Source organism: Camellia sinensis, chromosome 1 (genome assembly GCF_055761805.1).
Source record: "Camellia sinensis isolate YWXY chromosome 1, ASM5576180v1, whole genome shotgun sequence".
Lineage (NCBI taxonomy): Eukaryota > Viridiplantae > Streptophyta > Magnoliopsida > Ericales > Theaceae > Camellia > Camellia sinensis.
In genome coordinates, this window is record NC_138961.1 from 26,902,562 (window position 1) to 26,974,650 (window position 72,089).

The following is a 72,089-nucleotide window of genomic DNA, read 5'->3' on the forward strand; positions in this document are numbered from 1 at the left end:
GCTCGTCTTGTTGCCAAGGGTTTCAACCAAGAATATGGCATTGATTATGAGGAGACATTCTCTCCTGTTGCTCGGCTTACCTCTGTTCGCAGTTTACTTGCTGTTGCTACTGCTCGCCACTGGGGGCTCTTTCAGATGGATGTCAAAAATGCTTTCCTCAATGGTCATCTTCTTGAAGAGGTCTACATGCAACCTCCACCTGGGTCCACTTTTCAACCTCATCAGGTTTGCAAACTACAGCGTGCTCTTTATGGTCTCAAGCAAGCGCCTCGTGCTTGGTTTGCTAAGTTCAGTTCTACCATTCATGACTTCGGATTCACCTCTAGCTCCTATGACTCTGCTCTTTTTATACGGACTACTTCTCATGGTACTACTCTTCTTCTTCTGTATGTGGATGATATGATTATCACTGGTGATGATCAAGCTGGTATTCTCCACCTCAAACAATTTCTCCACCAACAGTTTGAGATGAAGGACCTTGGTACTCTTAACTACTTCTTAGGCCTTGAAGTCTCTCATGATTCTACTGGTTCCTATTTGTCCCAGGCCAAATATGCATCCGATCTTCTGGCTCGAGCTGGTCTTACTGATTACAAAACTGCCTCTACTCCGGTTGATCCTCAGATTCGTCTCACTCCTCTCGATGGGACTCTTCTCTCTGATGCTACTCTTTATCGCCAGCTCGTCGGCAGTCTTGTCTATCTCACAGTCACTCGTCCTGACATTGCCTATGCTGTTCACATTGTCAGTCAGTACATGTCGGCTCCTCGCACTCCCCACTATACTGCTCTACTCCGTATCCTTCGCTACCTCAAAGGCACTATGTTCCATGGTCTTCACTTCTCGGCTTCTTCCTCTCTTGACCTACGTGCCTTTTCCGATGCTGATTGGGCTGGGGATCCTACGGATCGACGCTCCACCACGGGATTCTGTTTCTTCTTAGGGGATTCTCTTCTTGCTTGGCGTAGCAAAAAACAATCCCTCACTGCCCGCTCTAGCACCGAAGCTGAATACCGAGCTCTTGCTGATACTACTCAGGAACTTCTCTGGCTTCGCTGGCTCCTTGCTGATATGGGTGTTTCTTCATCTGCTCCTACCCCTCTCTACTGTGACAATCAGAGTGCCATTCAGATTGCTCACAATGATGTTTTTCATGATCGCACCAAACATATTGAGATTGATTGTCATTTTATTCGCCAGCATGTCACCTGTGGAACTGTTCATCTTCTTCCTATTGCCTCAGTCGATCAACCCGCTGATATCTTCACTAAAGCTCATCCTTCTGGCCGCTTTCATGATCTTGTTTCCAAACTCAACTTGGTTGATGCTTTCCTTCCTTGAGTTTGCGGGGGGATGTTAGTTTATTATTGTATCATGTTAGTGTTAGTTTATTATTGTATAGTGTTAGTTTATTATTGTATAAAGGTTAGTGTATATCAGTGCTATTAGAATATGATAGTTAGTGTTAGTCATAATGAATGTTCCCATTTACTTTCTTCTTTCGGTGCAAATTGGTGGCACCCTATGTAGCTTTTCCTCTCTATAAAAGAGAGTGTAAATCTCCTAATAATACACACAATAACTGAATAATTCAGTGGCTATTTCTCTCTCTCTCAATCCTCTATCACTCTCTCAAATTATTGTTTCATTCTTCTTGAGCACAGAGCGATTGCGATTTTGAAGTTCGATTTTGAGCACCGTGATTTGGAACTCTTCTTCAGATCCGTGATCTTCGTCTTCTTCGATCAGAGGTTAGATGTTCTTCTGTGCTCTGTTTGGAACTCTTCTTCTTAGATGTTTCTTCAGCTCTGTGAATCTCTTCTTTTATGCTCTGTTTCCACTTTTTGCTTAAATCATTATCTTCTTCGTTTCTAGTTTTACTTATTGTTCTGCTCAAATCACTATTAGGCAAATTTTCGATTTTTGATTTGTTAAAGTACAATGTTGATTTGGTTGTTGATTTTTGTTTGCGCAGAGAAGGATCGAGAATTGGGGGAAGCCTTAGAGAGAAGGCAGTTGAAGAGGTTCTGTTCTATATGTATTCTCTCTTCTATGTAATTGCCATTCTATGTATTTTTCTAATATAAATAAATGCTAGTCTCAATTCATCTAAATTGGTTAACTCTATATAACTTACTATTAGTCAGATTTGTGTTGTATATTTTTTTTGTTCTATGGAGCTCTATTGGGTTATGAATTCCAGTTTGGTTTAATCAGTTGACAGTAGTGATGAAGACTGATATAGATGTAGTGTAGGCAATTGAGCTATCTAGAAATCTCATTATTGATTACTGACAAAATAATGATCAATTTGCTTCACAACTTTTGCTTCACAACTTTTGCTTCTAGTTTAGACTGTAATCAAATGCACGTCTTCTGAAAATATTTGCCAGCAAAGTAAGAAGTAAAGAACTAATAGCATATTAGTGAGACTTCCTCATTTATAAGAGAAAAGTAAGTGTTATTTTCTCACATGTTAGTGGCTGAAAGCTGAAATAAATTGTTGGAACAGTTATATGGTGTCCAGGTGTCATATGCTATGATAGTATTATTAATCTAATGTCTACATGATCATATATAAATAATTAAAAAAAAGAAGCATTTATAGCAATCGCTTTTCTAGAGTTCATATTAGGCCTATTGAATTTCTTATTTCACTTATCTATCTTCATTTGAAACTAGTGGATGACATGTAAAGGGGCAGAACAGATGGATGGAGATTGGAAAGGGCTCCACTTGAAACTTGTAAACAAGATTTTATTGAATTACTATGTAAAATGTGATAGACCAACTAAGCTTTTGTAGGACAGCTAAGGCAGTTCATCTTTGATTGTTAAGGTATTTAGGGTTTGTGGTTTTGTTGAATCTTGTTGTTCTAGAAGATACCAAACATTTTTATGTTTTGTAGGATGATATGACATGTGCAGAGGCATATGTGAAGTTCATGTGATAATTCTTGACTCTGAAGAACATGTCATCAATTAATAAACTATGTTCTTATGTGCATGCTTGTCTTGTGCTCTAGATTTCATTGTTAAGATAAATAAAATATGGGCTCACACTTCTTCCTGCACTTGATTTAGCAAAAGCTTAGTTAATGAAATCTGTTGTACCTCCTTTTGTTAAACTTGATCTAGATCTAAAGAAATTAGTTTTTATTTTTTTATTTCCAAGTTTAAAAACTCTTATTGATCACACATTGTCAGATCTGGATATTGGACTAGTGATAAGAGGGAATGGGTTGAACTATCAAGATCGGCCCCTTTATTGATCCTGTAGTTTGGGGCAAAACAGGTAAAGATTTTGACTACCACTTTGCTTTTATTTGTGTTCTCTTTATAGTGTTTTATCTAGATTTTTGTTATGTTTATACAAATATATTGTATTTTTTTTTTCCCATTAATGTTCTTCACAGTAATTGCTTTTGTTTTGATTGGAGTATAAGAGTCTTTAGTGAAGGTATGGTAAGTAAGATTCCTGACTTTGAGACTGTTAGGGATATCAGAGAGAAGCTTTGCTACATAAGGTTAGTGAATATCATCGTAGTTTGGTTTGCTTTTATGGAATTTGAGATTGTTCTATATTGCTCTCTGTTTTGCAACACCTCAAGAATTCATGTTTAGTATATTTTTATGACAATTAGATTCAATGGTCAGTGTCTACTAATTTGATGAAGATGTTATGCTATACTTAATTTTCTCAAATTTTGTCCATGAAGTTTTGAGATTATTAGTTTCAATTGTTGTCAATTGTGGATGCGAAAGACTTAATTTTTATGTGGTTTTCATGCCTTTTTTAGGTTATCCTTTTGAAAGCAATCTGTGATCTATACTGTTGCTTTCCACTTGACAGTGCAAAGGCACAATTTATTCATGTCGTAGATTGTGAGGAAATTTCTGTTTAACTATCCCATTTTGTATAGCTCAATTTTAATGTTGGGTCCAACATTCCTGAAATTTTATTGCCCGGCCTAACATTCCTAGTCAATTTGTAGAGCATTTCTACTTGATTTAATGCTGGGCCCAAATTTCTTCATTACTTTGACAGTGGAAGCACTGGAAGCAGTGGCAGCAATAGAAGCAGGTATTATAATCTTTTCTTTCATTTGTTATGTTTATTGCGTATTCTCGAATTGATTGAATTTTTTTAAGCAGTGAAAATAATCTTGAATAAAATCCATGATTTTGATTGAATTATTCTGTAAGGTAAGCTTCAAGGGTTGTTTGTCCCAAAAACTGGGGCAAGTCTGACTTGGGTTTCCACTTTCTCCATTTCCATCTTTCTGAGGAATTAGAGGGTGGTGGTGACTGGATATATCCACCTCCACCACCTCCTCATCCTCCTCCTCCATGTGTCCTTCAAATGAAGGTTGATCTTTCAAGGGATAGGGATAGGGATAGGGATAGGGATAGGGATAGGGATTCCATTCCACAGATAGAAAGTGGGGGGTTAAAGGATTCACTCCTGCTCCTGTCTGCTACTGCTGCTGCAACCCCCACTAGAGAGGACTGCATTCCTTTCAACTTGGCTACCTCTTTCTTCTCTCTCATTTCTAGAATGAAATTAGGCCCCTTGGATGTCAATGTCAATGACGCTGAATTTGCTCCACAAAAGGACTTGAACGTCAAGCTGATCTCATAAATTTTGATACTACTGCTTTGATTGCTCTTATATCAGGAATCAGTAATGGCAGTACACAGAATATTCTGGCTAAATCCGAGAGCGAAATAAGGAAGCGCTTTAAGAGCAACTATGAGTTTGTGATTGCCCAGGTATATATTTTATATTTCAAGTGCATGCGCTGTGCCATCCACATCATAATCTTAAGCATTGTTCTGTGTTTATTGTATGCATTAGATTAGTTATCTTTTCTGCCAATTCTATGTGCAATGAACATCTAAAGCCAATCAAGAAGGTTTATTCTTTCCAATTTTGGCTACTTGTATTTCAAGCATCTCCTTGAATATAGCTAGCTATGAGACCTAGGATAGTTTTGAGTGGATATTTTTTCCCCCTCCATGTTAGCATTGGAGACTATCATGAGCTAAATTTATATTAAAGAACTGGTAGTTTTGGGTCCAAAATATAAACATACCATCTGGTGGTGGAGTGTGATCATAGAAAGGGAAAACATTACACAGTCATCAGCCAATTGCTTTTGTCACTTGATTATGACTTAGTTTATGCCTAATCACATATACTGAGGTGGGTACAGTGTACACTACTAGTCAATTTTTTTTTTGCAACTAAAGGCTGAGTGTGGATATATGATGACAGGAAACTCTCTCTCTCTCTCTCTCTCTCTCTCAGGATTTCTGCTAGTTCATTTTCTTTCAATTATGCCTTGATTTCTGATTCATTTCTAGTTCTTTCATCTTTGCTAATTTCTTCTTCTGTGTCGTTGCATTTTATCGTACATCTGTTGTCTCTTTATCTTCAAGCTAGTTTTTTATCTTCAAGAAGAACTAACAATGTAAAAGTACCAATATCACTAGTTTTTAATTTCTCACTTTTATAAATCTATTAAGACATGATGTGATTTGGTGTAGGAAATTAGTGAATAATTGTAGAAATTTGGACTGTTGACAGTCTTGTGCCTTGGCTTTTTTCCTTCTAAGATGCCTTTGCCTCATACTTTTAGATTTTGATTACTTTCTGTATTCTTTTTTATTCCCTTTGTCTCGAGATATAAAAATCTGTAGTAAAAATAATTATATAAAATCAAACACAACATTCTAGTAAGAAAGTAAATATTTACATGACAAAAATGCAGCATGTTCTTTACAAAATAAGACAGTAACATCTCAAACACCTCTTGAAATATGAACCATGTGTATAGTTTGTGCCATTGGCATTACAAACATGAATCAATAGATCACTCAACACCAATAATGTATTATAACAGATTATTAACATATTATATTTCCTAGAGCTGAATAAAAAACATCTAGCAGATGAGGAGTTGGAGAGTAGAGCATTAGAGAACTGATTGGCCATGATAGGAGAAGTGTCACATGTACCAGGAATAATTTGCCAATGCCTGAACTCTCCTCTAAAACCTCTTGATATGCTGCCACTCTTGTAACATCAAAAGGATTTGACCCCATTATAGAGAGAGAGGGAGAGAGAGAGAGAGAGAGAGGTGTACTAAGTAGCCTCTTAATTAGGAAGGGGAATTTTTAAAATTAACTGGGAGTTCTAGGCAGTTGTAGGGAGTTCTTTAGAATAATGTGTTTACTTGAACATTTACCCTTAAATGAATATAGAAGTAAAAGGATTTTAATAATGCATAATTTAATTTTCTTTGGATAGTTTAGGGAAATGAAAAATATACACAAAATTAGTGTTGTACTATTATATATTAGCAAAGATGACATGCTTGACGACTGAACCAGTGCTTACCCCATTCCTCCAAGTGGGACACCTTGGGATGCTGATGGCTTGGAGCTCTCGATTGAAAGGATTAATTGGTGCTGTGTGCCCATATTAAGCAAGTAGCAATTAAATCTAAAGAAAAGGTCCAACAAAAAATTGCATCAAACAAAATGATCTATGAATTTCTTCTATTTTCATTTTTCAGACTTGAAAAAGCCTATTGCTGTCATTGCAAGAAAGTCGCGAGTTGGGTCTTCTTGGAATGAGGTCAAAACCTTGACTTCGATCCTCACTGCTCGAAGTAAGGTTGTTAGTGTGGACTTCTCTCAATTTTAATTTCATCATCAATTCTTTCCCCTCTGTACATACTTTTTCTATTTGTATATGTATATTATTCCTTGTTACTTAGTAGACATTGATGCAGCAGATGTTGATAATGAATTGGCAGTTGTGGAGTATGTTGAGGACATCTACAAGTTCTACAAGTTAACAGAGGTACTATTTTGGCCTTTATTTTTCTATCTTTTTACCTTCTCTATCTATCGACATGTTTTGCTCAATAATGGGAATTTATTATGGTAGGGTGAGAGTCGAGTTCACGATTACATGGATTCACAGCCTGAAATCAATTCAAAGATGAGATCAATTCTCATAGACTGGTTGACAGAGGTTCACAGGATGTTTGAACTAACGCCTGAGACCCTTTACCTCACAATTAACATAGTTGATCGGTGCCTTTCAATGAATGTTGTCCCAAGGAGGGAGCTTCAGTTGGTCGGCATTAGTTCAATGCTAATTGCTTGCAAGTATGAAGAAATTTGGGCACCAGAGGTAATTGGTGTTCTGTTTTCATCATTTAGAACCATGTCTGATCTAAAAATTGTTTGGTTTCACTGAAATTTGGGCACCAGATTTGATTATATTAAATTTGACAAGCAAGGAATATACATGTTCTTATTAATGGTGATTTATGTCTTCATGCTTTTGATAGAATTTATTGCTTTGTTCTAGATTTTCTTTAAAAAGATTATAATTTGCAACTATTATTTATTTATCTGTAGGTCAAAAGGATAATTTTGCTGAGGGAAAGAGTTGATTCAAGATGTAAGAGGAATTTGCAGCTTTTTTTTTTTTTAGCTAACATCTAGTGTTCTTTGCGTCGTTGTATGAAAAAAAGAAAGTGAAGTATAGGTTCCTTGTTAGTAGAACTGTCGTTGATTGCATTGGTTATTATTGATATGGGAAATTTCCTAGGTCCTTATGCAACACTCATCTGGTAGTGATTGATTGAATGAAACGTACATCGATTACATTTTTTTTTTCCCCTTCTTTTTTGCCCACAGTGGTCCTCATTTTGATTGGGTGTGTAAAACATTTAATTGAATGTAAATATTGGTGGTTGCTTGTGTTAATTAGTTAAGAGTACTGTTTTTTCTCGGAGGAAAATCTTGCTACTTGCACCTTTGAATGTCTTATCAGCATGTTGGTCTCCCTTCTGTTGGATAAAGATTATGTTTCAAGGTTATACTGCAATTTTGGAGCTGAAGTCTGTTTTGGTTTGGTCATTTTTTGTCATATTTATGCTTCATTGCTTTGTACTTTCTTTATTGTTCATCAGTTATGCTCTTTGCATTTATTTTACTGTTCTCTTGAGTTTTGCTTTCCCTACTTGCTCATAGCTGTATGATCAGTTCTTTTTTTTAATTTTATTTATCTATTATTTTTTAAATCCACAATGCAGGCAATAAAAGTTCTGAATATGATTAAACTTTATGGGAAGCCAATAAGAGTGAATAAGGTGTGAATGTTATATCCTTGTTATGCATCATTTTCTGTTTCTTTATGCTTATGCTTAGGATATTGCCACAGAAGCCATCATTAATGATTTCATGGTTTGACTTTCAGAGCCTTTGTTTGAACTAGATTTAAAATCAAGATAAAAAGAGCTTGGATGTTGGAGCTAACCTTTTTATGGGAAACCTCGATCCTGTAAGAAATTTGATGCACTCGAATGTATTTTCATGCTTTGACGTCACAAAATGTTTTGACGGCGTTTTTAGGACCTATCGCGGCGTTTTTTAAACGCCGCTAAATCCTTGATTTGCAGCAGTGAATGATATAAGTATTGTCATTATTATAAATAAATTTATTTTTGGATATTTACACGTAAATTTTAATTTATGAACTTATACTCCATTAAGTCTTAACAAAATTTTTTTGAACCTTCAAGTCTCATTAAATTTTTAATAATCGGAATTACTTTTTAAACAATGATTGTTCATCATTTATGATTATCTATAAAGGAATATGATAATTTGACATTTATTTTAATTTTCAAAGCTTTAAAATATTAACTTTCAAATTAAAAAAACTTAAAAAAAATCATGTGCAAAAAAAAAATTAAAATAAATAAATAAATAAGTTTTTTTTGAAAAAATTGAATTATTTTTTTTGCGCAAAATTGAACATTTTATGTTTATAAACGATCATGATGATGGAATATTGATGTGCAAAACTTTAAAAATGAGAAAAATAATAATGTTCTCAATTTTAAAACTGTAAAAAATTAATAATGTTCTTGATTTTATTAGATAGTTGAATCAAACTAATAAGTAGAAGGATAAAAATGTTTAATCTTATGCTCTATTTTTTTTTTCCATCAGTTAATGAAATAATTATCTGGAATACTACTATGCAAAATTAATAATATTATTAGTTTTAAAAATTGAAAAAAACTGATAATATTATCAATTTTATTAAATAGGACCAATTAATTCAAAAAATCTTAAATAGGATCTGAGCTACCATAACATTTATAAATAGGACTTTTAGATAATTAACTTTTTATTTTTAATGATGTTTTGTTTTGAAATAAATAGTCTAAAATAAGTCACATCATTATATATGAAAGTTATGCATGAATTTTTTATTTGTATAACACCAAATGTTATTTATTCTTGATTAATTACCATTATTATTAGGAGAAATCATTACCCCATTTCTATTTTAAAATCTTTCCAACCACTACATTTTGTTCCAATCTTTTAGTAAATTTATTTTTAAGAACGTCAGATTCTCCAAATTTTCACAATAATGATGTGATTCACCATATCAAAAAACAAAAAATGATTCTATTATTATTGTTAGATATAATAAATGATACATGTCCGTATAATATTTACAACAATGCTAGAGGGCCACAATTTTTGTGGCCACAATGGCTCAAAACTGCCAAAACGACGTCGTTTTGGCTGTTTTGAGCCATTGTGGCCACAAAAATTGTGGCCCTCATACATTTTCCTAATATTTATTGTGTAGCTTCACGTAATATATATATATATATATATGTGTGTGTGTGTGTAAAATTTATTCAGTAATAAATATTATAAATTTTTTTATAATAATAGAAATGTACTTGCCAATTGCCATTAAAAATAACAAAACAAGAACAAAAATAAAAATGCAGTTTTAAAATTAAAACGGCGGTCATAAAAAAGAGGAATAAAAAGAAAAAGGGTAAATTACATCTTACCTCCCTCAAATCTCGTTTCTTTTCATTACACCTAATAAAACTAAAAATTGTAACACAAAACCTTTTCTATTAAATTTTTTTCAATTTAAAAAATGAATAAATAAAATACCCCTTTAACTATAAGTATAAATTACACTTTACCTCTTTAAACTATGACCTTATCCCCTCAATTAAAAAATTATTTGATTTTTAAACTGAAACACAGTTTTTGAGATTCTTTTTGTTTTTTGTATTTTTAGTAAATTTTTTCATATTTTAGTTAACTTTTAAATTTTTAAATGCACTTAAAAGTAAATATTTGTGAATAAATTTTCAAAAAATTTACTAAAGAAGAAATTTATAAAAAAAAAAAAAAAAACAATGAGCTGTTATATTTTTGTGTTTTTTTGTCTTTAGTAATTTGCTTTAGATTTCTTTATAAATATTTACTTTTTAGATGCATCTATCTTAGATGTACTTAATAAGTTTTAAGGAAAAAGATTAACTAAAAAAATTAAAGAAGTTCACTAAAGATTAAAAATTTGAAAAAATAAAAAAATTTAAAAATAGTCTTTAAAAACTAAACCAAATAGATTGATAATATCATTTTGGACATTTCATTCAAAATGTCATATGTATGTCAAATGTCAGATTTTTATCTATTTATACTGTGTTTGGTTGGGGGATTTGAGGAGGGATTTAGAAAGGGAAAGGGAAAAAGTGTGTGAAACTAAGTGAAATGTAGGTACATTTTATTTACATTTCACCTAACTTTTCCCTTTCCCTTTCCAAATCCCTCCTCAAATCCTCCAACCAAACACAGCGTTAAGAGACAAATCGTTAACAAAATATTTGCATTAATATAAATTTATAATTCAAAATAGTAAATTTTTTATTTATCTTATTTGAGGGTATAAAGTGATATTAGGTGATAGTTCAAATGGAGTAAAGTGTTATTTATTCTATTAATGCAATGCAAATGGTATTTTTATCCTAAAGATAATTAAAAAATAAATAAATAAAAGAGCTTAAGTATTATAATTTTTTATTGATGAAAATAAGGTGATATTAAACAATAATTAAAAAAGTAAAATGTAATTTATCAGAAGAAAAACTGGGGATACATAAGAGTAATTATACTTACACCCCCAAATTAACTTGTTATTACATTTTTTTTAATTTTTTTTATACTTTACCTGCAAGGCTACAAATTTTAGATTTTAATTCCTTCCTATTACACTTTCAATAATACCTAAAATAGCCCACATTCACAACCACCGCCTCCGGACCACTGTCGTGGTAGAGATGGTGGGGGGAAAAGGTAGGTATAGTGAGAAATTAAAATTAAAATTAAAATTAAAATTTTGAGAATTTTATTAATAAATTTAGAAAAGGTTTTTTGAGCTCTTTTATTGGGGCAAATTCTATAAATAAAATACGCATATAGCAATCGTGAGTGAGTGATTATTATTATGGGAAACTTTTTTATGGGTCATTTTTTAATAAATTCTATTTTAAAGTATTTTATTCCATTTAACTTATATTCTTTTTTGAGTATTCCATTAAGTTATGTTTAATGTAATATGACCAAATCATCATTTCTAATTTTTTACACATGTTTCTATTTTGAAATTAATACATAACAATAGTCCTTCATTTTATAAAGAAAATCTCTCCCTCATTCTAAAATGAAAATCTTTCCCTTATTCCATGAAAAAAAATCTCTCCCTTATTCTAAGAAGAAAATCTCTTCCGCATTCCATGGAGAAAATCTCAAATCATGAATTTTGAACCTTTTAAAATTTGAAAATTTTAAAAACAACATAACAATAAACCTAAATGAAATTCAAAATATAGTTGAATGTTCACAATAAATAACAAACATATAATTAACTTTTTAAAAACACAAAACACATACTAGAATACAATATGAATATTCATAACAAACAACAAACATATAATTAATCTTCGAAAAAATAAAATTCAGACCAAAATACAATATGAATGTTCACAATTTATAATTAACATACAACTAGCCTTAAAAAAAATAACTCATACCAATGTAAACATTTACACTGTAACGTGAAAATATAAAACAAAATTGAAAAAAGTGAAAATCGACTATTTCAATTGTTCAATAGTAACAAAAATGATTGTTCAACTACTAGATATAAACAGAGTTTCGACTTCTAACAATGGAGAAACATAAAGTTTCTAACATAGAACAACAATGGAGGAACACAAAGCTTCACCACAAAAATAGAAGAATATAATATTATTTCACCACCATGTGTAAATTAGAATTTCTAAAGCCTACCAAATAGAGAGTTTAACACTAGCCCAATGAAATAATACTACATATGTGAATGAAACTTATCCACACCAAAAAAAAAAAAAAAAAAACGTGAATAATGGTAACTACCAAAATAAAGATAGCAACAAAAAGGAAATGTGTATATTCTTTTTCTATGTAATACATATCAATAATAAACATAAGGGTATAATAGTCCAACAAACCACATAAATCAGGAAAAAAGGACCTTATGGAATAAAAGTATAAATACATGGGACTAATTAGGCTATAATTTTTCTTGGTAGACTTATTGGGTTAGAACATCTCTAAATGAGATTTATCAATAAAAAACCCCTTTGATACACACCTCTTAAAAGAGCTGTATTATAAACATTTCTAATTATGTCATTTTTTTTTTTAGTTATTACTAATTTTCTTGTTTAATTATAATATTATTTTAGTTATAACATAAGATCTTTAATTATGGCTTAGTGTTTGGTTATGAATTTATTATTATTATTATTATTATTATTATTATTATTATGATTAAAAAAATATAAAGTTATGTTATTTTTTTTTTTTAAATTATAAGGTACCTATGATATTCACTATCTTTCCGACCCATTTTCGCTCTTATTTATTGTCGAACATGCATGCAAATCCACAACTAACCAGTATCATCTTTTGATATGAAATCAAATTCAGGTCTTGAGTTTTTGTAATGTGATCATATTAAAAGCTTAATAACTTATTCGATTTTTTAGTATTAAATTAAGTATACGTGTGTGTATATATATAGATAGATAATAGGCTAAGAACAAATTGTACTGGTGCAGGGTATGCTTGTTGTTAATGTTGCAAGAAGCTGAAGGAGAAGGTATAGATAGATAGATAGATACTTGCCTTTTGGTGGTAGTTTATTATTCTGACTTCTCTGTGTTTTTCATTTTCGTTTTCCTTTTCTACTTAGATGCTTTTTAGGTTATGATTTCTGTGTATGCGTGCATATAATGAATTAGTGGAGTTATGTGATAGATTAATGAAATGAAACCCTTCTGGCATCATCAATGTTGCAATCCATCCTCAATTGTATCAAGCATTGGCTTGTTTAGCTAATTTATCCGTCCACACACATGGGTTAGCTTTTCGGTAGACATGGTTGATTGTTGTCGAAATGTTTCATGATTTATATGCATCCGCTTTCACTTCTAGACTGCATAATCCCCATGTCAAGAGCAAGTTTTAATCTTGATGAATTACATATTTTAAAACTTTCAGCCTCCTAATTACGGAGCTTTGGCCTATTTTGACAACACTGTTAAAAGCAAGTTTTTTGTCTTTTTTGAGTTATATCACTTATCTATTTTTTTATATGTTTTTTTTAAAAAAATTTAAAAAATCACATTGACCGGATATTAATAATTACTTGATCGGATCAAATTTCTGTCAACGGTAAATATAATTTTTCAAAATAAATTGTTGACAAAAATTTGATCAGATCAAGTAGCTATCGATATACAATCAATGTGATTTTTTACATGAATAAAGGACTTGACGTGTGAGATATGTAAGATATCTGAATTAATGTTGTAAATGTTATATCAGTTGATTACAAGAGGGATGCTTATTTATAGAGAAAGCACCGAAAGAAGAGAAGACATAATAATGAAGAATAATGAAAGTGGTGAGTGGTGTTTCTTCTTTACAACCGAAAGAAGAAAGGAGGATTCCTATGCCCTATGCTCTTTACATTATAATATACTATTATACATTATACTATATACATGATATATTACATTATATATTAATAGCCCCCTTCAAACTCAAGGTGGAAAAACATTGACTAACTGGAGTTTGGAGATGAGTTCAATGAAGCGGCCAGGAGAATGAGCTTTAGTGAAGATATCAACAGGTTGATCAACAGAAGAGATCGGATGGAGATGGACAGTACCACGAGTAACGTGTTGACGAATAAAATGGCAGTCAATCTCAATGTGCTTGGTGCGATCATGAAAAACATCATTGTGAGCAATTTGAAGAGCACTATGATTGTCACAAAAAAGGTCAGTAGCACCAAATGAGGTAACACCCAGATCAGCAAGAAGCCAACGAAGCCAGAGAAGCTCCTGAGTAGTATCAGCAAGAGCACGGTATTCGGCTTCAGTACTGGAACGAGCAGTAAGAGATTGTTTCTTGCTGCGCCAAGAAATAAGAGAATCACCTAGAAAAAAGCAGAACCCAGTAGTAGACCGGCGGTCAGTAGGATCTCCAGACCAATCAGCATCGGAAAAAGCACGAAGCTGGAGAGAGGAGCGGGCGAAATAATGAAGACCATGAAACAGGGTGCCTTTGAGATACCGAAGGATACGAATTAAGGCAGCATAATGAGGGGTACGAGGAGCCGACATAAACTGGCTGACAATATGAACGGCATAGGCAATATTAGGACGAGTAACAATGAGATAGACAAGACTGCCAACCAGCTGACGATATAGGGTAGCATCAGAGAGAAGAGTGCCATCAAGAGGTGTAAGACGACTCTGAGGCTCGAGGGGAGTGAAGGCAGTCTTGCAATCCGTAAGACCAGCATGGGTGAGAAGATCAGAGTTATACTTAGCCTGAGAGATAAAAGAACCCGTAGAATCATGGAAGATTTCAAGACCCAAGAAATAGCTGAGAGGACCAAGGTCTTTCATCTCGAAATGATGGCTAAGAAACTGTTTAAGGTGAAGAATACCATCGATATCATCACCGGTGATAATCATGTCATCCACATAAAGTAAAAGCAGGGTGGTCCCTTGAGCTGTTTTCCGGATAAACAGAGCAGTATCATAAGAGCTGGAGGTGAAACCACAGTCATGAATAGTAGAGCTGAACTTGGCAAACCAAGCGCGTGGAGCTTGTTTGAGACCGTATAAGGCACGCTTAAGTTTGCAGACTTTATGAGGTGGATAAGTAGACCCAGGGGAAGGTTGCATGTATACCTCATCGAGAAGATCACCATTAAGAAAAGCATTGGTGACGTCCAGTTGATAAAGATCCCATTGGCGGGAGGTAGCAACAGCAATCAAGCTGCGAACAGAGGTGAGACGAGCAACATGAGCAAAGGTCTCTTCATAGTCAATACCATATTCTTGGTTACAGCCTTTGGCAACAAGGCGGGCTTTGTAGCGCTCAATAGATCCATCAGAACAAGTCTTGATTTTGTATACCCATTTGCAGCCAATGGCAGACTTGCTAGGAGGAAGATCAACAATGTCCCAAGTATGAGTTTTGGCTAAAGCTTGCAATTCAGTAGTCATAGCTTGCTGCCAAAAAGGATTAGAGCGAGCCTCACGATAGGAGGTCGGTTCATAAGTAGAAAAAGCAGTAGAACCAACAATAAAGTCACGAAGACGAGTAGAAGGTTAGGTTACCCGGCGTGGTCGAGCAGAACGGAGGAGGAGCCAGAGGAAGAGACTCAGCAGGAGGGGAGGAGCCCGAGGAAGCAAGAGCAGGACCATCAGAGGGAGCATGGGCATGGGACAGACCAGCAGGCAAGGCGATCTCGAGAGAAGCGGGCAAGGGCGGTGGAGTAGGCGGATCAGAAAACTCGAGAGAGGCTGGCTTGGGTGGTGGAGTAAGATCATCGAAAATAGATCGGTGGAAGGATCAGTAAAAAACAGAAAGGGTGAGGGAACAGACAAACGGAAGAGAGAGAGAGAGGAAAACATTTTGTGTTCCCAAAAGACCACATGACGAGAGATACGAAGTCGTTGGGAGAGAGGATCCCAACAACGATACCCTTTATGTTCAATACCATAGCCCAAGAAGCAACAAAGGCGGGAACGAGGTTCAAGTTTGGTACGTTCATGAGGTTGGAGAAGAACAAAACAGGCAGAGCCAAAGACCTGAAGGTTGGTGTAAGGAGGACGGGTGCCGTGCAGACGCTCATAAGGAGTGTGATTATGAATGACAGGTGTAGGGATACAATTGATAGTGTAAGCAGCAGTGAGAGCTGCCTCTCCCCAGAAATGTTCCGGACAAGAGGAAGATAGAAGAAGAGCACGAGTAGTGTCAAGAATATGCCGATGTTTCCGTTCTGCACGTCCATTTTGTTGAGACGTACCGGGACAGGAACGATGAGGTTGAGTACCATGACTCTGAAGGAAGGAAAGAAAGTCAAAATCTTTATATTCCATGGTATTGTCGGAGCGAAAAATTTTAATAGTTTTAGAAAATTGTGTGTTAACCATTGCAGCAAAATTGTAATAAAGTTGTTTGAGCTCAGAGCGAGTTTTCATAAGAAACAACCATGTAAAACAGGAAAAATCATTAATAAAAACAACAAAATAGCGGGCTCCGCCCATAGTGGGAGTAGGAGAGGGTCCCCAAATATTAGAATGGATGAGATCAAATGGTGCAAGAGAAACAGAGTCACTTTTATTAAACGACAAAGCAGGTTGTTTAGCAAGTTGACAGGACACACAATCTAAAGCATCAGAACTGACAGGACCTAAATGACCACTAGAAATTAAAGTTTTTAAACGACCAGCAGAAAGATGGCCTAAACGACAGTGCCAAAGCTGAAAAGGAGATAAACGAGGAGTAGTGGGAGCAGTGGTAGAAGCTGTGATCTGAGAGGAATCCGGAATATGAAGATGGATAAGTTCGTAGAGGCGTCCATGCTTACGGCCTATCCCAAGGGTTTGCCCCGTCCGAGGGTCCTGCACCAAACAACCAGTATGAGAAAAGGTAACAGTTAGACCATGCTCACATAATTGACTAATGGAGATAAGATTTAAAGTGAGAGCAGACATAAGATAGACATGGGATAAAGATAAGTGAGAGGTGGAAACAGAACCAACATGACTTACAGACAGAAGAGACCCATCAGCAGTATGGATAGAAGGAACATGAGGAGTAAAAGAGATAGGAGTAAAAATAGTAGAGTCAAAGGTCATGAGATTACAACAAGCGGAGTCAAAGTACCAGGAAGTGTTACCTGCGTTGACAGACAAGGCAGTAGAGGAAGGGGTACCGGATTTTTGCCAAAAATGTTGAAACATGGCTTCGACATCTGTGTGAGAGAAGACTGGAGTGGAAGGATCTATAGAGACAGGGGAAGGTAAATCCTCTGAGGCAGCAGCAGCAGTGCGTTGAGCAGGGAGTGATTTAAACGGAGTCCCAGAACGATGTGAGGTGCTGCGGGAAAAATGCCCGGGGGAAGGACCATTGCGAGAAGCACGGGCGGGATTGCGGAAGCAATCTTGCTGGAGTTGACCAGGACCAGTCTTGTTGTAAAACCGACAGAGGCGAACAGGACAATTAACTAGAAGATGAGTTGACGGAAGACTGCGATTTTGACAGTAGTTGCAGAAAGTTGACTGCTGTAAAGTTGACTTCTGTGGTGAATGTGGGGAAGGAGAACTCCGAGTCTGGGGAGTAGCAAGAACAAAGTCCACAGGGTGCGGATGGAGAGTACCAAACCGAGTTTCCTCGGACAGGAGTTCAGAAATTGCTTGCTCAAGAGTGGGTAAAGGAGTGCGATGGAGGAGAGATGCGCGTACTGGCTCAAAACGGGAAGTAAGAGCCATGAGAAACTGAACCAAGCGATGTTGGTCACGGTAAGTAGTAAACAAGGCAGCATCCTTAGTACAATCCCATGGAGGTTCAGAAAGAGCGAGCTGATCCCAAACATAATACATTTGGGAGAGGAAATCATTAATGGTCTGAGTTGTGTCTTGGCACATACGGTGAAGATGACTCAGAAGCTGATATTGGTGAGCAAGGCCAGTAGTCTGATAGCGTTCTTGTAAAAAATCCCAGATGTCCTTGGCGGGAGAGGAAGCAGAGTCAAGTTGGAACAGACCAAACTGAAGGCTGATAGATGTAATAGAAGTATTGCGAAACCAGGTAATGATCTGATAGTTTTTACTATCCCAATCCTCCAGACGATCGACATATTTGGCAGCGGAGTCCGTGGTGGCAGCGGATTCGGTGGTTGCTGGGATGGGTTTGCACACATCCCCAGTGATGATGCGCCAAAGTTTCTTTCCTTTGAGAAACCCAGACATAGCTTGTGCCCATAAGACATAGTTAGTCCCGTCAAGAACAACAAAAATAGGGTGGTTAGAGCAGTCGAGGCGATCCATGAGGGCGAAATCGTACTTTCGAGGTAGAATTGAAAAAATCCGAGGGTACCAGTGAATTCAGAAGGTCGAAATTAGTAGGAAATGAGTGAACTGACCAAAAAATAGGACCAGAAAGGCACTAAATTGGCTTGCCAAAGTGAGTGGAGTGGTCTGGTCAACAAATCCGGTCAAACAGATGATGTCACGGGCGAGAGAGGTGCGCGGCGCACGTTAGCAGAGTCACAGGCGCGGCGCACGTTAGCAGAGAGGTGCGCGGCGCACGTTAGCAGAGGACAGCAGGCGGCGCACAAAAGCGCTAGGGCTGACGTCGGCTGACGTCAGAAACACGCAGCTCACGTTAGCAGAGGAGGCCGCGGCGCACAGTAGCGCGGGACAGTGTAAGAGGCGCGTAGAGCGCGTCGGAGAACGAGGATGCGCGTGGCCGTAAGTTCTGGCGGCGCGTGGAGGCGCGTGGAACGTCGGCTGGTGATGAATTTGGTGGCGGTGGATTCGTCGTGAGGAGACGAATAGACTGGTGTGGTCCAATAAGGAAGACAGAGAAGGTCAAGATATGCAACAATCTGTCAAAATGTGATGCAGACGAGAGACACAGCAGTCTGCGAAGAAGAGAAAAAAAAAATGTAGAGACTAGGCAAAACACCTGTGCTCTGATACCATGTGAGATATGTAAGATATCTGAATTAATGTTGTAAATGTTATATCAGTTGATTACAAGAGGGATGCTTATTTATAGAGAAAGCACCGAAAGAAGAGAAGACATAATAATGAAGAATAATGAAAGTGGTGAGTGGTGTTTCTTCTTTACAACCGAAAGAAGAAAGGAGGATTCCTATGCCCTATGCTCTTTACATTATAATATACTATTATACATTATACTATATACATGATATATTACATTATATATTAACATGATGAGTTCTACACATTGAACAGTTCAAATTATTGAAATAGGATCCGTGATGAACCTCACAGACTTAACAACACCGTCTAGTCCACAAGCCCAACCCTTTTAGTTATGGGGGAAAAAAAATTCCAACTGAGTACAAAAATACACGCTAACAGACATGAAGGGGATCGGGTGCTTTTGTACTGGCAACATCCGATACAATATAATTGTAGTTATGGAAAAAGTTTGTTGCCATAAAAAAAATTTCTCACATCCAACTATTATTATTAAGAAAATTGCATACCTATGACCAGTTTTTTTCTTTTTTCTTTTTTTTCTTTTTTCGTTGAGAATCAAAAAGACTTTTAGTAATTAATAATTTTATCAATTAAATGAATTTGGTTCTCCCAATATTGTTACTTTTTAGATGGTAATGTGTATATAAATTATTGTGTTGTGTATATATGGTTCACATAATTTCCTGTTTGTCCATTCGAGCATTTGTGATGGGTCTATAAAAGCATGGTTAAAATTGCATGATTGCCATTCTAGGTTAACCTTTTTTGTTTTGGATTTTTCAATATGGTGAATTTTTCTATTTTCAAGCCTGAAAATTTACTAAATAGTACACTAACGCTATATTTGATTCATAAATTTGAGAAGTTAAAAAGGAAAAGGAAAAAAGTAAATGTAATGCATGTAAAATATAACTACATTTCATATATATTTTTTCTTTCTCTTTTTAAATCCATTCCCAAATTCATTAATCAAACGCAGCCTAAAAGATTTTGGATCTTCATTATATGAAGGTTGCTAGAAGTAGTCTCTCTTCGCATTTTTTTATTGTGAGACTTGGTCGTATTAGAAATGAATCTCATGCGTTCATATCGATATTCTTCATCAATTTTGATTAATTAATTAAAAGTACGAATTGACCCCACTTGTGCTAATAAAATTATACTATGCACAGGATCATATCATCTTTTTCTTTTTCTTTTTCTCTCTCTTTTTTTTTTTTTTTTGGTGTTTTGTTTAAAACCCTCTCAAGGGAATGCATTCTTTTCATAGCTCATTGCTTTACATGTATAGTTTGCTTTTTCTCCATTTATTGCTTTAGTAGCTATTACTTGTACTATTGAATTACTTACAATGTGACTTGTTGCATTGGTTTTTGAAGATTTTAAGGACTTGCACACTAATGGTGAGGAAGCATCATCAAGAATTTCACATCGATGACCTTCCATGCGAAATCCAAGCTCATATCTTCCTCAGGTTACCTGTTGAGTCTCTCATACGAGTGAAGTGTGCATGTAAACTCTGGTATACAATGAAAAGTGACCCTAAATTTGTAGAACTGCAATTTAATCAAGCAGTTAAAAATCCTGGCCATCTTTATAGATTTTATGACTTGGAGCCAAACATTTATTATGTGGAAAAAGTGTCAAATAATATTGAAGCAATGAAAATTTCTTCTGAATTTTTGAGGCAAAGGCTCCAGGAACATATTTCGGCGAATGAGAGGTGTTTTTTAATTTGTAATTCAATCATCCAAGAGAAAATAAAAGTGCCTATAGGTCCTTGTTTTGGTGAAAATTTTCACAGAAAGTGTTGGGAATTTGGTTATTCTTTGTCCACCAAGGAATACAAAATTGCTGTCTTTGTTGGATCACCATTGTCCCGCGGTGCAATATACACACTTGGTTCTGAAACTTGGAGACATACCACATCTTCCTTTTTTCCCTATGAGTTGTCCTGAGCATACAGATTGTGATGGGACTCTGTTTTGGTTGATCAACAATGATGAATCAGATGTTGGCCGCGAGACTATTGGTTCATTTGATATTTTTGGGACTGAAGAATTCCGCGTTTGGCGTGGTCCCTACAATATGACAAATAGTCCCATGCCAAAAACTCATCTTCTGGTGGCAAGTTGTCACTCATGTATGCCTAGTTCCCAGCTTTCCTTTAGTTTGCTGCTGAATTGGCAGTACATTCCTTGGATTTTTACACACTATTTATTAGACTCCTTTGTTCTTAACAAGCTATTTTGCTTCTGTTCTATTTTTACTGTTTGGTACCACTACTATTTGTTAGGATAATAAGGTTTACTAAAATACGATATGCGCATTATAATTTTGAAAATTACATCTCACTCCTTGAAATTTCTAATTTCATAATAAATGGTTCCTTCTATTAATAAATTATCAAGTCAATTAATAATTTTTAATTATGCCAAAAATATTTATTTTAATTAATAATTCAGGTAATTTTATCATTGTATAGGAAAGCAATTAGGAATTTTATTTTTTTAACTTAATTTTGTTAAATAAAATTTTTTGACTATAGAATATTTGTAATTTTTCAAACCACACAAGTAATCATATTTTAAGTAAACCTTAAACAGTGTATTTGTAATTTATCCTATTTGTGGTTACACCAACAAACCGAACTTTATAATGGTTTTCAAAAGGTTATCTGGATATTTATATTAAAAATCAAGTTGATCGGACTCCAATAACCATATGATTGAAACATTGGGTAAAAAAGGTTAAAAAAATTATTTTCAAAATCATATTTATCATCCAAATTTTATTTTATTTTTTAAAACAAATCTGATACAAATTAATTAATGCATGTGACTTTTATTTCTAGTTTCGTGAGTTCAGATCATTTCCTTGGTCTCTCTCCTTATCTCCCTACTTGTAACGGTGGAGAAGCACACCAAGATGATCCAACAGTCCAGATCTGGCTATTTCAAAAGAAAAAATTAAAACAAATTGAAATAGCCAGATCTGAACCGTTTGATCATCTTAGAGTACATCTTTACCGTTACAAGTAGAGAGGTAAGGAAAGAGACCAAGAAGAGGGTCTCAACTTGATGAGACGAGGGCTTCCCCAAACCCTAAATATTGATACACGAATGAAAATTTTAAACAAAATTATATGATTTAATGTAGATTTATTGTAATTTCAAAACAAAACAATTATGCAAATGAATTTATTTATAAAAATGATATTGTCACATTATTCTTGTAAAAAAATTTATATATAAATAGAATTTTCCAGACTTTTTCAAAATAAGTGAACCAACGTTTTTGGATGCGTGAGATTCACTAATGTTTTTGGATACATGAGATTTAAAATGAAGGGATTTGATTTCAAAAGGGTAAGAGATTTTTTGTTGTAATTTATTTTATTTTTTATTTTTTTTATTTTTAATTTTAATTTTCTTAAACACAATACATTTCTAACGGTAGGATCACATAAAAAATTTAATGCATAAGAACATCAAAACATAATTTTTATGATTTGAGTCAATCAGAACAAAATGACAAGAAATTTGATGACAAAATATTTTGTGTTGGAGTATACGTAGAGATTCCTACTTTATTAGAGATCATTGTCCAACTAGAAGCCTTTTGTTACTCCAAATCCACTCATAAAACTCTCAAAGCTGTTCATCCTTCTTATTGAAGTCTATTATCAATATTAATGATTCAGAATACAAAATTAAGCTTTCAATCTAAAATGGTTTTTTTTTTTTTTTTTTGGGTAAGTAAAAATGGTTTTTTTTAATTGGCTTCATTTGACAACTTTCAGTTTTAGCTAAAAAGTTAAAAAAAATGCTGTAAATTATCATATCACTCTCTACTTTTCTGCACATCTTTTCGTAAAAATTCAAAAAGTAATTAAAATAATATGTTTCCAAATGAGACCAGACTACTAAAACCCTGGAAAAACCCAATGCAAAAAGCGACACTCCAAAATGATTTACTTGAAACTGACCCTCCAGAAAACAGAAACACCAAGCTGGTGTACTCTCTTTGTTGTATAGAAGATTTGTTCAAAGCAAAGCAATTAGTGTATTAATTCAAATGCAAATACAGTAATAAATAAGCCAATTGCCCAATACTCTTGCATATAATAAAAATAAAAAGGGTAAATTACACTGACACCCCCTAAAGTTTATATTTATTACAATTCTTCCCACATTTTGGAAATTATATCTCCCTCTCTCAGGTTTAAAGTTCATTACAGATTCCCCCTCAGTAATTTAATTTTTTTAAATGCCAATTTTGCCCTTACTGGGTAAATTACATTGACACCCCTCACATTTTAGAAATTACAATTCCTTCCCTAAAGTTTAAAGTAGCATTATCAATTGCCCCCTCGGTTAGTATTAGTTGGAAAAAAATTAATTGAAAAAAAAATTATTTGAAAAAAAAAATTAATTGAAAAAAATTTCGTTAGTAAAATTTTTAAATTTCTGTTTAAAAATCAATGTAAACTCATTTTTTGAATTTACATTTTTTCCTCAAATTTACAAGCTAAGACAACAATTTATAAATTAAAAAAATTATCAAACAAGTTTTTATGACGATTTTTAAAATTTTTGTAAATATAAATTGAAAACTGAAAACGAAATGGTTACCAAACAAGCCTCAGACGGTAAAAATGTCGTAAAATTAACAAATAATTAAATAAGTTACCAACGTAAGAAATGACTTATCAAAAGATTCTTAAGCTATGTATAGTTTGATTTTTAAAATTTCTTTTAAAAAATTAAAAATTAATTTGATTAAGAAATAAAAAATAAAAAATAATTATCATTTAAGGATAAAAAAATAATTATCATTTTAACTTTTAAGGTATGACTGCTTCAATTTAATTTGTAAAAAATTATTTCTAACTACTCAAAAAATAAAAATTATATAAAAATGACAATTATTTTTTATTTTTGTAAAAAATTATTTTTTTTAAATGATTGTCTCAGGTTATAAATTTGAGGAAATAATGTAAATTTAAAAAATGAGTTTACGGTAATTTTTAAACAAAAATTTAAAAATTTTGCTACCAAATTTTTTTTTTCAATTAATTTTCTTTTTCAATGAATCTTTTTCCAATTAATTTTTTTTTTCAATGAATTTTTTTTCCAAATAATACTAACCAGAGACAATTGGTAATGCTACTTTAAACCTTAGGTAGGGGATTATAATTTCTAAAATGTGAAGAGTGTCGATATAATTTACCCGGTGAGAACAAAATTGATATTTAAAAAAATTAAATTGCTGAGAGAAAATCTGTAATGAAACTTTAAATCTCAAGAAGAAAAGTAATTTCCAAAAGTTGAGAAAAGGAACGGTAATAAACATAAACCTCATAAGGTGTCAGTGTAATTTACCCAAATAACAAATAAATAAAATAGCGCTCTAACAAAAGCACAAACAAATCCACTCAAAAATACAACCAGATTATGTTGTTCCTGAGATGCATGCCAATAAAATTCCCCATAGATGAATTCCACTAGCAAAAATTTATTCCTAGACACATCCTTTTTAAGTAGTCCTTGAGATCACATCTATTTATCAGGAAGCACAAATTCATTTTGTGCGAGAGGAAATTATGAAAGAAAATAAAATTAGTATCAAGTGTCTTTCTTTAAAAACGCAGAAGAATTTCACTGAAGAACTTTTCAAATCAAGGATAACTGACAGGTTCAGGCTGCATAGCTTTCTGAACCAGTTCTGTCTGCTCCTTCACGTGCATCTGATAGAACCCAGTGGCTGTGGCGGCAGAAGGAGCCCGACCAACATATTTTATATCATCCATTCCACCCCTGCCCAGTGCTTTCATCGCTGTGCTAAGGCGGGGTGCTATGTAACTGTATGCACCCATGTTCATTGCCTCTTCCTGGCACCAAACGATCTCCGCATCTGAAAGAATCATGACAAACATGAGTAGCTTAACCACGTGGTTTTGAAAGGACCCTAGCACACTTCAGGTCAATTCTATGTCCCTAGAAACTAAAATATTTGTTCAAATAGAACCCTTTTCAAGTTGAAAACAATCGTCCATAGGGGAAAATTTTCACATTTCACAAGATAAAATGCAGTATGGGGGCGCATCCAAATTCCAATGTCCAACATGGATGAATGGTTACTGGACATTGTGAATCACAACATTGATCTAAGAGGAAGCATAGATGTATTAATATACAAGAAACGATTTTTTGTTACAAGAATATTAATAGTAACGTCTTCGGTGGCAAGTTTGAAATACATACTTGGATATCGCTTCAGCTCACGCTGGATGAGGTCATATGGGAAGGGGCAAAGCTGTTCCACCCTACATATTGCAATGTCCTTTCCTTCAAGTTTCCTCCTCTCCTCATCGAGCTCATAATAAACCTGAAAGATAATGCGCAGGAATTATTCAAATAGCAATTTGAACACACAGAAATAAAATATAAAACGAACAAACTTGGTCTCTACAATGCAATAAAATAGATATTCACACTTCCTCATCATTTCTCTGTTGAAGTGTTCGCACAGTGCCCATATATTTCTAATCACAGATCCCCGTGCATGAAAGGTCGGGTGGAGTTTAAAGAATACCTACTGGGTTCAGTTCTAACAAATACAACACAACAATGATTGAGTGTGGAGGAAAAAATAAGTATGTTACACACCTTTCCAGAACAAAGAACAAGACGTCTGATACCCTCCTCGAGATCTGAGTGGTCGTTCTGGTCCTTTATAAGACGCTTAAATCTGGTACCTTGTTTGTCAAAACCTGGGTGACCTTGGACATCATCAAATTCAGATAGATTGGATTTGCAGTCCTTGTGCCGAAGCAAGTTCTTTGGGGACATCACAATGAGAGGCTTACGGAATTCCCTGTGTATCTGGAAGATGAAGACAAAATATTTAATATAAGAACGAAAAAAAAGAAAGCTGTGTACAAAAAATAATACTTGAGGAAAAAAATGTTGTCAACGAGTTTGAAGAAATATTATACTAGCTGCACTCACTTGACGCCGCAGAACATGGAAATAATTTGCAGGAGTTGTCACATTCACAACTTGCCAATTACATTCTTGGATCTGCGTTCGAAGTGTTGGATCCATCTCCGGTATGACAAAGGGATTATCATCACTCATCTGTCATCAAAATTTATAGAAGATCTATTATTGCAAAAGTATTCAAAGAAAAATACCAATCAAGCAATGAATGGTTTACTAAGCAAGGCAAGAATCAGAGACAATGATCCTCAAGCTTGCACTATATGCCAGGTCAGAGAGACTAGTAAATATGATATATAAACATTAACACTGCAATACCTGAAGGAAACGCTCCAACCGTGCACTTGAATGTTCAGGCCCTTGCCCATCATAACCATGAGGTAGCAGGACAACAAGCCCAGTTTGACGTAACCACTTTGCCTCCCCACTGCTCAAAAACTGATCAAAAATCACCTGAGCTCCATTAGCAAAATCACCAAATTGGGCTTCCCACATTACCAATGCATTTGGATTTTCCATCGCATAACCCAATTCAAATCCCAGAACACCGAACTCAGAAAGAGAGCTGGAACAGGAAAAAAATGGCTCTTAAATAGGGGCAAACCTTGTAAAAGAAGCACCAACATCACAAACAGTACTATGTTATAATTCAAATAAAGGTTGCATAATGGCTGTCCAGATTTAGCATAAATTATGTTCTCTATCGCAACATACCAGTCACAAAAAGAGAGGGTCAAACTCCAGATCAAATAAATAGCAGTGCAACAAAAAAAACCTGAAGGGCCTAAGGGATCTTAATACATTGCATGCAGAAATGCAGTCCAAACATCTCACAGATAAAGAACGTAGCCTATATCATACTTTTGCAAAATCAGCAGAATAGGGAACAGCATAGGCACATCTTCAGTTCAGGTACAGCTGAAGAGTGCCTCAGCAGAATGACTTGTATGATTGAAATTTGCTATCTGGAAGAATACCATTATCTTTCAGGGAAATTACTCTTCAGTGTAATAGAACAAAACTAACTACTCAAACATGGGGGGATGCAACTCTTCCTGCACAAGAAACCCCCAGTAATTACTTTTGGTCTATTACACTACATAGTAATTCCCCCTTAATCTTTGTAATAAAAAAACCTAGACACAGCACCAGTTAACAGTCTGGTACATCAATTCAAATGGCCCCTGCAATCAGAGGCAGCTATCACAATAGGAAAAAAAGAAAAACATCACTCTAGCAGCAGCAGCAGCAACATGATAAGTGAACCAAAATTGGAAAAACTATACACCATAGACCATAGGATCCTTTCGAATTTCTCAAATTCTACTATTCTTGATATGTAACCTTCACATGTGTTTCATTGATGCCATACAAATTGAGGTTTTGCCCTGCATACCATGGGAGTTTAATTTCCTAAATATAATTTTATCAAAGCTTGAACACAACAAAAATTTCCCATGAGATGACTAAAAAATATTTGGGGAAGTGGTATCAAAAGATGAAAACATCTAGGACAGTATTGAAATTACTATATGAATATCATAACATGACATCGACACATCTATCAGAGGAACAATTCAATATTTAATAGAATTTAAGAAAACCATCAAAAAAGTGTAACCACTTCACTTTTATAAGTACATAAAATGATTATCAACTTTTAAATGTGCAGGGATGACAAATAAGAAGAGAAGGGGGGGAGGGACTAGGCAGTATGGAGTGCATTATGTCTGTGACTGATTTGCTTTGATAGATGATACAATGTATGCTCTGTTATCAGAATCTTACGATTCGCGATTCGATTCGTAATTTTTGCAAAATTAATACGAATCTATAGGTGAATCTATTTTGGAAGTGAATCTCTAGTGAATCGTACGATTCACAATCGATTCACGATTCGATTCACTTTTTACGATTCATGCAATTTTAGAAATTATTGCGTCCGACATATTTTCGACTTTTTTTTTCTCCATCTTTTTAGTGAAAATGACATAATATAACTTCTAATAGCATTTAATACCAAGATAACCAACATATATACATGATTTATTGTTATTTTAGTGATCATGGAGTTTTTAATAAAATCCAATCAGATTTTTAACCTTTCTTCTCATCCCCCCCCACCTAAAAAATGTAATATATCTTCTAAAGATATTTAAGATTAAAATTACACTATGAATTATCTATTGCTATTTTATTAAATTGAATATAATTGAATATTACATGTGTGAGGTCAGTTATACCTTTTAAAATGTTTTAGGCTTTAAAATAAAATATTCTAAATAATTCTTTCTTATTACTTACTATTAATTAGAAAAGTGTGTATGCTTATTATCTAAATATCAATATCATTGTTAATTATTATTACCTTGAAAATTGATAATTTGTCAATTTGGTTATTATCTTTATTAAGAATGATTGATAAGAAATATCTATAAAAGAAAAAAAGGTAAGATAGTGATCTTACATAGGAACCTTTATTAACTTCTTACCTATTAAACTACGTAATTGTCATTCAAAATAACATTTTTATTTATTTAATTCTAATTATTTCATATTCATAAGAAATATTTATCATCTAAATGTACAGATATATGTTTTTAAGTAATTTTAAAAAAGTGACCAAATCTTTACGATTCGCGATTCGATTCGATTCGCAATTCGAGACGAGATTATTTCGATTCACGATACGAATCCCGATTTGACAACTATGAATGTATGTTACCAAAAGAGCCAAGGGAGTAGAAAGCCCGTAACAATGTGTTGTGAATTAGGCAATAAAAGAGAAGTTGTCTTTTACAATTTAATATAAAATGAGTCAGAGTGCTATGCAAAACTGGCCCTGACTTCAGGATTGCCAGAACATCATAAAACAAACTCACAGTTGAGTAACAAAAGTAATGATAGAGAGAACACAAAACTTCCAAGGGATGAACTAAAGCTTACACACAAGGATGTAAGATGTTTCATTTCTTAGGTACATGCAGCACCCTTCTATTTCTTGATGGCTTTATTCATAAAAATCATAATAATAGAGATGAGTCCAACAATGCACAATGAAATGATACATTTGATTGCTATAAATTATGATATTTTCATCCAAACAGACATTCATAGTAGATCCCAAATGACACAGAAAAATAAGAACTACAATAAAGAGATAAGAAATTGTGGCAGAATAAAAGTTGAATATACGATAGGGTAGAAATGACACCACAATTTACCTGTTGCTGACAGTAAACAACTCCTCATTTTGGTTTATGATAACATGGTCTAAAGGACAGTACTTCTCCCCGGTTTCTTGATCATGTAGTACAGAATGCCTGTGACTGAAAGTACCTCTCTCGACATCCTGACCACTCAACCTGACATGATTTCCTTCTACGAGCAATGTAGCAAAAGCAAGTGCTTCACCAACTGCCCAATCAATGCCCTCCCCAGTTTCAATCATCTGTGCTCGATCACCAAATATCTTCTTCACTGCTCTGTGGGGTTTAAAACCATCTGGAAGGGTTGTGATTGCTTTGCCAACATTCTTCAAAATCTCTGGCTTGACCCTGAAGGACAGCATAAAATATTGAGCAAAGAAATGAAAATTAAAAACCTTACAGAAAAAGTCAGACAACATACCCAGTGTTTCGGACACGTGAAAGCTGTTCTGGGGACTTGAATCCCAGCCAATAAGCTGAAAGCCAGTCCCTTCTTTTTGGAACATAATCTTTGCTGGCCAAGAATTCTTCATTGAGGATTGTACTGACCTTTTTATGTATCTTATCAATGTCTTCCTTTGTCGCCTGACCAGAGTCTAGAAGTTTCTTTTGGTAAATCTCAAGTGCAGAGGGGTGATTCCGGATGACCTATTAGAAACCCATTCCACATCAGAAATATAAGAAATTTTACTTACCATAGTCAGATAGATGTTAATAATACCCAGTTAAAAGTCTTGATAAAAACTAAATAATAAAAAGTTAGCAGGGTAAACTGTGTAAGAAGGCGGCAAATCAATGTAATGTAAAAGCCAGAAACATATTCGAAAGGAACAAAATTGAGAGTCTAACAAGAGTGATGAATTCTAGAGAACATCAGAATACAAGGCTAACCTTGTACATTTTGGGCTGTGTGAAAGACGGCTCATCAATCTCATTGTGACCAAATCTACGGTAACACACTATATCAACTACAACATCTGAATGGAATGTCTGGCGCCACTCTGCTGCAAGTTCACAAACATGAACAACTGCCTCCAAATCATCACCATTGACATGAAAGATGGGGGCATTCAAGGCTTTGGCAACATCGGTACAATATTGAGAAGATCTTCCGGACATTGGATCCGTAGTGAAGGCGACTTGATTGTTCACCACAATGTGTATAGTACCCCCAGTAGTGTAATTTGGAAGTGCACTAAGATGAAGGGTCTCATATACCACACCTTGTCCCGCAAAGCTACCATCCCCATGAATTAAAATACCCACATTCTTTGTCCTATCCACATCCTTTGAATAATATTGTTTTGCTCTAGTTTTCCCAACAACAACTGGATCTACAGCTTCCAAGTGACTTGGGTTTGCAACCAAAGACAAATGAATTCTGTTCCCACCCCTAGTTGGCCGATCATACGAAGTTCCCAGGTGATACTTGACATCACCAGTTCCTGTGTAAAGCCCAACCTCATCCACAGGCCGCGTCCCACCACTAAACTCACTAAAGATCTGTCGTAGTGGCTTCCGAACAACATTACCCAGAACATTCAATCTTCCCCTGTGTGACATTCCAATAACAATACTCTCAACCCCAAGATCAGCTGCCCTGTCAAACATCTCCTTCATGCCGGGAATTAAAGTCTCACCACCTTCAAGGCCAAACCTCTTCGCTGCTGTCCACTTAGTGGCCAAGAAGTTCTCAAACTGTGTGCTCCATATGAGTCGGTCAAGCATAACCTCACGACGCTGCCGATTGTACTGCATTGGTGTTGGAGTTTCAATTTTGTCTCTCAACCAGTTACATTTATCACGATCAGCAATGTGCATGTATTCATAACCAATGGTACCACAGTAAGCCTGCTCAAGCCGGGTCAATATTGCTCTCAGGGTTTGCACGGGACGGTTTTCAGACAAAAACCCAGACATCCTCCATACGCCAAGAAAGAATTCCCGATCAAGATCAGCATCTGTGAACCCATAAAGAGCTGGATCTAAGTCATCAGGAATTTCCCGTTCCTCCAAACCCAGCGGGTCTAACTTAGCTTTCATGTGACCATTAACCTGGTAAGCCCTCACAAACAACAACAACCTCATGCTCTCTTGAATGGTTTGGCCGGAAATTCCAGGCGATGTGGCTGCCTGCCCAACAAAGTTCCTAAAGAAATTGTCCCATGACTCATCAACACTGTTGGGATCCTCCTCCCAAGCCCTCTGGAGCTCCTCTAGGTATACACTGCTCGTCCCATCTAAGAAGCTATCAGTCAACCTAGAAAGCGGCACAGGGCGAGGCACAGGTGCCGCTTGTGCCTTTGATTTGAAAACCGTTGTATGAAAATAATGATTTTGGGCAGGGATGACCCGCGATCGTGCAGCATAGGATCCACCCTTCGACAGAGTTCTCCTAATTGCAAGCTTCGCAACACTAGATCCAGCTCTAAACCAAGTCATTGTTATTTATTTCCAAAACTCCACACTTCCTCGACCAAATTCAAACCCTAGTCCCAGTAATTTCTATCAAAATTAGAAAAGAAGATCAAAGTCCACAATAAAAATATTCAATCAAGAAAAGAGAAAAAAAATTAATTAATTAATTAATTAAGTAAACTCCGAGCAAATTAGCACTTGTATGATATCTGATTAAGCCAAATCCAATTATCCCAAAAGAGAGTTTACAATCAAAACAAAGATTAAAGATTTCTTAACTATTTTCTCAACAGTTACAAAAGAATGTAAGATCTAGAAACACTACTGTCAAAACGAAAATCACAAATCAAAAAAAAAAAAAAAAAAAAAGGCAAATAACAAATTCAATTTGAAATCAAAACGGGAGACGAAAAATCAGCTCAAGATCATTTCAATCGGAAAATACAGATACGGATATCAAAACGAAACATAATGGGATTGATTAAAAATCAAGCAGCGAAAATTTTAAAAAAACCCGATAATAAACGCAAAGTAGATTGAATATGGAAGTAAGGTGTGCATGATGTGAGGAGAGTTAGAGTTAGGATTAGTGTTAGGGTAAGGAATCTGTATACCTGAAAGAAAAAGGAGAGATGTTTCAGAGGAACCCTAGACCCGGCATACCCGAATCGCTGCGAAACGAAAGACTATTCTCAGAGACTGCTAAGCTAACAGCGCCTCTCTCATATTTTTATTTTCTCTCTCCTGTAAATGTGGAATGTGGAAAGTGTACTGTATTTAAAGTATTTTATTCCATTTTCCATATTCCTTCTTTTCTTTAATCCTCACCCTCCAAAATAAAACATAGGATATATATAGCTATAGATGTATTTTTTTAATGTAAATTATATTTCGTCTCTTTATATTTGGTTATTTTTTTATTTTGACCTTTATCTACTATTTTTTTATTTACTCTTAAAGTTAGTTTTTATTCTAAATTAGATAGAAAATGTTATAATAACTGTCACATTATAAAAAACAAATAAATTATTATATTAGAATTTGAGTTTGCATTAAATATATGAATTATATATAATAAAATATTTTTTATGTCACATGATTTTTAATGTGTCATTTTCTGTCAAATTTTTAATAAAAATTAGTTTTACGTGTAAATATCAAAAAAAAAAAAAAACTTAAAATATGAAGGATGAAAGTGAAAAAAATAAACTTTAAAAACTAAAGTGATAAAAAATAAATTTTAAAAACCAAAATAGGAAAGTAATGAAACATAAGTAGACAAAAAGTATAATTTACACAAAAAAAAGCTACTTTCTATTTTTTAAAAGGAAGTTTGATAAAGAACTTGAGATTGACCAATAAGTTTTATATTTTGGATTTGTGATTCATATAATTCTATATTTTTTTTACAATTCATTTAGTCTTTTTTGGAAGTGTAATAACTTATTTGCCCATCACATTAGAGTGTTACATTTGGAGAGTTATATTAAAGTATTACGTTTGGAAAAAGTACACTAACAAATTTTTTAGTGTGTTAGTGTTACTTTAAAATGTTACGTTTAGAAAAAGTATACTAAAAAGTCTTTTAGTAAGTTATGTTGAAATGTTATGATTGAGGAATTTTTTAGTGTGTTACATTGGAGGAGTGTTATGTTTGTAAAAAATACACTAAGAAGTTTTTAATGTAGTGTGTAACATTGAGTGTTAAGTTGGAGGTGTTTTTTAATGTGTTATGTTGTTGGAGTATTACATTTAGAAAAAATACACTAAGAAATTTTTTAGTGTGTTACATTAGAATGTTGGTGGAGTATTTTAGTACTACGGTGGAGGAGTGTTACGTTTTTTTAAAGTACACTAAAGAGCTTTTTAATGTTTTACGTTGTTACATTGGAGTGACGAGACGTGATCCAAAAATTGGATCTAACTTCTCTAAAGCTGGCGTTCCCCAATAAGGAAGGATATAAATGTTCACTAAATCATACCAAAATTTAAAATAGGATCTCATAATAAAATTATCAAAACAAATAGAACTTATCAATATATTAAAAAATTCATGAGACTGTTAGGAGTAATTGATTCTCATATGAAACTTTCTGATAATTTTTCCGATAAAGAACTTGCTCGCCCGATGGTATGTTGTTAAATATATAAAATAGAAATTTTAATTTTAAAATATATATTTATGTATCATTCAAATAATAAAAATATTATTTTTTAGAGTAAAAGTATGTGGTTCTAAAATAGAAATTTCAATTTTAAAATATATATTTATGTATCATTCAAATAATAAAAATATTATTTTTTAGAGTAAAAGTATGTGGTTCAGGTAGGGCTGTAAACGAACAAATGAAGCCAAGTTTTAGCATGTGTTGAATCTTTTTTTTTTTTTTTGGTGAATGTATGCGTTGACTTGTTTATTAAGATTTTAATGAGTTCAATCTCAATCTTAGGGTTGGTTTGGGGTGTCCTAAAAAAGTGCACTTTTTGTCTTTTTACGAAAAGATGTGCAGAAAAGTAGAGAGGTGATGTGATGGAAAAAAAGATAAAAAGATGGATTATATAGTAGATGCCAAACAAACCCTTAATAAAAATTTAATGAACCAAGACTGAGCCGAGTTAGCTTGAGTCTGACTTAAGCTTTAGTCTATTCACGAGCTTTAATGAGTCAAAAAAATTATAAATTTATGATTACATACGAGATTAAAGTTACAATTAAAATTTTAATTATATAATTATACATACAATATATAAACATACTAAAAAAAGTTAAAATTATATCCAAATAATAATATTTACCACCACTATCCAAATTATATAAATATATTATCTATAATTAGCTATTATTCACATTTATAATTTTTAAATATACAAATAACATATTTATCTTATTTTTTATACATATTTTTACATATATAAATAATAAACATTAAACGAGCCAACTAACAATCTAAGTTTATGAGACAAGTTTTAGTATGTTTAGACATATTTATTAAAATTTTAACGAGCTCGAATGCGAAAAGTTAAAAAAATAAAAATTTAACAAATTGAGTTCGAACGAGTTTTTACCGAGCCAGTGTAGATTTTGTTCATGAACTGCTCTGTTCATCTGTAATCCTAAATTCAAGTTCTACTATCTTTATATAATTTTAAATAAACACTAACTATATGTTCAATCAATTTTATTTATTTTTTAAATAAACATTAACTATATGTTCAACCTAAAAAAATAAACAATGGGGGTATGTCCCAACAGCTTGATATACATAGATAGAAAAATGCTTGGGAGCACTAATTAGTGCTCCCACTAATTAGGTGGCAGTGGGTCCCGCCATTACTGATGTGATGTTTTGGTCTTGGAGTTGCATTTTTTTTATTTTTTTTTTACTTTTTTAATGCATTAGTGCTATTAGTGGTAATGTTTTTAGTGGGATGAATCATTGTTGTACATAGATAATATTAAAAAAATTGTTTCCGATGTTTTAAAAGGAAGTTTGATAAAGAACTTTTCTTATGGTTGGCTGGACAAACTGTATAGCAAATTCACAGGAGCAAGGATCTTCCCATTGGAGACTCATTTTTGGGGTTAATTTTAATAATTTGAATCATTTATATTTTTAAATTTGTCGAGTGTATTATACCTATAAAAAATTAAATCGATCAGATATCGAAAATCATGTGTTCGAATCATCGAATTAAAATATTTTTTAATAAATCTTTTAGTTCGATGATTCAAACACGTAGTTCTGATATCTAATCGACTTAATTTTTTATAAGTATAATATACTCGATAAATTAAAAAATGTGAATAATTTGAATTATTGAAATTGAATCAAAAAAGTGAGCCCAATGACTCACCAAATAAGGAGCCGAATAGAGTGATCCAAAGAAAGAACATGGACTCAATTCACAGACCCAGTTTGTCAAACATTAATTTTTGGCTGAATTACACTTGTACTCCTGGTATAACTCTCAAATTACATTGGTACCTTTTTCTTCTTCTTTTTTTTTTTTTTTTGAAATATCGTTGTCCTATCTTATTAGATAGAGTAAATTATAAATGCATCTCTTAAAATTTATTTAAAATATAAATTGCTTCTTTTAATTTAAAAAATTATATCTCATTCCTTCAATTTTCTAATTGCATGACAAAGCCCCCTTTTATTAATAAATTATTAAGTTAATTAATAATTTTTAATGATATGAGAAATATATTTTAATTAACAATTCTTACAATTTTATTTTGTATAAGAGAGTAGTTTAGAAATTTTATTTTATTTATTAATTCTATTAAATAAAAAATTATGATAATGAGATATTTATAATTTTCATAACCCCTAGAGGTAATCTATATTTTAAAGTAAATTTTAAAAAATATATTTGTAATTTTCCTTATTAGATAATATCATTTTATGACATGATAAATTTATCATAGCGCCCATACTCTTCAACACACATTTGCAGCTCTTCACTTGTCTTTCCTTTTTCTTTTTTCTTTAATGAATCAGTTTATATATATATATATATATATATTAGTGTATGCCCGTGTCTAAAGGTATGGTGTAAATAATATTGAGATTAAAATGCAATTGTAATTTATAAGTATCATATTGAAATTTATGAAGTTTGTGTCATTTTTTAATAAAGATACTAAAAAAATATAAAGAAATATTATTCTTCTTAAAGAACTCGTAACAATTCTGCTTGTACCACACACTGTACAGAACTCAAATGAAATAACAACTCTCCCTAACCTTAATGCAAATTAAGAAACAAAAATATAAGTTTTATAGCGTTAAAAAAACATAAGTTTTATAAAGTTTACCAATATTGCAAATCAAAATATAAGAGCAAGTAAAAAAAATTATAAACACTAAACCAAATACAAAAATCAAAGCTATTGTATACTCGTTAGCATTCTATAATAAAAAGAAAAAAATTACTAAACACCACAAAATAATTTTATATAAACTTGAAAGGCATATAATTTTATAATTTTATCTACATAATTGGTGCCTATATAATTTTATCTACATAATTGGTGCATAATTTCAACAATATTTTCATCCGTGCCTAAAGGTATTCTCCTTTCAACCACTCATACCGTTTGTGAAACTCTAAACTTAAAAGGCATATATAATATACATCCAAACCTGAGTCGAGTAAATCCATTCTTTGATCCAACTTACCCAAATAAGTTGTCAAACAAAAATCATCGCATTCATATAATGGTTGAATGTGGCTAAACCAAAGAGTTATTGCAAAGATGATTAATGTAAGAAGCCATCAATTACATTAACTAAGACAATTTTAAAAATAAAATTGTTGCCCTAAGGATTTGAAAGTCGTTCAATAGCCATTCTACTATCGATACCTGAAATTAAAAAAAAATAAATAAAATGTGAAAAATAATAATAATGTTAGATTAGATGGATTAAAGCAAAAATGTTAATGTTAAGTATTTTCAAATCAACGTCACATAGTATGTAGCCTCCGTTTGGGAAGTGAGTTGATTTTTTGGTTTTTTTGGCTATTTTAGCCTGAGGCTAAAAAGCCTGGTTTGGGAAAGATTTTTTGACTTTTTTGGCTTTTTGACTTTTTGGTGAGGTGTCCATATATAATATTACTAAACTGCCCCTGCAACTAATTTTGTCCAACTGTGACGTCATCACTCACTTTCCCTTTTCTTTTTTTTTTAAAATTTTATTTTTATTTCGGCGGCTGTGCTATGGAATTGTTGACCCAAATGGTTTTTTTTGGTCATTTTAATATTTGTTTTTTTTATTACATTAATTTGGTTTTGTTTTGTTTTTTTTTTTGTCTTGGTTTTTTCATGTGTTTTTTTATGTTGATTTTAAAATTATTTTTTTTAAATTTTCTGTAAAATGATAAAAAGTGAAGTTTTAAATAATTGTCCTGTGTATTTTAAGGTCTTTTTTTTTTTTTTTTTTTGCAAATGGTTTTTTCATGTGTTTTTTATTTTTATTTTAATTTTAATTTTTGTTTTTCATTTTCTGTACAATGACAAAAAGTGAGGTTTTAAATAATTGTCCTGTGTATTGTAAATAATTTAATTTTAATTTTATTCAATTTTATTTTACATATTTAAATATTCAAAAAATTTAAATAATTAAAAATGTTAATATTTTTAATTTAAAAACAACTCTACACTCAAATCGTAACCAAACAAATAAAACAAAACTTAATTAATTTTTAATTTTAATTTTAATTTTATTTTCATTTTTAATTTTATTTTAATTTTTTTAAATATTTAAATAATGTAAATAATCTAAAAAAATTACGTTTTCAAAATTTAAAAATAAATATTCAAAAAATTTAAATCGTAAAAATTTAAATAATTTAAATATTCAAAAAATAATTTTAACAAAAAAATGTAAATAATTTAAATATTCAAAAAATTTAAATAATTTAAAATGTTAATATTTTCAATTTGAAAACAACTTTACACTCAAATCGTAACCAAACACATAAAACAAAACTTAATTAATTTTTCATTTTAATTTTAATTTTATTTTAATTTTAATTTTATTTTAAATATTTAAATAATATAAATAATCTAAAAAATTTACCTTGGCAAAAATTTAAAATAAATATTCAAAAAATTTAAATTGTAAAAATTTAAATAATTTAAATATTCAAAAAATTTAAATAATTTAAAATGTTAATATTTTCAATTTGAAAACAACTCTACACTCAAATCATAACCAAACACATAAAATAAAACTCAATTAATAAATTATTTTTAAAACTCATAACCAAACACATAACTCGAAACTCCATACTACTTTCACAACTCTACAATCAAATCATAACCAAATACATAACAAAAAAATTAAAATATTTAAAAATATTTTTATAAATAGAGTTTGAATTTATTTTTAGAAAATATTTTAACAAAAAACAAGAAAATGTTTTTAATTTTTTTTTTCAACTTTCTTGGTTTTTTCCTAGGAAAAGGATTTTTTTGGAAAAAAGTTTTTTTTTTTACTTTTCATATGTTGAGGCGTTGCCCATAATTCATGTGGGGTAATTTCGTAAATTTACGTTGCCCTTGATTGTTGCCCAGCACCAAAACAACTTTTTGTCCTCACTTGGCTAATTAGCCTGCTTTGTCCTCACTTGGCTAAAATAGCCCAACATTTCCTTCCCAAACGATGCCGTAATAAACTTTCTAACTATTCAAAAACATCTATCATTTATCGGACACCAATTGTCATCACACACAGTCTAACTCACTTTCTTCACATGTTTTCTTGTCTAGTTTTACTACATTTACCATATACTTGACAAAAAATGAAAACACTTGTTTTCCTTTACTAACTAAACCAGGCAAGAAGAACAATGCGACAACAAAAGCTCTGTACCATGATTTTGTTGTCCTCATATTCCAAGAGGTTAAAAAAAGAGAAGACGGAAATAGAGAGGAAAAAAGAGCCTACAACTTTAGTTTTCTCTTAAATAAAATGTGAATTTATAAATCCTGAAAATATATGAGCAAAAAAACCAATTTAAGAGACAATTAGACATCAATTTTATTTTGACAATAGGGGATTCCAAAACTTAGCACAAAGTTATTTCCAAAGTAACTCAAAATTCACCAATGTATATTGTCTTAAGAAAGGCATTTATTTTGTTACAAAGATTAGTCTGTGTGTTCACCACCAAAAAAAAAAGAAAAAAAAAAAAGAGATTTATCTATGTTTATCTTTCCTTTTCTTTTTTTCAATCCTCATTATGCACATTTTCTTTTTGGTTTAAATCTTCAACACATACTCCCAACAATCACAAAAATATGTAATGGCCAAGCCAACACTTTCTTATAGGGAGAAAAGAAATCTAGTGTACAGTGCATGGGTCATACCAATCCAGTCTATTTCATTCCACTACTTTAACATTCACCAAAACCACTCACAGAAAAGCTACAAAGACTACTGCAACACCCTTTACTAAGCTCCATAAGAAAGAAAGAAAGATTAAGAAAAATAATCTAGTGGAAAAAGCAAATGAAAGCAAAAAGTTTCAGCAATACTATTTTTTTTTAAATCATGGTTTACTGCTCATTAGCCCCATTTTGCCTATCTTTTATGCAAATGGAAAGAGAGCTTTGTTTAAAACATAATTACAAAAGTAACAAACCAAAAAATTTAACTTTTATCAAAATTATATGAGTAATGAAATAGATATTATAAAGAAAAATTGCGTGAAAGGGTTATACCTTTGATTCGAGCATCCACATTAGCCTCTTCAAAATTTTAGCCAAATTATAGCTAAAAAAACTATTTTACTATTTTAGCTAGTCACCTCTTTGGTACCTACTGCATCAAACTCTCTATTCTAACTTAATTTTATTAAAATATTATTTTCTTATTGTGCTTGTTATTCTTTCTTCTTTTTTATTAAATTGATGAGTTACAAACCAAATAATTCTTAAAAAATGCAAAAAAAAAAAAAAAAAAAGTCGTTGACCAGTTGACCGGCTGGACTTTCGAGCGGACATTCAGTAACACTAATCTCTGTGTTGTAGTGATGAACAGTACCTTGCTTGGTGTAGCGAGGTACTGTAGCACTCATAAATTAGCGATGAACAGTAGCGAGACTGATACACGTCTATTTTTGATGAACAGTATCACTAATTTAGCTAAAAAATAAATTTAGCTAGTTTGAGGAGAATGCTTTTATATTGAGAACCTAGAAATTGATGACCACCAGCAAAAAAACACAGCACAATATGAAAATAATAGAAAGTAACAAACTAAAACTTTGGAGAAAACTAATGATTAGAGGGAGACAGGAAATGACATATTTATCAAAACTTTAATGAAAAATATTATGAAAGAAATCAAAAAATTGAATACCTTTCATTATAAAAACTGATGAACTGCAGCAAGACGAAATCAGATATTAGAAATTGATTTATAGAAATATAGCAATCAAAACAAAGAAAATAAAACAATTAATCAAAGTACCATTAATGTTTGTACAGGATTATTTTCTACAGGATCATTTTCAGATAACTTTATTTTTTTTTAACACAAAATAAAATAAAATAAAATAAAATAAATACAAAAGTGAATAGTTGAAACAAAAAAAGAGAAGCCATCAATTGAGAATTTTCCCACAACATTTAAGAGGGCATTTCACCAACATTAAGGGTTGAAAGTGAAACCACCTTCTTCTTCACTTATGAGGTACCATTATGCATAATCATCCAATTAAAAGTATAAAGCAGGTTTAAACTGCTTCAAGCATAAAGTAAGTTTATGCCATCACTCATTACTCTAAGATGACTAACTAATAACATAGATGGTCTATTGAATTAATGTAGTTCCAAAACCAAATATTTGAAGAAAAATCAAAACGGCCAATTGGCTTAAAACTAACTTTTGTTACTCTGGACCTCTTTAGTATTTTTTTTTACAAATTCTTTCTAGACCTCATTGAGCCAATCTAAGCATCGTTTATAGATTCTTACAAAATAACTGACAGAGTTGAAAGCATAATTTTATTTTATTTTTTTAAATCAGAACTTACAATCCTCACTCTTAAAGTAAAATAAAAAATGTGAGGAAAAAAAAAAAAAAAAAGGAAAAAATAGGTTTAGCTCCTGTAAAAAATAACAGACAGTTTTTACCCAATGAAACTAAAATATATAGAGTTAAGAGTCACAAGGGTAAAGGGAAGAAGAAAAAAATTGACTCTAACCCATCCAATCAAAATTTTAATTTATTATAACCAAATTTTTTTGCCACATCTTTTTTAAAATGAATATACAATTGTGCCTATAGTATCTAAGTTTTAAAATCAAAATTTTAATTCATTATAAGCGCTGGTAGAGTTATAGAGCGTGAAAAAAGTAATAGGCAAAGTTATTCTATTGAATCAACATAATCTAAATTTCTCTTCCACCTCCAAAATCACCTATATCAAGAAGAAAAATTCCAATAAAAAGAAACTCAATAAATAAACTTCTAAAATTGTGAAGACAAAAAAAAGGCTCACTTGTTAAAAGGGCCGTTGTACCATTGATCTCCATTTCTTGAAACATTCACTAATAGACCCACACAATACTTCCATTCATTGTTTAACCTGAATTTTTCAAATCTAATCAAAACAAAGTAAAACATCTTGTTTTTGAAAAACAATAAAATCAAACATAAAGTCATTCTAAACAATGCTAATTTTTAAAATTACAGTAAAAATTATCGCAATGATTATCATCAAAATTGTATGAAATTCAAAAATTAAAATAGAAGACCCAAATTATCAGCATAAAAAAATCAAGTACTTGCTCTTCTTGGTTCTTGCTTCTCTACCGTCTCTGAACAAAAAACATAAACTGCATCTAGCTAATAATCTAGAATATAGCCAACTTGTAAAATGAAGCCCAGCTAGTAAAAATTTAAGATTCTTAATTTTCATAACATGTAAAATGAAGCCAAGTTAAACAATACATAAGTAACAAATTATTGACAAATCCATCAATGGAAGGCAAGCCAATTACCTAATCAACCATTGCAGCAAACAAAGCCATGACAACTTTTTATGAGCTAATCAAACACTCCTTCAAGCAAAGGCATATGTACCTGAAGCAAAAGGAAGAATAAAAAATATAAGCAAGCAAGCTCCATTATCCATTATCCATTATCCATTATCCATTATCCATTATCCAAAATCAACTCCCTAAAAATTGCCAACTGTTTATTATTAAAAATAAGATCTAACTCCCACTGATTGATTCACCAATTTGAATATACCTATATTTTTGTTAACCTTACCAAATATCCAAGGCATGTATCATTCACTACTTGGGAGGAATGTAGAATAAACTATGATGGATTCACGCACTATTTTTTTTTGGAGGGGGGGGGGATATAGAATAAACTATAAGATAACTTTGATCAATTAGGACATTCACATTACCAGCACTAAGTGCATTCAAGCATGGTTAATCAAACTCTCTGTAGGAAAGGTTGTTTTGTCATTTACTTGACCTGATAGATTCACTCACTATTTGAACAACAAAAAAGTATAATTACATAAGAAAATAAACTATTTTAATTGAGGCATTTTACGAAACAACCTCCACAACTTTCTAGTGAAATTTGCAATTAGTTACCTGACCAAAGGTAATGTTGAAGAAGTTAACCAACAATTCTATAGCAAAATTGAATGCTTATGTATCATGAAAATTTTATAGATGTTAGAAAAGTGAATCTGAAAGGTATAGAATTTAGAAAAGTGAATCTGAAAGGTTCAGCTAAATGCAAGTAAAGAAATGATGTTTATTCCTAACAAAGAAAAAATATACACAACATCATTGTAACTTAAGCCTAAACTTAGAAAACCCACATAGAAAAATCGCAAAAAAATAACAGAACACAGACCCAAAAGTAGAAATCAATAGAAGAATGATATTGGTAGTTAGATGATTCCCATTATCCAAAAGTAAGTTAAAAAATTATTGGGATGATTCCCATTTCTCCACAAAATCAAACTGAAAACAAAAATATGAGAGAGGATACCATCAACTGGATTTTTTTTGTAAATTCCATTGAAACATTTTATCATAATAATATTGGTAGTTGGATGATTCCCGTTATCCAAAAGCAAGTTAAAAAATTATTGGGATGATTCCCATTTCTCCACAAAATCAAATCGAAAACAAAAATATGAGAGAGGATACCATCAACTGGATTTGTTTTGCGTAAATTCCATTGAAACATTTTATCAAACACTTAATAAGCAAGGACAAAATCAAACCAAAAACAAAAATATGAGAGAGGATACCATCAATTAGGTTTGTTTTGTGTAAATTCCATTAAAACATTTTATCAAACACTTAATAAATAAGAAATATAGAATGGTTATCGAACATTTTAGTAACAACCACCATTCAATAGAGTAACTCAATACAATAGTTCCAAAAATTCCTACTAAATCAAAGTAAATGGGTTTCGTGGAACCCAACCAACTCTTCATATATGTGTGAATAAGAAAAATCAACAAAACCCATAAAAGTATTCATACCCAAAATCCTACATGCATCTAGAAAATTAAAGAAAAAAAAATACTCTCATTTGGGAATCATTCTTTCTCTATTCCACTAATGATCAATTGATGATCTCTATGGCTTCAAAGAAAAAAAACAAAAAAAATCTATAATCAAGAAATATACACACAATAATCTATAAGGAAATAGATGAGAGAGAAAACCCTACTAATCTGGCTGCTAATCAGCCATAATGAGAGAGAAAATAGAAATTGACTTAAGGTGGGTTTCATTCGAAACAGAGGGCAGGTATGTGAAGCGCCAAATTTTTTTGGAGAACCTTATGATGAATGAACAAATATAGTCAAGAAAGTTGACCTATTGAGCATTAAGAAACTGATGATTAAAGCTGATTTGGACCCACCGAATGCGAAGTCGCCGATCGCCGATCTGCTATTGAAGAAACGGATGGAAGGGAGACAACTCAATTTTGAATTTTGAGTGAGAGTGAGAGATAGAGAGAACTAGCTGAAGAGAAAGGGATGGAAGGAAAGAAGAAATATAAGGAGAAAATGCATTTGTCTCTTGGACACCGTAGGATTGAATCACCATTGTATATCCACCATTGAAATATAATTTGTCTCTTGGACATTTTTTAGCTGTTGGATTGAATCAATCTAACGATTCACATTTTGACAAAGGGACAAAAGTCTCATCAGAATTCAAAAACCACTCTCCCTTATTATATAGATATATATATATATATGCACATGTATAAAGATATATGCATACATATATGAGAAAATAACTAATAAGTCCTATTTTACTTTTAAAATTACTATTAAGTTCTATCAAGTTTCAATATGAACAAGTAAATCATATTTTCCATTACATATTTCCAAAAAGTTTATTGTTTCATAATAGTGGATGTTGTTTCAATTTTACTTTCACAAATATTTATAATCTAAGTAAAATAATATTTTTAATTGTAAAATATATGATATTGTATTAAAAAAATCATAAATCACAATGAAAAAATTATCAGTAAGTTCTATTTTGTTTTGAAAATTATTATTAAGTTCTATCAAATTCAATGTTAACAAATAAATCTTTTTTTTTTATTTTATAAATTGTTATAAAAAAATTCAATTTTTCATAATAATATATTTTATTTTCATTTTATCCTTTTCATTAAAATATGAACAAAAAATTTCATTGAAAATTTTAATTTATGAGGAATTTTATAATTAAATTATTTTTAATTGTTCGAATTAAATGATTTTTCATAAACAAAATTATAAGTGTAATATTAATAAATTTTACAATTAAAATTCTAAATTTTAATTAAATTAAAATTATTTATAAAATTATTGTTCATATTAAATATGAAGGGTAAAATTGGAATAAGACACACCATTATGGAGTAATGAATTTTTGGGAACCTTTTATCACAAATATAACTTAATTGTCTATATTGAAAGTTGATAGTACTCATTAGACCATCTCCAACGGTGAACCAAACCTGCCATCAAATTTAAAATTTGGTGAAAAAGTCACTTTTTTAAGCTCCAACGTTTTCACCAAATCGATATCAAATCCAGAATTTAGCAAAAATGGTACCAAACTGAGTGCAGGCGAAGTATTTCACCAAATCACTGTTCCTAACCGTTGGGATGAGACGAACGGGTCGACCATCCGGTTGACCAACCGGTTAACCAACCGGTCGCCCCGGAGAAAGTTCAGACAGTTCACAAAAAGGTTGAAACCAGTCAAAAAAAAAAAAAAAAATTTTTTTTGCCTAGGTGGTCGACCGGCCGGTTGACCACCTGGTCGACCACCAAAAGTTCAAAAAAAAAAAGGTTCAAACCGGTAAAAAAAAAAAAAAAAAAAAATTTGCCGTTACCGGTTGACCGGCCGGTCGACCGGCCGGTCAACCAACCGGTTGCCCAACGCAAATTTGATGAAACGGATTTGATGTTGAACCGTTGGAGCGCGAAGTATCAAATTAAGGAAATGACCCATTTTTGACTCAGATTTGGTGAAACATTTGGTACACCGTTGGAGATGCTCTTAGTAATCTTAAAAGTAAAATAAGACTTATTGGTTACTTTTCCTATATATATATATATATATATGTATATGTACACATGAATATTGGTCTAATGAGGTGATATGAAAATTAAGTTTTTTATTTTTTCGTATTTTTTTTATTTTTAGTGATTTTTTAAATATTTTAAGTAATTTTTTTACTTTTTGGATGCACCTAATGTAGATGTACTTAAAAAGTAAAATATTTGTAAAAAAATATATTAAAAAATTGATAAATACACAAAAATACAAAAGTGTATTCAAAATTCGTTTATTATTTTTTTTTGTATTTTTATTATTTAGTGAATTTTTTAAAGATTTTTTCATAAATATTATACTTTTTAATTGTATTTATATTAAGTGTATCTAAAAAGTAAAAAACTCACTAAAAATATTTTAAAAATTCCCTAAAAAGTTAAACAAAAAATTCAATTTTCAAAAAATTAAATTTAGAAAACTAGAACCAAACAAAGTGAGTTTTTGAAAGTAATGTATGAATGGACGAAAATTCTATTATACACATTCCACACTATATGCACCCTTAGTTTATGTCATTTTCTTTTTTAATTATGATATTATTTTAAGATTTTAGATATGAATTTTTTATGTTTGATTAAATTTTTTTTTATTTTTTTAATTATAACTCAGAAAATATGAATATATATATATATATATATTTATAGTTATAGAGGGCACCATGAATGAATTATTTTTTATTCACTAATCAAGGGATTCTTGAGATGTTCTTGAGATAGGAAAGACTATGGCAGATGATGGTTGAAAAGAAGATGAGAGAGAAAAAGTTGATGTTGTTGTAAGTAAATTGGTAGTGACAAGTGTTTGGACTATGAAATAAATTGAAAAAAAAAATGAGTGAGTGAGTCTGTATGGATGGACAAAGAAGAAGGCGCCAAATAGAGAAATAAATAAAGGTTGTAGTTGTAGAGGCAAACTTGGCATTTGATGCCTTATTATTTTAAATGCGATCATTTTGTATTCGATCAACAAACAGTTGATTAATGGAAAGACTAAATTGATACAAAATTTTGTGAAGTAAAACGAACAATAATATTTCAAAGAGTCAAAAGATGATATTGAGATTTTAGATATCTAAGAATGTGAATATAATTTATTCCAAATTTGTTTATCGGCATAAAGTAACCGAATCATATGATAGAGAGAACTTAAAACAAAGAAGGGATAGATGATGATCCTCATTCATTTATAAGCCCAAATGCTTGTATGTATTTTGAAAGCTCCAATAAAATGGACAAACGTGCATGAGACAATAGTGGATGAATTTTTGGGGCGTTTCCCTATTAATCTGATTTTATTTATCATCGGATATATTTTGCTTTTGTTTGTTTTTTATTTTGATTTTTATATTGATTCACCTAAGGGTTATTATAGATCTGTCTAATCCGTTCAACTTGATCAAACAAACCTAATTTAATTGATTTTGGACGGATATGTGTCTTTCGACAGATAAATACGGAAGAATTTTTTTAAAATTTGCAGATACAATTCGGATGGTGAATCAACCATCCCACACCCGCATGAACCCAATTCGCTCGTAAATAATGTTAAAAGAAAAAAACAAAGAAAAAAAAATTACTAACAAGTAACAATATAGAGTAGGAATAATAAAATATATATTTTTGTAAAAATAAAAAATAATACATTAAAAATATACATACGTGATGCCATGGACTATTATAGACAAATAATACATATTTTTTCAGATTACTAGTTATTGGAGATTGTAGAAGTTATGAATTATAATTCAAAAAAATGTTCAAAATTTGTAAAGTCTAAACTGCCAAACTGATCACATCCATCTGCCAACTCGCACAGCCCGCTCAATCCACATCCACCAAATCGGTGGACGGATGCGGATTGTTTTTTTTCAATCTGCCTAATTTTGAATAGATGACGTATGGGATGCCACCCGACTTAATCCGATCCGCGATCATCCCTAGATTCACCCAAGTACAGCAAACATTATTTATAAGTTCTTGATCTAACATATTCGAAAAATAATACTAGTTTTGAATTATTTTTTTTTAGATTCATATGAAATAAGAGAAACAAGATAACAAGAGTTCAAAAAAGGTAAAATAACAACAAGGCAGAGGGCTAGTCCCTCACTAAACTAACTCCCGTCATGTCCTGTATAAGCAGGGTAGTAACTTTAGCTGGAGGGTTATCAAGGACTACAACATGCTCATTTTGAGACACTCCAATATTGGCTAAGCGATCAGCAACTCTGTTACCCTCACGTAGGGTGTGGGCAAGTGAGCTGTTAGTCCTCTGTAGCAGGAATTTAGTATCTTCAATGAGGGCCTTAAATGGTGAGTTGTGGTTTGGGCCATGGAGAATTTGGTTAATGGCCTGCTCAGAGTCTGATTCCAGGTGAACATCTCTGGTATTTTTCTGGAAGAGGATGGTGAGCCCTCTATATATGGCCCATATTTCTGCTTCTAAGCTGGAACAGTGGCCTAACTTTCCGTAATATCCCCAAATCCAAGTGCCTGTTTCATCACGCAACACTCCTCCATAACCTGCTTGGCCTGGATCTCCCTTTGAACAGCCATCAGAATTCATTTTAAGCTTACCTGCAAGTGGGCAACACCAATGAATTAGTTTGGGTTCTGCCGAATGGGGGCAAAGAGGGGAATGAAAAGCCTCATCAATTTCATGAACATAAGTAAAAATGTTCGTGAGATTGACCTGAATAGGATTGGACAAGTTATCAAAAATCAATTTATTACGAGCTTTCCAGATTTGCCACAGTGTAACAATGAAGATAAGATACCATTTTTTTTCATGAAAAATATCTTTGTTCTTTATGTTCAAAATAATCCAATCATTCAGAGGTTGTTGATTCCCTTCTTCCCACCAGGTGAGATTTTGAATATGAGTCCAAATATCTTTAGAGGTAGGACATTCTCTAAGCAAATGCTTCATGTCTTCACTATGTTGGCCACACCTGGGGCAGATATCAGTTGGGGCAATATGTCTAACAAGCCGAAGTTGGTTAGTCATCAACCTGCCCTTTAAGATCAACCAAAGGAAACATCTAAGTTTCTGAGGGATCTTAATTTTCCAGATCCACGTCCAGTCTCTGTTAGCCAGATCAGAATCAGTGATGAAACTATAGGCCGAGGCTGAAGTAAAGTTACCAGTTAAAGAGGGAGCCCAGGTAGGAGCATCAGGGAAAGTAACAAATCTTGGCCCGTAAATGTTGATAATCTCATTGAGTTCTTGTTGACTCACAAGATTGGATAAAGCATGAGTGTCCCAATTTCCCTCCTCATCAAGGACAGAGCTGACCATAACAGTGTTGTCAGCTTGATAAATATTGTTGTATTGAGATAAGGGCTGTTTGCTACACCACCAATCTGTCCAAAAGGATATGTCTTTCCCATTGCCAACAATCCATTTGACGCCTTTTCTAAGGACATCTCTGTATTTGCAGATGCTTCTCCAACAAAGTGAAGAATTTTTCATCATGGGCCAAGTGTATATATTGTGGTGTTTCAAATACTTAGAGTGCAGCAATTTGCACCAAAGTTTATCTTTTTCACTCAGCATTTTCCATCCAAGTTTAATGAGAAGCATTGTATTTTGATCCCTAGCCTTCCTAAGACCAAGGCCACCCTCGGCTTTACTTTTGCAAACGCTGTCCCAGTTAACCAAATGGACTTTTTTTTGAGTTTCAGTATCACCCCATAGAAAATTCCTATTAATTCTATCAATGTCATCACAAATCTGTCTAGGGAGTTCTACAGTTTGCATGGTATAAAGAGGGATGGTCGAAGTGACGGCTTGAATGAGGGTAGCTCTACCAGCTAAGTTGAGAGTTCTAGCTTTCTAACCAGAGAGTCGAGCTTTCATCTTAACAAGGATTTCAGTGAACAGGTTCTTAGTCATTCTCTGATGAAGAAGAGGGAAGCCAAGGTATTTGCCAAGGTTAACAGTTAGGGAAATGCCACTATGATAACTGAGGGCTTGGGCAACATTTCTAGGAACATTAGGAGAGACAAAGAGTTTAGACTTCAGGAGATTCACCTTTTGGCTTGACACTGCACAAAATTCAGAAAGGGTATCCAAAATGGTTTCACAATTAGAATGGGTAGCTTGAGCAAACAAGATCAAGTCATCCGCAAAGAACAAATGGGATAGGGAGGGACTATTTCTAGAGGCCTTGATACCCTTCCAAGAACCCTTTTTACTTTGGAGTATATCATATTGGACAGTCGTTCCATGCAAAGGACAAAAAGATAGGGAGAAAGAGGGTCACCTTGTCTAAGGCCTCTCCTATTATGAACCCCATCAATGATTTCCCCATTCCACAAGATGGATGAGTGCTGGTTAGTGACACAGCTCATGATCAACTCCACCCAATCAGGGTTGAGTTTGAATTCAAGTAAGGTGTCTTTGATAAAATCCCAAGACAATCTATCGTAGGCTTTCTCTAAGTCAATTTTAAAAATCATGCCACCACACTTGCCTTTTTTATATCTCAAAGTATGCAGAATCTCTTGGGTGATGATGACGTTATCAGTAGTATTTCTCCCAGGAATAAAACTGCTCTGGTTGGGAGAAACAATATTGTCTAAAAAGGGTCTTATTCTTCCCACAATGATCTTGGTTATAATCTTATAGGCAACATTGCAGAGACTTATTGGTCTAAATTGTTTCATAGTTTCAGGGTTATCAACTTTGGGGATCAACACAACAAGAGTTTCATTAATCTCGGGAGGCACAGTTTTATTGCGGAAACAACTTTTGACAAAATTACACACAGATTGACCAATAGAGTTTCAATATTGCTTATAAAATATGGCCTGAATGCCATCCTTACTAGGAGCTTTGAATGAACCAATGTTTTGAACAGCTCTGAGAATATCAGAATTGGAAATGGGTTTGAGAAACCCAATATTATCATCATGAGTAAAGTGAGTTTGAATTAGGTTAGACCAATGGTCCAGATGGGTGGTACCTTCATCATTAAAGATATTTTGAAAATAATCAAGGATAACAGTCTTAATTTCATTCGTCTCAGTAATCCAAGAACCATCATTATTTTTAAGGGCATTGATTTTGGTTTTCCTTCTCTTAGCAATAGTGGTGATATGAAAGTACTTGGTATTCCGATCACCAAACGTAATATGTTTGGCCCTAGATTTCTGAAACCATAAGATTTCTTCTTGGAACAGGGTAGAATTGTGTTGATTAATGAGATCTTTTTCAAGAGCATAAAGATTGTGGGAAAAATAAGCTAAAACTTTTTGGATGCCCTCAATCCTAGCAAGAAGGTGCCTTTTTCTTTTGAAAATATTTCCGAAAACTTCTTTATTCCACTCTGACTCTATTAGTGAATTCAATAGTAGAGTCAAGGAGGTTATTATTCATATCAGACTAGGTGAACTCCACCTGGTCTGACTAGGTTTGAATTATAGATGTGATAAAAATTTATATATACATATTATATCTAGGATGAGACTTCTCTCTGGTCCTTAATCAAATTGAAGAGGTGTTGTTTAGTCCATTGGGCTTATTTTTAGGCTCTATTTTGATGATCCGATTCATTCATATTTTAAAATTCATCGAGCACATCATCTTTGCAAAAAATAAGTCGATTGACTTAATTTTTTATAGGAATAATGTACTCGACAAACCCTAAAATATAAACAGTTCAGATCATCGAAACGGGACCCAAAAATGGGCCCAACGGACCGAACAACACCTCTCCAGTTAGACAAGAAGCCCAGTCCTTATATTTATTGGTTGTATGAAATTTTGAAAAAAAAAATTGAGTATAATTTATCCAATGACAAACGTCATTTTCACCCTAATAATATAACAAACAATGGACGATGGCAACATAAAAGGGAGGGAGATTGAGAGCTGCATGGTGGTTTCCCTTTCCTTTTGTATATCTATATACGTATTATTTTTTCGTTGGTTGATGATGGTGAGTTATATAACTTTAATGACACTCAATGACACTGATGTCATGAATTGGGAGTTACTTAAAAAATGTCCATAGTCGTTGAGAAAAAAATTAACAAAAAGTTAGAGTATAATATATACATGTACAAAACAGTTTTGAAAATATGAGTCCTCATTCTAAAGTGGTCTTAAATAATTCAGAAAATGCAAAGAAAAAATCAAAGTTATTCATATATTAACTATATATATTAAAAATAAATAAATAAATATGCGACAAAAATATCATGATAAAATCGAGTAATTTTAGAGGAAAAAAAATTGGAAAATTATTATTATGACTATGACATAGCTCTTGCTAGGTTGGGAACCCCCTATGCCCATATCCAAATCCCAAGGTCATGAGACAAGAAACCAAAAAAAAAAAAAATTAAATATAACAATAATATTCATAATGTCATCAACTAATAAAAAATCATAAATAAAATTAGATGAATAACTAATCTCTATTATTGCTTTATAAGATTTTTCATTGATCAGTGATGATACTGCCAAGTGATATTATCGTTATACACACGAGAGATATTAGGTAGATTCCACAATTGGCAAATGTCATCCTTGTCATATTGAAAATTAAGCTGAAAAAGAGAAAGTTAAGGAGAGAGAATGCAAAGAAAAGGTAGTATACCAAGTATATGCTGAGAAGATGCTCTCTCCACCATTCTCGTCATCCCTACAAAAATGCCACTCACAACCCCAAAGCTCACCCTCTTTGAATTACAAGAACTCACTACTAGAGTTCTTCACTCATTTCTGCTTCAACTTCATCCATTCTTGATGGGTATGGAGGCCAACGATGGCGGCGGCAGCGATGACAGCGACAATAGCATGGATGAGGAGACAGAAGTGTTTGGTTGTGACGTTTAAGTCGTGATGGTAAATTCACCATTAGGGCAACCAAGAACCTTTGGCATTGTATATCATTATCTAAATAGTTTTTACTGTTTCTTGTTTCTTAGCTTTCTTATGGAGAAATGCCCTAAGTTGTTTCTTTTTCCTAATAATTTCCATTACCAGCCCTCATGAGCCGATGGAATACTTCTCTCAACCAAAAAAAGAAAAAAAAGGGAATACTTATGGAGTTTTTAATTATTTTTTGTTTCCATTTTCTATTTAGGTTTTTTACTTTCGTTTGTCATGTTTGTAATTAATCAAAATTGGTGATTAAAATACTGCATATTTCTCGAAGAAGATATCCTGAAAAATATTGATAAATGACACAAATCCAACCTGGATTTAGCATGGCAATATTCCTTGTATCCAACATAGGGCTTGTTGGGTTCAACTGAAACTGAAAATTGATCATTAGAAATAATCCTTTCCAGTTTTCAGATGATCCACTTATATGTCATAAGCTATATGCAGAAATAACACCAAACATTCTGACACAAAGTTCTTGAAAATAAGCTATAGGCAGTTCAATAAACTGCACCAAACAAGCCATAGTTGTTCAAACATTAAGGTTCCAACCTAAGCAACAGCCATGAAAAACCATGGCACACAAGTGTCTTTCGGACGAATAACAGACTACACATTTTTTATGTTAATTCTCATCAAATACCACAACGCAACAGATATTTAATCTAAATCAGGACCGAGTCAAGTTTCACCAAATAAATATGATAACAAGGCAAGAGAGATAAGTCTTAGATCAATCACTAAATTTACTGTGCTTGTATCATTCACCGTGGACTCCCAATCCTCCTATACCATGAACTGCAATGATCAGTAAACCAGCAGTGGCATATGAAAAAGAAAGACCAAAAAAACATACATTCAAAATGACTAGTCAAGGTTGGAGATAACAGTCAATTATTCAGAACATCCACCTGTTCAAAGAAAGTAAACAAAGTTGATAACAATAATGTTACAAAAATGTGGATACTCAACTACTACTCGCATTAGAAGCAAAATAGACATTTCCCGAGTGTAAGCTAGTTCCGAAGTACACTAAAAACCTCATAAGCTGAAAATTTGGGGCTCATCTTTGGCCTAAACGAGCCTAATAAAAGAAGCCCAACACTTTACCACCAACATTCTTTCTCCTCGCCTCCTCATGGTCCATGATCCCAGCAGAAGTCGTCAGCACAATGTAACCAAACTGCAGATGTTCAACAAATAATGGTCATCAGAGATTTCCATATTATCAGTAATAAAAAGACACTATTACAGTCTAGATTATTGTCACTAAATTGCAGCCAGTTGAAATGAGTGCGTTATTATTAACCTATTTTGGGATCATATTCATAGATACAAACAAATTTCAACTATTTCCGAGAAAACATAAATTTGTATCAAATGAGGCTTCCAACAATCATTTCCCTATTAACAAATAGGAATGCATTCCAACTAATTCCCAAGAAAAAAATATAAATTTGTATCAAATTAGAACTAGTAACTAATCCCAACGTGGAAATATGAAAAGAACTCGTATAAGCAAAAACTATCAAATATGCTTGATCATGAGACATAATTATCACTATAAAATGCCGGGTTTTCAATAGTTAGTAGTAGTCACTAGACCAGAGGCTTTCCTTAATATTGAGTACTGAAGAATTCATGCACTAACCTGTCTTGAAGGAAGCAACCTAGCAGTCCATCCCTCAATCTCTTTGACACCAACATCAAACCGAGGACTGATGACCCCGCATTTGTTTAGCCTGCCATTAAGTTCAACCACAATTTTCCCAGACCTGTGATCATCAACATACTCAAACTCTCCAATGTATCCTATAGAGAAGATCAAAAGAATTAAGGAGTTAGCATACACAATAAAAATTCATAGAAAAAATGGGGAAAAAATAAAAGACACAGAAAAACAATAGTAGTACAAATTAACAGGAGCATACCATGCTTCTGCATCACCAAAAGAAACTTGATGACCACCTTTGAGGATGGTCTAACCATGACCTGTCGCTTTCCCCGCTTCTCAGCATTGTACATGCTCTTGAGAGCATCATTCAGAACACTAACTCTCACCATCTTTCCTCAAAGACTGCAGAAAAATTTAAGCAATCAAATAAAAATGGAAATTTCTTACTAAGCCGAGATAGATCTCCACTCCACATTGATCATATTGTCATGCAAACCAAATGCACAAGAGAAGATAAGGAGGAAAAATACAAGAAGGTGAACTCGCATCACGTCACATAAGAAAGTATAGATGTTTGAAGACTTTGGTTGCTGTTATTCAGTCAATCCACTCATAATATGGTCACTTTTAATAAAATGTCCAAGGAAGAGAAAGATCAGATCAATAGAAAAATAACTTCTTTGGAAAGGCCCAAACCCACAACCTAAACGTAAACCCAAATCCCTAAAGTGGCTCACCCAAATTAAATGGGACATCTAATCACAGGCAAGTTCACTCACTCCAGCAAAGTTAAAAGCCCAAAGAATGCACTATTAACTACGACACCTAGAAATTGCATTAACAACTGTTTATGACAACTGAGATGGTCCATTTTCATTCAACTAAGAGGATCTCCAACTATACTCCCTACTTTTTTCCCTCAAATTTTAGCCAAAAAGGGTCTTTCCTATTTTAGAGAACCACTTTTTCAACTATCATCTCCAACAATACTCCCTATTTTTCACTCTATGTTTTAGATATTTTCCTTTTAACATTTTTATTGAAAATATTTTCGATTTTTAATTATAGGGAGAAATTAAACCCTCTATAAGCATCTCCGACAAGGTTACCTATTTTTACCCTAAATTAGGGTGAAAAAAGTAAGTTTTTATCTTTTAAGCAGTCATCTTCTCCAAAAATGTTCCCTATTATTCCTCTTTATTAATTAAATATTATTTTTTATTCCTTATTTCAAGAAGGATAAAAAAATATAATATAATAGGTTATGTCTGGGAAGAGAAAAAAGGAGACAGAAAAAAATAATAATATTTTATATTTAGGCAACAGTTTTCTCCTCCCTAACTATAAGAGCAACTCCAACAAACACCCCGAACCTACTTTTTCATTTTCCTTATTTTAAGGAGCCAAAATTCAAAAAACCACTCCACAAATACCCTAAACCCCACCCCATTATGGGGAGTGTACTTCATCCTCCTTACATTTAGGGAGGAGAAAACCATTCCCTAAACATAAAATATTCACCCTGTTTGGTTTAATTTTTCTAAATTAATTTTCAAATTTTTGCTCCGAAAAGTGTTTTTAGAAAATGGATCATTGTTTGGTTGTTCCAATTTTTTGAATTTTGGAACAACAATTCAAAATTCCTTCCAAAATACAATGAGACAGGGATTTTGGATTTTGGGTTTAACAAGATACAACACCCAACCATTAAGCAATAAAGAAAAAAATAAATAAATAAATAACATGCCAGAAGTCACATCAACACTGACCAAAGTGCATCTAGAAGCCACAAACAAAGAGCATCCAGGAAATCCAGGATTTTGGATTTTTTCATTTTTTTATTTTTTATTTATTTTTATTTTTTGGATAACCAAAAAAAAGTCCAAATTTTTCTAAAAATTGAATTCAAAAAACGGAACCAAACAGGTAGATTATTTTTTCTCTCTCCTGCTCTTGTCTTTCCAAACATAAACATATTATAATTTTTCTCCTTCTTGAAATAAGGAATTACATATTAATAATATTTAATTAATGAGTAATAATAGAGAATATTGTTGGAGAAGATGACCCCCTAAAATATAGAAACTCACATTTTCACCCTATTTTAGAGTAAAAATAAGTAAAATTACCCTCTTTAGTTTTTCCTCAAATTTTAGCTAAAAACTGTACTTCCTATTTTAGAGAACCATTTTTTCAATTATCATCTCCAACTCCTTATTTTTTCTCTACATATTTCTAAATATTTTAATTTTTTTTTCTTTTATTATTAAAAATATTTTTCTAATCTCTCTTCTCTCTCCTCAACCATTTGAAAAAAAGATGAGGGATTAGAGAGAGAAAAATAATTTTTTAAACCCTCCCTAAATGTAGAGAGCCAAAAGTTCAGTCCCTTAAATAGGGAGTTGAGTAGGGAGGCTGAAGTGACGATAGAGAGATTATTGGGGATAAGAACGGTAAAGTACACTCCCCAAAATGGGGTGGGGTTTAGGGTAATTGTTGGAGTGGTGTTTTTCAAATTTTGGCTCCTTAAAATAGGAAAAAGTGGATTTAGGGTGTTTGTTGGAGATGCTCTTAGCAGTCTCAATAGTCTCCCTATTCCTACTTTTTCTGTACTTTAAGAAGTCAAACACAAAATATTTTCCTCCAACAATCTCCCAACTCAATTCCCTATTTAAGGTAGGGAAATTTTGACTCCATACATTTATGGAGGGTTTAATCACTCTCTATAATTAAAAAATACTTTTCACTCATCCATCATCCTTTTCTCAAATGGTGGAGAAGAGAAAAGAAAGGTTGGAAAATATATTTATATTTAATAAAAAATGATAAAGAAAAAATATTTTTAAAAGATTTAAAACATATAGAGAAAAAATCGGGAAGAGAATAGTTGAAGAAGTGGTTCCCTAAATAGGAAAGACACTTTTCAGCTAAAATTTGAGGAAAAACTAGGGAAGATTGTTGAGATGCTTAGAGAGTCGATAGTACATTCCCTTAAATAGGGAGTTGAGCAGGGAGGCTCTTGAAGGAAGATTTTTTGTGTTTGACTCCATAAATTAGGGGGAAATGGGAATAAGGAAGCTGTTGTGGATGCTCAACAGACACCTAAACACACTTTTTCCTTATTTGAAGAGTCAAAATCCCAAAAATAACTACATCAAATACTCTAAACTCCACCCTATTCTGGGAAGTGTACCTTACACTCACATACACATAGCAACATTCTCTCTCCCCTAACAAACAATATTATTATATTTTCTCTTTCCTTCTTCAACTAAGGAATAAAAAATAGGGGGACTTACGTGTAGGTCCTAACAAGTGGACTTACTGTCTAATAGGTCTTATGAGAAAAATTTGTCATAAAAAAGGTCACTAATTGTAAGTTTTAACGATAATTTATAAAAATCATGATAAAAAAAAATCACTAATTGTCAATTTTTAGAGACATAAAAAATTGTCACAAAAAAATTATTTTTAGCGATAATTTTATCAAGATTTATTTTCAACAGGACTTGATGGGAATTAAGTCTAACTATTAGGACCTATTTGTAGTTTATCCTAAAAAATAATATTTAACTAAAAAGAAGGAAAAATAAGGAGCATTCTTGGAGAAGATAGATGAAAAGTGAGACCCCAAAATATAGCAACCCCAATTTTTACTCTAATTTGGGTTCAAAAAAAGAGAACCCTCTTAGAGAGTCCCATTTGAACATCCAATAAATAACCACAACCCCCAACAATCAAAGCCATTTTATCATAACAATAATAAAATCTACAAAAATCGCACCATTAACATAAGAGCAATGCTACATACACTAAAACTTTTACTAAAACTATGTGTCCCAAAATCATTGGATGTCCAAATATCATTGCCTTGTAGTTTTAGTAAGAGTGTTAGTGTTCATAGAATTATTCCTAACGTAAAAGCATGGACACAATCAAATACAACAACAAAAATCCTGATAGACCCATTTTTTTTTTTTATACCATCTCATATTTGAATCAAGCACAAACGCCATTTTATTTATACTACCCCAGATCAATTAAAAAAACCGTAAAGAGTTCCCCCCAAGCTCAATAGCTTAGATGAAACAACTAAAAATCATACCTAAATTCATAAAATATAAAATGTATGGGTTCATAATCTCAGCTTGTTTGAGCATATATGCTGTATATCATATTGGTTCGTTCAGATCGCAGAAATTAGATTCAACAGTACGCATAAAAACCCTAAAACGAAACGAACAAAGTATACTTACCTGAGATCTATAGAGACTCTGATCAGAGAAGAGAGAGAGACAGCGACATCCAGGGTTTTTCGGTGGCTTTAAGGAGTGAAAAACCCTAGCTGGAAGTTAAGTGAAGTACCAAATTGCCCTTATTAAACTCTTCACGGCCTACAGTCCGAAGTTTCAAGCCCATTTGCATTAATGAAACTTGTCTGGCACAGCTTTTTTGTAAATGAAACTTACGTATAGGTTTAATAAATATATTTATTATTTAATAATTCTTATGAGAATTAATAATATTTTTTATCAAATACTACTAAAAATTATTATTAATTATTAATTTTTTAATAGCTGTTTAAAAAAAATTTCATAAAAAATATGACTAATTATAAGTTTTACTAACTGTTTAAAAAAATCATCAAAAAAAATGTTACTAATTTTCAACTTTCAGCGATAGTTTGAAAAATTCATCACAAAAAAAATCATTAATTGTAAGTTTTAGCGACAATTTATAAAAATCGTGACAAAAAAGTCAATAATTATTAATTTTTAGCAATATATATATATATATATAAATTTTAGTGACAATTTTACTAGAATTTATTATTAATAGGACTTTATAGAAATTAAGTCTACCTATTAAGACTTATTGATAGTTATCTCTTTTTTAATACTAACATTTTTTTTCTAAACATTTTATTTTTAAGGTAAACTGCCAATAGGTTAGTGGATGTTTGGGAAGTGACTTTTTTTTAGGCTTTTTGGTTATTTTAATAGGCTATTTTAGTTTTTGTGTTTGAGAAGTTGGGTTAAATTTTTGGGTTGATTGTTTTATTGAAAAATATGTTTGAAATGATAAATTTGCCCCTAATCTTATTTTTTTCCAAAATTGATCTTCAAGGGCAAAATGGTCATTTAACTATCTGTGGGATAGCAGTGGTAGCCTCAGCCTATACTGTGTTGGTGACAGTGTAGGTTGTTCGTGCTGCTGACAACCGCTACTTTTTTTTTTTTTTTTTCTTTTCTTTTCTTTAAATCAATGGATTAGGCGGGCAATTTGAAGCTAAAATAGCCTGTCTAAAAGGTTCCCAAACACTGCCTTAATTCTTATGAAGTCCTATTGAAAATAATGTCTAATAAAATTGTTACTAAAAATATATTTTTGTGATGATTTTTTACACATGTTGCTAAAAATTGACAATTAATGACTTTTTTTGTCATAATTTTTATAAATTGTTGGTAACACTTACAATTAGTAACGTTTTTTTGTAACTTGTCGCCAAAATTTATAATTAGTGACATTTTTTATAATAAAATTTTTAAATTGTCGCTGAAAATTAACCATTAGTAACTTTTTTTAATAGCTGATGAAAACCACCATTAATTCTCTAATGACCTATTGAATAATAAATCCACCTATTAAGGCCTATCCGTCAGTGAATTTTTTTAGCACTTTTTTAGGTTTTTCTAGACTATAAGTCCATAAAAATTAAAAACAACTGGACCAGACTTGAAAAAAAGTTAATTACACACTAAAAACTAAAATAAAAAATAAAAACTAAAATCACTCCGAAGTGTTATACATGAATAAGAAGAAAATAAATAAGCAATTGGCAATGAGAAAAATCAAATCCTTTTCTTAATCCTAGGGTTGTAAATGAGTCGAATGGTTTATAAACAAGTTCGGCTCAGCTCGTTAAGTGCTTAGCTTAGCTCGTTCATTTAGTAAACGAGTCAAGATCGAACTCACATAAATTCGGCTCATCAAGCTCGACTCGTTTATATTTATTTAAATAATATCATAAATATATTACTTATATATTAAATAATATATAATCTATAAATAATAGTATAAATACATTATTTATATATTAAATAATATAAATAATATTTTTATTTAAATAATATAAATAATATTAAAAAAAATTATCGAGCCGAGCTGAGTCGAGCTCGAGTTTCATTAATATTAATGAGCCGAGCTGAACAAAGCTTGAACTCAGTTTCTTATCAAGTCGAATTCAAACTCAATAAACGAGCTTGATAAGTAAATGAGTTAAGCTTGAACTCAGCAAATCTCAAAACCTATCTTGGGCTAATGGTGGTGGCTCAAGCTACAGGGTTGGTGTTGACAGTTGTTCGTTATATGTATAAATAGTTAAAAATTTAAGTACTTAGTATTAAATATGAATATATTACTTTAATTTTTATGAATTTAACTACCCTATCTCGGCCCATTACTGATTTAAGGCCCAGTACAGGTTTTGCAGAGTCCACAGACTGAACTTGAGCCTTCCATACTCAACAGATCCTTATATTGATTTATTATTATAAGAAATAAAAAGCTCATAGTTATATGCCATTAATCATTATTAGTAATTTATCTCATTTTCATACATTAGTTTATCATATTATGTTTACTCATTATTTAACAATAATTAATAATTTGGCTAATTCAATAAATTCAAATTATTTAATACAAGTTATGTATTAAAAGTCATATTATTTTTAAAAAATAATGAATAAAATATGCAGGTTGGGGTTTATAAAAATTTAGGTGGATTAGGTTTGGGCTTATATTTGCTTAGAAGTTAGAACAAATTTGTTATTCCATGTAAGCAATTCAAGAGGGGGTGAATTGGATTATTAAAAATAATTTTACAATATTAAATATAATAATAAAAAAATTCAACTTTTAACGAATAAAAGATAGAACAATAATTATCAAAGAGTAAGAGAAATAAGGAGAGAAATCAAACATTGAAATTTATATTAGTTCGGCATGCTGGGCCTACGTTCACCTCAAGTATCCTCCTTGGAAATTTCTCAATTATTCTTCAAATAGTAATTACACCATTAGTTTCACGGGTATTAGTGAACCTTTACAGACTAGTTTAGAATTTGGTGCCTAGTCACACTAAATCAAGTGATTTATCCCAAAAATCACTCAAAAAAATAACCCGACTAGTTTTAAATCTGGTGCTTAGTCTCACCTAACCCAAGTGATTTCTCTCGAAAAATTACTCACAAAAACTCTCTATTTTTTTACAAGAATAATAAGAATAAGGGATAGAAAACCCTTTTATAATTTTGCTCAAATTCTAAACAAATTTTCTTACAGAAAATACAACTCAATGAAGCACAATAATATTTTGAGAACAAATAAATATCACAAATTTTTTCTTTTCTTCTCTTCCTCAACACTTACTTTTTTCAACCAAAAATACTCGTTATATATCATAAAATTATATCTGTTGGCTCATATTCATTGGAGAAAGGAAGATACTTCTCTTCGGATCACTGATTTCGCACTCGACGCTCTTTATCACGGGTGCACAAGGCCTTTTCCATTTTCAAAAATTACAACTCATAGGTTTGAAACAATTGGCCAAACGTTGCTTTCGATAAATAGTGATACAAATATTTCAAAACTTTTTCCACAAAAACAAATGATGCACAGTGACTGCATAGTAACTTTTCTATTAAAATATTTAGATGCACAGTAACTTCTTTATTAAAATATTTGAATACACAGTAACTTCTCTATTAAAATATTTGAATGCACAGTGATTTCTCTATTAAAATATTTGTATGCATTGTAAAATCTATTTAAATAATATTTATATCAAAATATATACCCTTTTAAAATCTTTGTAATTATTGTAGAGATTTTAGATAAATTCTAATAAAAATAACCAATCATCCCAAGTAAATATATCAAATTGTGTCAAAAGAAAACAACTCACCAATATCACATTTGTCAAAAGATGAATAGTGACCAACCATATTTTCCAAAATGTAAATAGTAAATTTTATAAAATATTTTTGCAAAATCAAATATTGCATAGTAATTTCGATTTAAATAATATTTATAACAAATATATCAAACAACATATATTTTAAATAGATAATATTTTGTGTCAAAGAATGTAAAATATGTATATTAAAAAATCACAATTTATCCAATAATATTTTAGACATCATCATAATTAAACCACATGATTAACAATCTTTCCCTTTTTTTATGATGGCAATACAAGCATGAATTTGACAAAATTTTACATGAATAAATGCAACAAAAATATTCAACAATCATAATATATGCATTTATTTTCATTATATTTTCTCCCCCATTATTAACAAATTCTTTGTCAAATAATTTATATATAAATCAAATTTCTCTTCTCCCATTGACATCATCAAAATAAAAGGTTAATGCAGGTAAAGAAAATTATTTATCTTTTGAAATAAATGCAACAAAAAATATTAAACAATAATGCTAGTATTTAACACAATATCTATTAAATATAGGAACTCCCCTTGAGTTAATGCATATGATCAGAAAATAATTTTAAGAAAACTCTCCGTGATGTTATGACACTTCATAAATAAAAAAATAAATAAACAATTACAGAATAGTTTCTCAATTAATAATACCAAGGGCCATTAAGATTCGGCCAAATACAACTGCACCAAGTATACCAACAAAAAAAGAGAAAAGACACATGAAACCAAATGCTTCATACCAGGTAGAGGCAATTGTAATACAACAACAAAAAGTTTGTAGCACATGCAATCACAAAAGAAGTATTACAACTTGCAAAAATAATTTTAACATTATGGTGGATGTAAAAATCGTCAACAATGATGAAGATCGGTGACAATGGTGAAGATTGATGATAATGATGCAAATCTGTGATGATAATCAGGATCGGAAAGGATGGTAAAGATCGGTAATGGATATGATGTAAATTGGAGATAGATCTTGGTAGATTGGTGATAGATTTATGTATATTTGTAATGGATTTTGGTAGATTGGTGGGGGGTTTGTGTGGATGATGATATTGATGAACTGTGATGATGGAGAAAATTAGCGGTAGTGGTGTAGATCGGTGGTGATGATGATGTAGATCGGCAATGATGGAGAAGATCGAGGATGAATTTTGTGTAAATCAAAGACGGTTTTGTGTAGATCAGAGAAGGATGTATGTAGATCGAAGATGGATTTGTGTATATTGGAGATAGATTTAGATGGATGATGGTGGTGATGAAGTTATTATCAAAGGATAATAGGGAGCGAGAGCGGGTGAGAAAGAGAGAGCAAAAGAAAGAAAGAAAAACAGAGAGCGAGAGAGAGAGAGAGTTGGACGATGAGTGGGTGAGATAGAAAGAGAATTTATATAAAAAAAATCACATAAAAATGTACAGCAAAATTATTTATCCCCCTAAGTTGGTGCTTCTTTTTTCTATGGTGATTTTGTGCAGATATAGCAATCATAAAACAATCATATGAAACATGCAGTGTATAAAATGTAATTATATCAAGTTAAGTAAGCACATAATAAATATTGTTATATTTCACTCTCCTCTTTTATCGTTGATAAAAATAGATAAACTCAAAATATGAAAAGATTTCAATAGGTAACATGATCAATTAAGAGTTTAGAATGCTAATTTTGAATTTTTCAAAATGTAACACATATTAAGTCACATAAAAAATATTATATTTAATCAATATACTACATAATCCAAATTAAATGTGATTCAATAAAAATAATCAATATATAATGAAATCACAAATTTTTTTTTTAATTATCTAAATCATTCCCGTGGCTTACATGATATCATGTGAGCATGGTATGGAAAAAATGTATGTATGGCAATGGTATATTTATGTATGCAAGAGCGTAGAAAGTTTATCATTAAATAAGATATTTTCAAATTTGAAAACCAACTTTTATCGATGCCATTCATACAAATTATTTATTGTTGTTACTGAATGTTGTATGATTACTGTTCATCCGATAAGATGTGGTGAATATTGTCTCCAGTCATATATTTTGAACATCCACTGTCCAAATACCATTTTCTTCTACTGGATTTCACCTTGAAGAACACCTACAAAAAAATCAAGTTTTCGATTTTCGTACCCAAACTTTTTTGGGTCCGTGAATGTTAGTTTCAGAGTTACTTGATTTTGGAACCCATATCATTTTGTTCCATGTAATCCCTTTTTAAATTGACATGATAAAATTGTGTGACTATTTCTATTACAATAATGACATACAATATTAGGATTACTAAATGATGATTCTTTAACAAATTTTTTTTTTTTAAAACATTTATTTCTTGTGGGGTTTGTACCCAATACTGGCATTGTTAAAAATACATTTCTGATTTCCAAGTAATTTATTTAAATTTTCTTTTCCTTGGGTAAATTTAAAAATTATTTTGTTTAAATCTTCTATATTTTCTTCTAAAAAATCATTTTCAATTTTCAAATTCCTTGAAGAATTCTTGAGAGAATCATTTTCTTTTCTTAAACTTTCGTTTTTATTTTTTAAAGTTTCATTTTCATTTTGAAAGACTTCATTTTTATATTTTGATATTTCGGATTCATTTTTCAATATCATTTTCAAGTTTCAAATCATTTAGTTCATTTTTCAAAATAGGAGATTCTTTTGATTTCAAAATGTCATTTTCTTCTTTTATCTTTAAAAAAATCTTTTTGTAACACTTCAATTTTATTAGATAAAGATTCATTTTCTTTTGTTGAATTTGAAAGCAATTTTTTAAGTGTAATATTTTTAATGCCAATTTTTTTAAATTCATTATGTAATTCTTCAAATACAGATTGTAATTAATAAAAAGAATAAGATTCATTATTAGAATCACATACCTCATCATTTTCATTTTCCATTAAGCATAGATGAGATGCTTAATTATTGTTGCTTTCCTCATCAGAGCAACATTCATCATCATCTCCCTATACAAATTTTACTTCTTCTGTAATTCCATTTACTTGAGTCATGCCTTCCTGTGTGACTTTTAATTTTTTTCAAATCTCTTTTGTTGTGTCGCAATCACAAATTTTATCATATTCATTAGAATCAAATGCACAGTACAAAATATGTTTTGCTTTAGTATTTGTTTGAGTTTTTCTAAAGTCATTCTCATTCCATTCATCTTCTGTTTTAGGGACTTTCTTTGTGTCCACAATTTTGGAGGAAATAATTGGACCATTTTTAATAATATTCCATACCTTGTAATTTGTCCTTTGAATATATATCATCATTCTATTTTTTCAATAATTATAATTGTTACCAGTAAAATATGAAGGGTTGGAAAGTGAGTGACCATCAATAATTTGTGTTCCTATAATGGTTGCCATTGATCAACTCTAAGACTGGTAAGTCAAAAACTAATAGAGCCCTTACTCTGATACTAATTGTTATGCCAAGTAGGCAACCCAAGAAGGGAGTGAATTAGGTTATTAAAAATAATTTTACAATATTAAATATAATAATAAAAAAATTTGAATTTTAACGTATAAAAGATAGAACAATAATTATCAAAAAGTAAGAGAGAGATGGAGAGAAAATTAAACACTGAGATTTATAGTGGTTTGACACACCGGACCTACGTCCACCCCAAGTATCCTCCTCAGAAATTTCCCCACTATTCTTCAAATAGTAATTACACCACTAGCTTCACGGATGCTAGTGAACCTTTATAGACTAGTTTAGAATCTGGTGCTTAGTTACATCTAACCAAGTGATTTTATCCCAAAAACCACTCAAAAAAGATAATCTGATTAGTTTTGAATCCGGTGCCTACTCTTGCCTAACCCAAGTGATTTTATCCTGAAATTCACTCACAAAAACTCTTTATTTTCTTACAAGAATAATAAGAATAAGGGATAGGAAACCTTTTTACAATTTTGCTCAAATTCTCAACAAATTTTCTCACAAAAAATACAACTCAATGAAGCACAATAATATTATGAGAACAAATAAATATCACAGATTTTTTCTTTTCTTCTCTTCTTCAACACTTATTTTTTTCAACCAAAATACTCCTTATATATCATAAAATTATATCCGTTAGCTCATATTTGTTGGAGAGGAAAGGACGCTCCTCTTTGAATCACTGATTTTAGGCTCGACGCTCTTCATTACGGGCGCACAAGGCCTTTTCCATTTTCAAAAATTGCAGCTCATAGGTTTGAAATAATTGGCCAAACATCGTTTTTGATAAATAGTGATACAAATATTTCAAAACTTTTGCCGTAAAAAAAATGATGCACAGTGACTGCATAATAACTTTTCTATTAAAATAGTTGAATAGATAGTAACTTCTCTATTAAAATATTTAAATGTATAGTGACGTCTCTATTAAAATATTTATATGTATAGTAAAATCTATTTAAATAACATTTATATCAAAACATATACCCCTTTTAAAATCTTTGTAATTATTGTAGAGATTTTAAATACATTCTAATAAAAATAACCAACCATCCCATGTGAGTATATCAAATTTTGTCAAAAGAAAACAACACACCAATATCATATTTGTCAAAAGATGAATAGTGACCAATCGTATTTTCCAAAACGTAAATAGTAAATTTTATAAAATATTTTTGTAAAATTAGATTTTGCACAATAATTTCGATTTAAATAATATTTATAACAAATACATTAAACAATATATATTTTAAATAGATAATATTTTGTGTTAAAGAATGTAAAATATGTATATTAAAAATCACAATTTATCCAATAATATTTTAGGCATTATCAAAATTAAACCACATGATTAACGAAATTGATTATACATTTCTCAAAAACTAATTTTTCGTTTGGTTACCCATTTTAAAAAATTGAACAAATACAAGTAATTTCACTTTATTTATATTTTACTTTTCTTCAACAAAATTCATCAGTAACCTTGTTTGGTTCCAATTTTTTGAATTCAATTTTTTGGAAATTAAAATTTTTATTTTTCATGTTTTTTTATTTTTTTTGTTTTTAGTACTTTTTAAAATATTTTAAGTATTACGTAACATGTGGATAACCTCATCCAAGTTGCTTGACTAATTTGCACAATAGGACAAGGTTTGTTCCCTCTATTTGTATAAGGTGATGTCGTAATTAGAACAGGAGTTTTCATTAGTATGCATGTATCAGTGTCTATAAAAGCAAACGTATATGCATTGTAATTGGTATCCATCAGAAAAGAAAAAAAAAGGGAAAGAAAGAATTCTTCTTTGGCTCTTTACTTTCTAATATTCTCATTTGGTCACTTATTTCCTTTTATTTTATTGTGGATCTTTCTTTTTTATTTCCTTTAGTTTTATAATACGTTATCAGCACAAGATTCTAGCTAGCTGAGAAGACAAGGCTACTAGGTGGTTGTAGTAAGTATAAATAAATTCTAAAGCTAATTTTATATTTTCTTAATATATTACGTGATACTAAATATATTGTTTTCGTTAAATTTAGTAAAATGTCAAATCTTTCAAAATTGGAATTCTCTGCTCTTGACATTTCTAGAAAAAATTATTTATCATGGATTCTTGATGTTGCGATCCACCTTGAGGCAATAAATCTTGGAGATACCATAAAACATGAAAATGAAACATCCATGCAGGATCGCACAAACGCCATGATAGTCATTCACCATCATCTCCAAGAATAATTAAAAAATGAGTACCTCACGGTAAAAGCTCCACTAATTTTGTGAAATAATTTGAAGGAGAGAGACGAGCACCAGAAGACCGTAATTCTCCCAAGAGCCCGTTATGATTGGTTGCACATGAGGTTGCAAGATTATAAATCAATTAGTGAGTATAACTTTGCTTTATTTAAAATAATCTCTTAATTAAAATTATGTGAAGAAAAAAAATTACTGAAGAAGATATGCTTGAAAAAATATTCTCCACATTTCACGCTGATAATGTGCTCTTGTAGTAGCAATATAGAGAGCGTTGTTTTTCAAAGTACTCTGAATTGATTTCATACCTTCTTGTGGCTGAACAAACTAATCAATTGTTATTGAAAAATCATCTATCTCATCCAACCGGTTCTGCTCCATTCCTTGAAGTGAATGAGGTTGCATTTTATGGTCGTGGATGAGGAAAAGGGCATGGTTTTGGACGTAGCCGAGGTAGAAATAATTACCAAATCTGTGAGGGATATGTTCAGAAAAATACCATGACATTCCACCATAAGTGGAATAACATGCCATTACCACAAAAGTGGAATAATTCTGGAACATCACAAGAAAAGGAACAAGGTTTACAGAATAAACATCCCAAGAATCATGAAAATGCTTGTTACAGATATGGCATGATAGGGCATTGGTCACGTACCTATCATACGCCTAAACATTTGGTGGATCTTTATCAAGCCTCGATAAAAGAAAAGGAAAAAGAATTGAGATGCATTTCACAGATCATTATGAACCCATTGATATTAATCATCTTAATGTTTCCGATTTCTATGAAGATTCTGAAGGAAAAATTGATCATTTAATTGGTGATGGAAATGTTCACACTGATTAACTTGATTTTCTAGATGTCATGATGTATTGTTCTATTTTGATTATGATTTTGAAGTTTGTATTTTTGGGTTTAATAGTTTGTATTTTCTTATTTTACATTTTGAGAATAAGGAATTTCAGTTTATTTATTTTATATATAGGCATGGCTTTCACTGATACATTGACTAATTCAAACATGATTAGTGATGATATAGTGCAACCACACACAATTTTACGTAATGCAAAATATTTTATATAATTAAGCATGGGAAAAGCTAATGTCAATACAATGTCAGATTCTGCAAACCTAATTGAGGGCTCCGGAAAAGTCAATATTATGTTGTCAAATGGAACAAAAATTTGTATTGATGAAGCTTTGTATTCTACCAGATCTAGAAGAAATTTGTTAAGTTTCAAAGATATACGTCATAATGGTTATCATATTGAAACTATAAATAAAGGTCAGGAATAGTATTTATTAATCACTTCAACTAATTCTAGCCATAAGCTAATATTAGAAAAACATCCTACATTTTCATCTAGATTATATTATATGACAATAAAAATGATTGAGTAACTTATTGTCATGCACCAGAAGTGCTTTGACCCAAAAATATTTATACTATGGCATAACCGACTAGGGCATCTGGAATCTATAATAATGTGTCGAATAATTAAAATTTATATGGACATCCATTAAAGAACTAGAAGATTCTTTTACCAAGTGAATATCCATGTTCTTCCTGTTCACAAGGGAAATTAATTAGCAGACCATTACGCACAAAAGTAATTGTTGAATATTTATCCTTTTTGCAAAGAATTCAAGGGATATATGTGGACTCATACACCCTTCTTGTGGACCATTTTGTTATTTTATGATTTTAATAGATGTATCAACCAGATGGTCACATGTTTGTTTACTTTGTACACTTAATGTTGCATTTGCCAAACTCTTTGCTCAAATAATTAGTGTGCTGACATATTTTGTGAGTGACAGCACGTGGCCAATGTAACAACCCTCACCTTACTCTTGCCATACTTGCATACATTTTTGCATGGTCTTGCTTGTTATGATAATTTGAAGGTTGTATCTTGTCTTGATTTGCTTAAAGTTTGCTTGCATGATTTTGTTCCTTGCTTAGTGTGTGTGTGTGTGCATAGCCGAAGTCATCTTGAGCTTAGTCCACCTTTGACCCTTTGTACTTAAAACTATCTTGAGATCTTGTTCAACCCCATCTTCACATCGGGCATTCTTTACCGAGATGTTTTGCACTTGAACCTTGTCCGCAGGCAGGTATGGCCTAGGCCGAGATGTGGCGCACCCCGGCCAAGGTGTGGCACAGCTTAGTCAAGTGTCGTCCTCCCTAGCCGATGTTTTTCTATCCCGTTGCCGGATCCTTGTTTTGAGCCGATGTCATCTCTTTGCCGATGTGTCTTACCCGAGCTTGCTGCATACGATTTGTCAGAGACCTGTCTTGTCTATCAATCACCTTTTTGGAGCTGAACCAACCCGATTATGCCACGTGTCCGAGCTGTTTGTTAAGGCAGCCGACAGACCTTGAAACAAATCATTCTCTTGTCTCAAATCTTTGTTTTAGAGAGAGAAGCTCTAGAAAGGAGGAAGAAGAGTTCTTGAGTGAGAGTAGTCTTCCAAGCTTGATCTTTGTGGTTTGAACCGTTGAATCTGAGTTTTGAGGTTAGAATCTTGATCTCCTTTGGTTGTTCTTGCTGATCATCTAGCTGCATTGCATGATCGGATTTGTTTTGCATGTCATGCATCGTTTTGAAGTTGGTTTGGAAAGAGAAAATGGTTTTTCATGTGTTCTTGAACAAAGTCTCTTTTTGATCGAAAAGTTTGGAACAAAAACCATGCTTTTGTGTTTGTTCTTGCATGACTTTCTTTAATGGGTACCCAGGTCCCTATTTTGCACTCTTGGCATGAAAACTCAGATTTTTATAACAAGTTGTGAACTTGCATCCATCTTTCAAATGATCATGTTCTTCATATTCTCCAAGGAAAACCCAGGTTTTCCTGACTTTGTTTAGCGGGACCTCGGCTTAGCCTGGACAGCACCCGGTGTGTTTTTATGAAACGGGAGCAGTGATTAAGCTCCCAGCTTGTTTTGCTTTGTCTTTGACTTGGATCTGGCAGGAATGCCGAGATCATTTGCATGTATATGGAGCTTGCTTTGAGAATGTGACTTGCCATGTGATTGTAGGTCCTTGATATTGCTTTGAGTCTGCACCTGAAGAACTAGGTGAGTGGTATTATTGATAAAGCTATGTTATACTTGTTTTGATAAACCTCGCTTGCCTTGCTTTGACAAAAGTATTTTGTTAGCATGAATAAATAGCTCTTGTTTTGATGTGCCAAGTATACTCCTTGTTGATGCCACCTTTGGAAAGGATACGGTCCTTGTTAAATCGGGCTACGGGCCTAAGTAACACAAGTCCCTTGTGCTGTAGGACTCTAAACTTTTGCAGTACTAAGTGTAAAAGGATACGGTCCTTGTTAAATCGGGCTACGGGCCTAAGTAACACAAGTCCCTTGTGCTGGAGGACTCTAAACTTTCGCAGTACTAAGTGTAAAAGGATACGGTCCTTGTTAAATCGGGCTACGGGCCTAAGTAGCACAAGTCCCTTGTATTGGAGGACTCTAAACTTTCGCAATACTTTTGACCAAACGATTACGGATCGTACAGCCTTACGATACTTGTATGATGAATACGGTTCATCCCTTGCTTCGCCGATGTTACGATACTTGTATGATGAATACGGTTCATCCCTTGCTTCGCCGATGTTACGATACTTGTATGATGAATACGGTTCATCCCTTGCTTCGCCGATGTTACGATACTTGTATGATGAATACAGTTCATCCCTTGCTTCGCCGATGTTACGATACTTGAATGATGAATACGGTTCATCCCTTGTTTTGCCTATGTCAGTAAACATCTTTGGATACTTGTAATATTTGATTGATGAATACGGTTCATCCCTTGCCTTGCTAAGTTTGATGTGTTTCGTTTTGAAGGACTCTGGCTTTATTCATGCAAACCTTTATTTTTAGTACCATTCACTGAGTTTTGTACTCACCCCTCTATATATATGTAGGTGATGAGCAGGACGGCGGCGACGCCTAGATCGTTTTGGATGCTTGTTTTGGATTCATGCTTATGTCGGCTTTACTTTGTATTTACGTCGGCAATGCC

At 32.2% G+C, this 72,089-nt stretch overlaps 3 protein-coding genes and 2 long non-coding RNA genes across 6 annotated transcripts; 2 read left to right on the forward strand and 3 right to left on the reverse strand.

Annotated features, from left to right (window-relative positions):
- Nucleotides 1-1,649: 1,649 nt before the first annotated feature.
- Nucleotides 1,650-3,396, forward strand: LOC145792907 (uncharacterized). Its single transcript, XR_014333081.1, has 3 exons — nt 1,650-1,751; nt 1,976-2,024; nt 3,207-3,396. It is a non-coding gene; the product is annotated as an uncharacterized LOC145792907 (long non-coding RNA).
- Nucleotides 3,397-6,370: 2,974 nt separating this feature from the next.
- LOC145824107 (G2/mitotic-specific cyclin-2-like) lies at nt 6,371-8,273 on the forward strand. The gene is made up of 6 exons (XM_082923712.1): nt 6,371-6,470; nt 6,581-6,676; nt 6,785-6,870; nt 6,958-7,206; nt 8,117-8,173; nt 8,232-8,273. Exons 1-6 carry the CDS (start codon nt 6,371-6,373, stop codon nt 8,271-8,273), a joined length of 630 nt encoding a protein of 209 aa, XP_082779838.1.
- Nucleotides 8,274-24,376: 16,103 nt separating this feature from the next.
- Nucleotides 24,377-32,458, reverse strand: LOC114323437 (2-oxoglutarate dehydrogenase, E1 component). 2 transcript variants are annotated; one of them, XM_028271047.2, is made up of 9 exons: nt 32,243-32,458; nt 30,102-31,715; nt 29,632-29,858; nt 29,226-29,558; nt 26,320-26,566; nt 26,011-26,139; nt 25,669-25,884; nt 25,264-25,387; nt 24,377-24,913 (listed from the first exon to the last, which is right to left on the reverse strand). In XM_028271047.2, the coding sequence occupies exons 2-9, from the start codon at nt 31,650-31,652 to the stop codon at nt 24,678-24,680; spliced, it is 3,063 nt and encodes a 1,020-aa protein (XP_028126848.2). In that variant the 5' UTR covers nt 31,653-31,715; nt 32,243-32,458; the 3' UTR covers nt 24,377-24,677. The 2 variants fall into 2 exon arrangements, with proteins under 2 accessions (XP_028126848.2, XP_028126849.2); XM_028271048.2 differs by having other exon boundaries at nt 30,102-31,699; nt 32,243-32,454.
- Nucleotides 32,459-42,038: 9,580 nt separating this feature from the next.
- LOC114323487 (uncharacterized) lies at nt 42,039-44,214 on the reverse strand. The gene is made up of 2 exons (XR_014333105.1): nt 44,014-44,214; nt 42,039-42,229 (listed from the first exon to the last, which is right to left on the reverse strand). It is a non-coding gene; the product is annotated as an uncharacterized LOC114323487 (long non-coding RNA).
- Nucleotides 44,215-53,533: 9,319 nt separating this feature from the next.
- LOC114323436 (small ribosomal subunit protein uS8z/uS8w) lies at nt 53,534-59,812 on the reverse strand. The gene is made up of 4 exons (XM_082874800.1): nt 58,588-59,812; nt 54,588-54,733; nt 54,308-54,468; nt 53,534-53,839 (listed from the first exon to the last, which is right to left on the reverse strand). Exons 2-4 carry the CDS (start codon nt 54,718-54,720, stop codon nt 53,741-53,743), a joined length of 393 nt encoding a protein of 130 aa, XP_082730926.1. The 5' UTR covers nt 54,721-54,733; nt 58,588-59,812; the 3' UTR covers nt 53,534-53,740.
- Nucleotides 59,813-72,089: the final 12,277 nt, after the last annotated feature.

Coding starts and splice junctions, on each gene's coding strand:
- LOC114323436 (XM_082874800.1), bottom strand. CDS start 54,720: ATGGTGAGAGTTAGTGTTCTGAATGATGCTCTCAAGAGCATGTACAAT. Junction 54,469..54,587: donor TTTGGTGATGCAGAAGCATG/GTATGCTCCTGT, acceptor TCTTCTCTATAG/GATACATTGGAGAGTTTGAG. Junction 53,840..54,307: donor GGTTGCTTCCTTCAAGACAG/GTTAGTGCATGA, acceptor GAACATCTGCAG/TTTGGTTACATTGTGCTGAC.
- LOC145824107 (XM_082923712.1), top strand. CDS start 6,371: ATGACATGCTTGACGACTGAACCAGTGCTTACCCCATTCCTCCAAGTG. Junction 6,871..6,957: donor AGTTCTACAAGTTAACAGAG/GTACTATTTTGG, acceptor TTATTATGGTAG/GGTGAGAGTCGAGTTCACGA. Junction 8,174..8,231: donor AGCCAATAAGAGTGAATAAG/GTGTGAATGTTA, acceptor GCTTATGCTTAG/GATATTGCCACAGAAGCCAT.
- LOC114323437 (XM_028271047.2), bottom strand. CDS start 31,652: ATGACTTGGTTTAGAGCTGGATCTAGTGTTGCGAAGCTTGCAATTAGG. Junction 29,559..29,631: donor TCACGTGTCCGAAACACTGG/GTATGTTGTCTG, acceptor GCTGTCCTTCAG/GGTCAAGCCAGAGATTTTGA. Junction 26,140..26,319: donor GGTTGGAGCGTTTCCTTCAG/GTATTGCAGTGT, acceptor TTTTGATGACAG/ATGAGTGATGATAATCCCTT.